This window comes from Biomphalaria glabrata, chromosome 18 (genome assembly GCF_947242115.1).
Source record: "Biomphalaria glabrata chromosome 18, xgBioGlab47.1, whole genome shotgun sequence".
In the NCBI taxonomy this organism is placed as follows: Eukaryota; Metazoa; Mollusca; class Gastropoda; family Planorbidae; genus Biomphalaria; species Biomphalaria glabrata.
In genome coordinates this window covers 18,493,497-18,558,671 of record NC_074728.1, presented here as the reverse complement: position 1 = coordinate 18,558,671, position 65,175 = coordinate 18,493,497, and the positions used below count along the sequence as shown (strand labels likewise).

Below are 65,175 nucleotides of genomic sequence, written 5' to 3'. Positions count from 1 at the left end.
ATCTGCCATAGAGAAAGAAGCCACTGCAATAATTGAAGCCATACGCAAATGGAAGCATTATTTGTGTGGCAATCACTTTACCCTTATTACGGACCAGCGGTCTATTTCATACATATTTAAAGACACTCATGACAAGAAAATTAAAAACGATAAGATACAAAGGTGGAAATTGGAACTAGCAAGCTTCAAGTTTGATATACAGTATAGACCTGGGAACGCCAACACAGCAGCAGACACCTTGTCTAGAGGGCACTGTGCAACCATGACGAAACAAAGTAGCCTGAAGACGTACCATGACTACCTGTGTCATCCAGGTGTCACTAGACTTCTACATTATGTCAGGTCAAAGAACTTACCCTTCTCGGTTGAAGAGGTCAGACATTCAACAATGCAGAACCTGCAATAGAATTAAACCGCAATTCTATAAGGAATTTGCAGGTACGCTCATCAAGGCCACACAGCCGTTTGAAAGAATAAGTGTTGACTTTAAAGGTCCTTTGCCATCAGCTACTCGCAACAAGTATTTGTTAACAATGATTGACGAATATTCGCGGTTTCCATTCGCTTTTCCCTGTCCTGATATGACATCTAAGACAGTAATAAAGTGCTTCGACCAGTTATTTTTCCTCTTTGGAACACCCAGTTACATCCACTCTGATCGTGGCACATCATTTATGTCCACAGAAACTACAGAATATCTACATTCTAAGGGCATAGCCACTAGCAGGACAACGCCCTATAATGCCAAAGGAAATGGGCAAATAGAAAAGCTGAATAAAACATTGTGGCAGGCTATTTTATTAGCATTGGACTCAGGGAAGTTGGAACTATCACAGTGGGAATCTGTGTTGCCCCAGGCACTTCACTCAATTCGATCATTACTGTGTACTTCTACTAATGAAACTCCACACGAACGGATCTTCAAATTCAACAGAAGATCGCCAACGGGAACATCCTTGCCTACTTGGCTACAGAACCCAGGCAATGTATTACTAAAATCCCCTGTAAGATCTTCAAAATTTGACCCATTGGTACAAGAGGTTGAACTTATTAGCTGCAACCCACAGTACGCCCATATACGATTTCCAAACGGCCGAGAGGAGACAGTGTCGCTTAGGCACCTGGCACCAAAGGAAAGTTCCACGAACGACTATTTCGAACCAGAGAACGGTATTCTGCCTCAAGAGGTCGGTGACTCTTTGGATCTCTCACCAGGGAGTCGCTACGTGCCTGAAACTATCAGTAATTCACAGAGTCCCACCCCAATGATGTACAACCAGCCAGAAGTCATCAGTGACTCACAGGGGAGCCACCCAATGCCAGAGGCCAATATTGACTCGAGTCCCGTACAGGACAGTTACGACTTGCAAGGAGAAAAGTCTACGCCAGAGATACCTCCGGATCCTTCCCTTCATACGCATGGTTATAACCTAAAACCCAGAAAGAAATAAAGGAGGGGTGAATGGAGTGATCGTTAAATGAACTTGTGTGTTACCCGTGCTTGTAATCGTGCTAGTATTTGTAATCGTGTTCGCATTATCGTAGTCTGTGAATCGTGACCAGTCTGTACTGTGTTATTGTGTGTATCAGTCGTGTTTTATTGAAATAAAGCCTTGTTTCTAAGGTTATGAATTGACTTAGTATATTACACACTACTAAAGACAACTGTTTTCCTGAAATGCTAAGACTAAAATAACTATTGTACTCAACTGTAAAGTTATTGGTGTTGCACTACTAAAGACAACTGTTTTCCTGAAATGCTAAGACTAAAATAACTATTGTACTCAACTGTAAAGTTATTGGTGTTGCACTACTAAAGACAACTGTTTTCCTGAAATGCTAAGACTAAAATAACTATTGTACTCAACTGTAAAGTTATTGGTGTTGCACTACTAAAGACAACTGTTTTCCTGAAATGCTAAGACTAAAATAACTATTGTACTCAACTGTAAAGTTATTGGTGTTGCACTACTAAAGACAACTGTTTTCCTGAAATGCTAAGACTAAAATAACTATTGTACTCAACTGTAAAGTTATTGGTGTTGCACTACTAAAGACAACTGTTTTCCTGAAATGCTAAGACTAAAATAACTATTGTACTCAACTGTAAAGTTATTGGTGTTGCACTACTAAAGACAACTGTTTTCCTGAAATGCTAAGACTAAAATAACTATTGTACTCAACTGTAAAGTTATTGGTGTTGCACTACTAAAGACAACTGTTTTCCTGAAATGCTAAGACTAAAATAACTATTGTACTCAACTGTAAAGTTATTGGTGTTGCACCACTAAAGAGAACTGTTTTTCTAAAATGCTAAGACTAAAATAACTATTGTACTCAACTGTAAAGTTATTGGTGTTGCACTACTAAAGACAACTGTTTTCCTGAAATGCTAAGACTAAAATAATTATTGTACTCAACTGTAAAGTTATTGGTGTTGCACTACTAAAGACAACTGTTTTCCTGAAATGCTAAGACTAAAATAACTATTGTACTCAACTGTAAAGTTATTGGTGTTGCACTACTAAAGACAACTGTTTTCCTGAAATGCTAAGACTAAAATAACTATTGTACTCAACTGTAAAGTTATTGGTGTTGCACTACTAAAGACAACTTTTTTCCTGAAATGCTAAGACTAAAATAATTATTGTACTCAACTGTAAAGTTATTGGTGTTGCACTACTAAAGACAACTGTTTTTCTAAAATGCTAAGACTTTTTCATCTTCTAGCCAGCTTTTTGTTGCTGAGCTGTGAGCTCTTTTGCAGACTGTGCCAAGGAAAAATAGTGTGCTGTTCTCTTCAGTTGTTCAGCACTGCCGAAATGCTAAAACTTAAGTACCAAAAGAATTGCTTGATAGTTTCTTATCATCATTATCATCATCCTTTCTTTTTTTTTCTTCGTGGAACATAGGGCCTCTCTAAAAACACACCACTTTCCACTATTAAATTGCCATTTAAACAAAATAAACTCCACACAACTCCCCCTTTGCAGACACTGTGCCCACCACTTTGAAACCGTAAATCATATCCTCTTTGAATGCCCCTCCCTAATCCACCTTAGGCAGATCCTACTTCCACTACAGCCGAACGGAAGTGCTGAACAACTGAAGAGAACAGAACACTTTTTTCCTTGGCACAGTCTGCAAAAGAGCTCACAGCTCAGCAGCAAAAATCTGACTAGAAGAAGAAGAAGAAGAAGGTCTATTGATCTTCGTTAAAATGCTTGCCAACAACTTTCCTGTTCTATCCGTTTTCTCTGCGTCGCCTTGTTATTTTTGGTCTTTCTCTGCTACTAGTGGTCATGTTCACAGAATGTCACAAGATCGACTCCAACAAGACATTCTGTATGGTGATCTAACAGAAGGCGGGAGAGCCGAAGGTCACCCTACTGATGTATGCAAACACGAGCACTTCAAAATCACTAACAGTTGAAACAAAAGAGGCACTCGATAGATCCACATGAAGATCAAACATAAAGGAAGGATCCTGGATTGTAGATGACATAGACACCAGAAGTAGAACGAAGGGTGAAAGTATAACAGCTCCTGGTGATTACAGATGCCCATCCTGTGACCGCAGCTGTGTGTCAAGGATTGGCTTCTTTACTCACATGAGAAGTTCCAAAGGAAAAGAATTACTATTTGAGAAATAAAATGCCACAAAAAAGTGCCCTGGGGGCACTGCCAGATTAAGAGTGGAAGTGGGCTACCATTGCTTAACAGTTCACCTTAGCATCAATAAAAACAAGTAGCCAGAAGCGACAAATTAACTTCGCGTAAGGCTATAGTTATTTCTACATGAAAAAGTCAGAGGTCATTTATATCCTTGTAAGAAAAAGGTAATTTTGAAAAATTGAATTTTTAAAATGAAAATTAATAAAGAAATAAAGTGTTTGCTTACACTTTCGAGGATGGGGCGCTGTGGTCAAGTGGTTAAGCGTTTGGCTTCCGAACCTGAGGTCCTGGGTTTGAATCCCGTTGAAGACTTTGATTTTTTTGAGTTTCTGGATTTTTAGAGCGCCCCTGAGAATACCCAACTCTAATACGTGGGTACCTGACTTTAGTTGGGGAAAGAAAAGGCGGTTGGTCGTTGTGCTGGCCACATAACAACCCTGTTCGTTAACCGTTGGCATAAGAATCAGATGACCTTTAACATCATCTGCCCCATAGATCGCAAGGTCTGAAAGGGGAAACTTTACTTTTTTTTTTCTTTCTTTAAACTTTTGAGGAGGATACGTTCCGAGACAGCCTGCGAAATTAAAATTTTTGATTTTGGATACGCACAGTATCACAAGACATCCTTCTAAATACTATTTCATATCCTCTAAATAACGTTTACATGCCAACTGTTTCTGACGTCACGACACGTGACCGGGCAACAGGTTATGACGTCGCAGGTCAGTGTTGAGATCTACTCTAACGATTGGTGTCGATTGAACCAGCTCATGTGCTAGGCGGTTATTTCAGCCAATCAGCATCCAGCCAGAAAGTTTGACAATGACGTGTACACTTGTTTTTCCAATAGGCTACTGTGCCTGTACATCGAGCTCATATCCATCGGAAGGCCGTGGGGAAAAAATAAAAATAAATAAAACGAGGGAGTATTTTATTTTATTTTATTTAGTTTTTGAAAACACGTGGTATAGCCCTTTAGCGAAAGTCAGAGCTGCGAACGTCAAGCGACAACTGTAGCTCCTATCGCAAAACTTATTCTTAAAGAACATGAATTTAACTTCGGCATTCGGACCGCGCTAAGGAGAAAGAAGATACATGATATTATCATTAGTGCAAAGCGACAAGCCAGGAAAGTTCCGTGACTTAATCCGTCTTTGACAGTCTAAGCAACTATTTGGTTATCTTATCTCATCTTATATAATACAGACCTTACTTCAAAAAAGAAGATGATTACGTCCTACGCGTCATGCATTTAGTCATGCATACTAACCAAAGACTTAAATTCTGCCAAGTCACTGGTTTTCCTATCTAGCTCAGGCAACCCATTCCATGCTCTAATAGCACTAGGAAAGAAGGAGTATTTGTTCAAATTTGTCCTAGCATATGGGGTGAGGAGTGTGCCTTTATCTTTGTGTCTTTCAGAGTATTTTATTAAATTTTGTTTTTGTATTTGAAAATTATGGTTCAGTGTTTTATGTATAATTGCTACTTTACTTTTGAGTCTTCTGTCCTGAAGGCTTTCTAAATTTAGTGATTTTACTAAAGGTGATACTCTAATCAAATGTAAATATTCGTTTGTTATGAATCTCACTGCTCTATTTTGTGTCTGATCCAGTTTCTTAATGTTTTCTTGAGTTGAGGGGTCCCAAACGGAGGATGCATATTCTATTATTGGCCTAACCTAGGTTAAATAACATTTTAGTTTTATGTTCTCATTTTACCTTATAGTTAATTTAATCCTTTAAATATTTATAAGGTAAAAATTATATATTAGTGTATGAAAGAATTACATTAATGGGGTGTAAAAATTAAGGTCACGACCTGCTTAAATGAAATCTATTATCGTAGACCCCCAATTTATTTTTTCACTTTTGTAGACCCCTTGGAAGTCTTCGTAGACCCCTGGGGGTCTATATAGACCACTTTGGGAATCACTGATCTAGATCTAGATCTAATTTTAAGAACTACACTTTGCACAGATAGTTTTTTACTTTGACACATGCAAATACAAAATATAGTCTACTGGTTTCATTATTTAATAAAATTAACCTTCAAATTTGTGTTTCAAAAGCATTTTTACATAAATTCGTTCCATATATCTACTATGGGCGTAGCCAGGATTTTTTTCGGGGGGGGGGGGTGGTTGGGGGGGGATTTTTTTCTTCCCCCCCCTTTGCGAAAAAAAAATTATATGTATGTATGTGTGTGTGTGTGTACATAATCTTCATTGCATTCTGACCATTCATTCTTTCGGAAGATGTTTATTGTGCCCTAGAATAGGTTATTCTTGGAGTAAGTGGAAAAATTGTAGACACCCCGCCATTGACAGCGAAGGGGTCTGGGGGAGCGCTAGGAGTTCCCCAGCGCGGGGCGGAGCCCCGCCGCCAAGCACTATTTCTGGTATTGAAAGCCAACAAAATGCATATTCTGAGGTATCTACAGTGCATTTTCCTGCTATTAAAAAGTTTTATTTCAAAAACCTAATGTGCTATTCGTACTGACTTAGACCCCCTCGCGCCGTTCGGCGCATTTGCCGTCAAGCTGCTTCCACAAAAATCTGTCACTGGTAATGTCTGAAGCATCTTCCCACCTGCTTTGAGGACCTCCATGAATGTGTGGCGCCAAGTTGTACTAGGATGTCATCGCAACTCATTATGCGTAATTCATTTTGTCGGAGAACATGTCCCGCAAACCTCATGCGACGCTCTGTCACAATCTTACTAAGGGGTCGACTCCCAGTTCGGCATAGGATTTCCTTGATTTAGACCCGATCCCGATCTCTATAACTCACTCCTAAATTCCGTCTTAGCCATCTTTGTTTTCAATTTCGTCAGATGATTATTTACAGCACTTTATTAATGGAGCCCCGCCACTGGTAGAAATGTGTAAACTCTCTTGAATACGCTCTTGGAATTAGGTTGCTGTAGTTTGCTTTAGATGTTATATCGAAAAGGGAAGTTTTATCGTCAAAATCATCTGTTGGTGTTTTTAAACTAAAATATATCTGGAGGTTTTTTTTTTATATTCAAAACCACATTTAGCTAAGGTCATAGAATTTGGTGACTGTAGTTTGCTTTAGAAATAATATTGAAGAGAAAGGCTTTCAGCCTTAAAATGCTATGTAGGGGGATTTTAAACTCAAAACTATCTTGAGGGGTTTTTAATTTTTTAAAAAGTCATCTGGAGGAGTGGGGTTGAAATTCAAATCCCCCCATTGGCTTGGCTACGCTCAAAGAATTATAGTGTGTAATTTGCTTTATTTTCTTATATTGAAGACTTATTTTTTACACCAAACCCCTCTGAAGGGAAATTTAAACTCAAAACACCCAATAGGCAATAGACTTGGCTAGGCTCGTAGCATTTTGATTTTTTTTATTTTGAAGATTTTTTTTTTAGCTTCAAACCCCGCTGGCGGGGGCTTTATACTAAAAAAAACATTTGGCTATGCTCCTAGTATTTTGAGTGCGTAATTTGCTTTTTTTTTATTTTGAAGAAGTATTTTTAGCTTCAAACCCAGCTGAAGAGGTGTTCAAACTCAAAATTCCTTTTATACAATACAATTTTAAACTCAAAGCCCCTGGTAGGGAGTTTTAAACTTAAACCCAATTGGTAGGGAGTTTTAAACTTAAAACCCCAACTAGGGGTTTTTAAACTCAAAACCCCTTGGTAGGGGTTTTCAAACACAAAACCCCTGGTAGTAGGTTTTAAACTCAAAACCCCCTGGCTGTGCTAGGTCAAGTGATGGTTTAGTATTAACATTTCCCCTAAAATAAACCAAATTAAAGCAAAAAATCAGTCACTAAAATCCGACACCATGTGGAGGGGTTTTAAACTTTAAAAAAAAAAAGCCATCTGTAGCTCAAAACCCCCGATTGGCTTGGCTACGCTCAAATAATTTTAGTGTGTAATTAGCTTTTTTTTTTACATTGAAGATGTATTTTTTAGCTTCAAACCCAGCTGGCGGGGGTTTTAAACTCAAAACCCCTTAGGCTACTCTCGTAGAATTTTGAGTGTGTAATTTGCTTTTTTTTATATTGAAAAGGTATTTTTTAGCTTCAAAATCCACTGGAGGAGAGTTTAAACTCAAAACCCCTTTGACTACATTCATAAAATTTTGAGTGAAAATTTGCTTTGTTTTTAATATTAAAGAGGTTGTTTTTTTTTACCTTCAAACCCGCTGAAAAGGGTTTTAAACTCAAAACTGAGTCAAAACCCATTTAGCTACGTTCATAACATTTTGAGTGCTTAATTAGCTTTTTTTTTATATTGAAGAGGTATTTTTTTTAGCTTCAAACCCTACTGAAGAGGGGGGGGGGTTAAACTTAAAACCCCTTCAAAATTTTGAGTGTGTAATTTGCTTTTTTTATATTGAAGAGGGTGTTTATCGTAAATTTTGTAGGGGGTTTTAAAAACAAAAATCTTCCTTAACTGTGCTCTTGGAATTTGGGGATTGTCGTTTGTATTTTTTTTTTGTTTGGTTTTATAGAAGAGGGGGATTTAACTGAAAAAAAACCCTTGGTAGGGAGTTTTAAACTGCAAACCCCCTGGTAAGGGGGTTTAAACTAAAAAATCATTGGCTGTGCTGGGGCAAGTTATGGTTTAGTATTAAAATCTCACCTAACATAAACAAAATCAAAGCAAACAAGATTACAAAGACAGTTTGTGTGGAAACACAAACTCAAAATCGGCCCCCGAAGTGGTCCAACCTGGCAGGCTTCAATATTTTCAGAAAGAACATCCAAATGAAATTATATCAAAGACAAATGAGAGATAAGAATGGAGAAAGAAGGTTGACAGATCTTGTGTAGAACCCCAACGGTACAGCAGATCAAAGGATAAGTGCAAGTGAATGCAAAGTTAGATGTGAACCTGGCCTAACTAGTTCCCCTTTCAGACCTTGTGGTCTATAGGGCAGATGATGTAAAGTTCATCTGTTTTTGTGGCCTACGGTTAACGAGGGTGTCATGTAGCCAGCACAACGACCAACTTTACTTTTCCCCAACTGGGTGGACTCAGAGGCGCCTAAGGATTCCGAAGTTGTAAATCCCAGTCTTCACCAGGATTCGAACCCGGGGCCCCCGGTTCGAAAGCCAAGCGCTTTACCGCTCAGCTACCGCACCTCTACTGGCCTAACTGAAGTCTTATAATTAATGTTATTGTTTTGAAAAGGCTCAATCACTTATTCAAATACTCAAAAAAAGACAAAATGCAAAATTTACGTAATAAAGTAATAGTTCACAAAAAATGATGTTTACAAGATTACTATTCGTTTTGATTTAGGTCTAACTTATAATGCATACTAATTAGCTTTTTCTCTTTAAAAAACTGCTTGCATAACTGATTTTAAGAATTAGATTTTTCGCTTTCAGAAACAAAAAAAAAGTAGCCGTTGCATCAGAACTTGAATGGTCTAAAATATTGTGATGTCGGATTTTCACTATCTTTTCTATTTTACGAGATCTAAACGGGACGGACGGACAGACGCACAGCCGGACAGACGGACAGACATTTCTCACAAAACTAATAGCGTCTTTTCCCCTTTCGGGGGCCGCTAAAAATCAATCACTTAATTCCGATTACCCCCTGGGGGAGGGGATCTCATTTCGGGGGGGGTTGAACCCCAAACCATACGAGCATAAAAACCAAAACCGTTTGACCAATCTTAATAAAACTTGGCCTAAATGTTCGTTACATCATGTTGGAGATCGTAGTGTACGTTTAATGTCCCACCCATAACTGGACGCTCTAAAATAAAAAAAAAAACACATAAATTCATCTCTATTAAAGAGCGAAAGTTTTTAATAAATCGGGTAAACCCATTTTCACTCTTTGCCTTTTTTTTTTTGTCGCAAGATAAAAAAAAGTTGTAGGGAACATTGGCTATGTTTGTCATATATATATAAATCCAATGCTTTAGATCCGTAAAAGCCTAAAGAAAACCTGACAAAATTTGTTGAGATGAAGGATGTAAAATTTACAGTTGGATGTATATCATAGATCTATAAGAAATGCACAAGCTTGATTAGATTCAATTTTTGAAAGGCTCGTGCAATCGTGGATGACTTGCTGTTTGGTAGTATATTGGAACAAGAAAAACAAAAAAACAAAATTAAAAAAATTTAAAAAACAAAACAAAGCTTAAATTAAGTGGAATTGTATCAATTAGTTTTGATCAGTGATGTCATTACTGTTACATTGAGCTTTTACATAATAACTCTGTGCGATAAGAACTACTATTACCAATTGTTTTGTTTGGCTTTTAGCTTTCCGAATACTCTATGATCCTATAACTTATCTTATCTTATCTTATATAACACAGACGTTACTTCAACTGGACCATTTGGGAGAGGGGGAGGGAGAAAGAACAGGAGGGTATCTTGGTAATTGTTGACATATTGAATACATTAAAAAAATGTTCACTAAGGGTTCAAGTCAAGAGTTCTCAAGGGGACTAATTTAAAATTTGTCAAGTACAATTTCTTTCCCTTGATGAAGATAACAAAACAAAATAATTACCAAAAGTTAATTAACTAATTTTTTTTTGTTTTTTTTTTAAATGAGTATTATACTGTCAAGTAAAGGAAATAATTGTGAAAAATTTCAGCTTAATCCTAGCTTGGGTGTGGGAGAACTAACGTGTACAAGATGTATTTGCCAGAATTGATATAAGCTTCTATGATTCTATTTCCGAATACCGAGTACATTAATACAGATCTTGAAAAAGTTGTCGTTACAAACAAGAAAAATCAGTAAACTACTGGATGCATTGATGGTATAAATTAGAGCGTAGGCCGCGTTACGAGTGTAAAAGTCTACATCACTTTCATCTGGTGACAGATAGATAATCAAAGAACCACATGCATGGCAGATAATAAACACCACGGAAGTGGTCAAAAGAGTTCTTGTTGTCCTCGGGGACCACGTGACCTTGTTTGACGATGACGTCAATTTCCGTCTATTCTTCAGGGCGATGTTCACTTTAATCAAGATTCCAAACGTTGCCGAGGTGACGAGAACCAAAGGAATCCATGACACCAAGGTGTCTACCACAATCATTTCAAAAAAGTCTATGATTTCTTTATTTTTATTGTAGAAAGTGTTCAGGTTAATAATCACAAAGTTGACGTCTCTTGATATTCTTTGTTTATAAATGTCGTAGATACACATTCTGAAAACAGTCCATGGCAACCAAGACATAAAACAGACTACAATACAAACAAAAGCTCTTTTTCTTGTAACAAATTTTTTGAAAGTCAATGGAGCGTAAACTGCAAAAAGTCTTTCGAATGAAATACACAATTGTATAAATGGGCTAACATACTGGCCCCAGAAGCCAACGAAAGTGCATATTAGACCAGTGATGGCTAGAAAGTAATTGACAAAGTCATGGTACTGAAACCCACAGTTCATTGGGTAAAGTTTGTTTGGTCCAAAGTAAAGGATTGGTAGGCTGTAGTCCATGGTCATCAGGACGCACATGCAGTCCGCTATGACCAGCGCGAACAGAAGAATGTTTGTTGGTTTGTGAATCCCGCTTTTTCGGAGTATAATAAGACTCATAATGTTGGCACTGAAGCCTATGATGGACAGAATTGGGTTGACGTAACATTCAAGAGCTTGAAACAAAAGATATTGTTCCAGTGAATCAGCTTTGGACCAGCATACATAGTACGCTTGAGCTGTGGTGGTGCGAGTTACAATGGTAGATTTAGTGGTGAAACCAACTGATAGGTTGCCAGTTATAGTTACGTTCATTGTGTACGGTACTTTGCAAGTGTTTTCAACGACTAACAGAATAAAACAAGATGATAAAGTTCACACAGAGCCTTCACTTTTAGCGTCTTTAAGACATCAAGCTTAGTTCTTATAAAAAGCTGATGAAAAAAAAAGGAACTTTTATTATTTGCATATAAATTATAAACAAAGGTTTTAAATGTGATCAGAAAAACTAAGTTTTTGTGAATTAAAACAGTTATTGTTGAGAAACTCAACTGAAAAATATTCGACAATTTTAACACTTGACATTTTCAATGAGTGTAAATATTTTCGTATCCACAATGCATCTTTTTAGAATATTTATAATGACAAGTTTTCAGACAATTTTAAAAATCAGTTTATCAAAATTTACAACAATTTAACAATTTAACTCTTTTTAGCTTTACAACGTAACATCCAATCTATAAAATAATTAAAGCAATAGTTGTTGTTTTTTAATACAGATACAAACTATATTTTTATAAAGTTTTCTTTATTGCAAACTGTAAGATAATTGAGCGATTACATGTTTATTGAGGAATATAATAGAAAACAAAAATTCTATAAAAGTGAACACGTCATCCAAAGTGTTGGGAAGAAGCAATTTTCTATTATTTGAATCGCAAGAAAGCTGAAGAAATATGTGAGGGGTGGGGTGGGAGAAACTACTTATCTCTCAAGAAATTTGTTTGACAATTGAACGCTGAAGATAACGACAGACTTTTATATAATAATAATAATAAGGTTTGTCTTCCAGTCCAAAGATTAATGAGAATGCAGTATTTCCCGTGGCTACTTTTGTATACGCCTTTGTTATATATACAACAGAAAACTAGTACATTTAATTAGAGGGGGGGGGGTGAACTAGAGGTGAAGTGCTTTGTTTCCGAACCGAAGGGTCTAGAGTTCGATTCTATTTGAAGACCCTGAATCCTTCCAGCTCTAATGGGTACCTGACATTGATTAGGGAAAGTAAAGCTGGTTGGTCGTCATGCTGTCCACGTGACACGTGTCGGATAAAGAATGAGATCATCTTTACATCAGGGGCGGACAGGCTATATGGACATTCGGGCAAATGCCCGGTGGGCCGATACCCAGTTGGGCCTTTAGGGCCACCGAAAGGGCCACATGAATGCCTGTAAATAGTTTTAAGATTTAGAATATTCTCTTTAAGAGCAACACTTTGAGTGTCGTGATATAAATATTATGACAAATATGAAGACATGTTCAGTCACATACGAATTCTAATTGGTTTGGTGGAGTTATCGCATGATCTCGAACTGCCCCGCTACGAAGTCTTTCACAAATCACAATTATTATCTTGAACAGTGTAGAAATGCGTTGATTGGAATCAAAATGCAGAAGAATAGAAAAAGAAGCAGCAGAAAAAAAGTCAGATAAAAAGCAACTATTGTTGGAATCCTGTGCAAAAAAAAATGTATTAAAATGATGAATGTTTTCTCGCAAGCACTACCGATTTGCAAACGTTATGATGACAGCATTTTATGAATGAACAGGCGCAACGCCGTAAGACGACATAGATATGACTGGAGTCGAAATACAAAGAGGTTTTGCTAAAATATGAAACAATCTTGACAGAATTGGTTTTACTGAACGTAAGGATATTAAATCACCTTCAAACTAATGAACATGTTCTGTTGTGTGTGTAACCGAGACCCATCGGCACCTTCGATTTGGGTTCACGGAGGTCACGGACCAATCGTTATACGGTGTAGCAGACAGTTTAAGTAGGTTTCCAAGTTATTGCGAAAGCAATATGTGTGAATAAAGCTAGATTCCTTTTTCAAACCTTGCCGTCTATAGGGCGGATGATGTTAAGGTAATCAGTTTATTTGCTGATGGTTAACGAGCAGAGTGTCATGTGGCCAGCACACTGACTACAAATCTTAACTTTCCCCAACTAAAGTCAGGTACCCGTTGGAGTTGGGTGGAATCAGGGGCGACCTAAAAATCTCGAAATTCAAAATCAAATTTTATCACCGAGATTTGAATCCAGGACCTTAATTTCAAAAGCATTTAACCACTTAGCCACCGGGCACCCTTGATCTTGATAGGTTAGTGGCATCTGTCATGTTCTTGTATTTATCAAATTATTATTATATATTTCCAATGCAAATATTTATTAATATTAAATATTATTTCAATTTGTATTATTGTTATTATTTTCTGAACTTATAATATTTTGGCTCAAGTTCAGCCTGACAAGCACATCATACACATATAGTTGTAGATAAACTAATAAACTAAGTGTATGATGTAAATAACAATAAAATTTATTCTTGTGATATATTTACAAATGACTGATTCATGATGACTGATAATAATAGTATGAAATATCAATATGTAATAATATGTAATCTACAATGATCCAGTTAGTCTCCTTAGATACAGAACATTCATATAATTATGAAACACATAGTATATTACCTTAACTATAATAAGTAGTTCAATGGATCACCTAGTCCTTCAATCTCAAAAACAACAACTGGTAATATATGTAGATCTAGCCTCTAGATCAGGTACTGTCCACTGACGACAATTCCAAAAAGTAGAAGTTCATAGTTGACACTATACCATCAGGTCTGACCACTGCAACCCGCAGTCTGGAATCTTGAACCTCAGACTCATGTACAAATCCACGTGCACACCAGACGACCAACTGAGAGAAAGACCTCAGTCCTGTAGACTGTAGACCTAAAGTTGTACTCTCAATATAGAACTGAGACTGAATAAACAAGTCTTGACACTGAGACTTGACACAGAGTCTAACATATAGACTTGACACTAATACTTGAAATAGAGTCTTCAACTGAGACTACGACTAAAAACTTAGTCTTGACGCTAAAACCCTATAGAAGATAAAAGAAAGGATTCTTCTAATCATCTATATCTAGTCTAATTATAGACTTACAAATACGAACGAATTCAAATAGAAAAACTATACAATGAAAAATAAAACTCACCCTAAACAGGGGTCAAGATAATCCAACAAGAAAATGTCCAAGGCAAATGCTAAGGCTATCCAATAACAAAAACCAAGGAGAAATTCCAGAGCTCTCAAACCACGTCTATCTGTACCAACGTACAAAACAATGGAGAGACTGTACTAGACGATAAATGACGCAAATCACACACACACTAAATTTACGTCACTAGAAGTTGTGACAAGCAACAAAAGCTCAGTCCTCTAGTCTACACAGAAATTATTAATAATGTAATGACGTCATCAATATAGTGATCAACGCCGCACTATCAATTAGAGAACTAATTCTACTATACAGTTACATAGATAACTGCGACATTCCCCCTCCTCAACGAACTGGCAATTTTGAAAAAAAAATTCCAGTTATCATAAAAACTGCAAGAAAATTCTCCAGAAAATCAACTTCACCAAGATCAATACTGCAAATACGTTTCCAAGAATTACAAGAAGAGACCTCAAACTCTCACTGAGAAAAAACAACTGAGAAATCCTCAACAACCAATAATCATTATGATTACCTCAACAATAAAAAATCTTCATTATACACTTCAATAGACAAAATAATGTTTGTCTCAAAAATTTACAGTTAAAGTTACAACTGTTTGCATGTTACATAGTTACATTATCAAATTTGATCAATATCAAAATTAATATAACATAAGTACATGATTGCTCAAATGAATCAAAAAAATTATACAAGTCTTGAGCATACATCAGCAAAAACATTTAATTCTCCCTTCAAATGGACAGAATCAAAACAATAATCCTGAAGTGTTAAACACCATCTAGTTATTCTTTTGTTACAATAATTACTATTTGCTATGAATGACAATGCCTTGTTATCGGTCTGGAGATGAAACTTCACTCCTGCCAAATAACGATCTAGCTTTTTGATCGACCATACAATGGCCAGTCCTTCCCGCTCAAGGATAGAGTATTTCTGTTCACGTGGCAACAACTTGCGACTGACAAACTTCACTGGATGTAACACACCATCTCTCATCTGACTAAGTATACCTGAAATGCCTTTATCTGATGCATCTGTCTGCAAAAAGAATGGAAGAGAAGGATCAGGCAATCTTAGAATAGGATAATCACACAAATAAGTTTGTATTCTTTTCAGTGCCACAATACACTCATTACTCCAATCAATTCTCACAGATTTCCCTTTCTTCAATAACTCTGTGAATGGAAACACCAAGTCTGAATAACAAGGTATAAATTTAGAGTAATAGTTAACCAACCCAATTAATGACCTTACTTCCTTCTTGGTACTGGGTGGTTTAAACTCCAGGATCTTCTGAACATTTTTACTATCTGGTTTCACTTCTCCCCGACCTACATTATGTCCCAGAAATTTAATGTTAGTAAAGCCAACCTCTAATTTAGATGGTTTTAGAGTAAATCCATGACTTTTCAATACACCGAAAACATTCTGTACATCTCTAACATGAGTCTCCCAACTTTCGCTAAATATACAGATGTCATCAAAATAAAACAATACATTCTCAATATCTCTTAAAATACTCTATTAAAATGGTTAGGGGCACCACTTAAACCAAATGGTAAGTAATGAAACATGTAGTGTTCCCCCAGAACTCTAAAAGCTGTGTACTCCTTACATTCTTCACTTATAGGTATTTGCCAATACCCTTTAGTTAAATCAACTAAAGTAAAATACTTAGCCCTGTAGAGTTTATTGAATAGCTCTTCTTGATCTGGTATTAATTCAGCTGGTATTTGTGTAACACTGTTTAACTTACGGTAGTCAATGCATGGACGTAGTGTACCATCACGTTTCTTAATAACCACAACAGGAGCGGCATATGATGAATCTGTGGGTCCTATGATACCCAACTTCAACATACTATCAATTTCCTCTTTTAATTTCTCCTTCATATTTATTGGTACCGTATATGGCTTTAATGCTATAGGCTTAGTGTCCAGCAACTTAATCCTAAATTCTTCCACATCTGCTTTACCCGGTATGTCTGATATAACATCTTTGAATTCATCCAGCACCTTCATTATTTCACATCTCTGATTACAGTTTAAATCTGGGTTGACCTTCAATTGAGATAAAATGTCTTCATTCGTCTGCTTCTTATTATTGATTTCTAATGTCGGAATGCTTGGTAAAATATCTTCATTTGTCAAGTCTTCATCAAATTCCTCCTCATCATCCACAACAGACACCATATTAGCAGACAAAATACTGTTCTCATGTTCAATATTAATAACAGTTTCACTTGTATCATCTTTACTTCTGCTATGATATTTCATCAATCTATTGATATGGTAAAGTTTTAACTTATCTCCCTTCTTTACCAGAAAATTGAATCTTGATACCTTCCTTATAACTTTAAATGGTCCTTGCCAATATACAGATAATTTGTTTTCTCTTTGAGGTTTAAGTATCAATACACAATCACCTTCATCAATCTTGCGCAATGTAGAGTATCTATCATACTGAATTTTGTACTTTTGCTTTTTAACCTCACTATTTCTGTTGGCAATTGATGTCACATGAAATAACCTCTCCTTCAAATCCATTAAGTATGAGTAAACATTCCTGTATTCATCTTCCTCCTCTTTGTTTACAAATACTTGTTTCAGAATAGCCAATGGTCCTCTCATCTGTCTTCCATATACCATTTGAAATGGCGATATTCCTGTAGTTTCATTTGGGACCTCTCTATAAGCAAAAAGTGCAGCGCTAACCTTTCTATCCCAATCCTTTGGACTCTCTTGTGTAACCTTCCTTAGAAAACTTTTCAATGAAGAATTGAAACGTTCATTCATCCCATTCGACGAAGGGTGAAAAATAGTTGAGTGCACTATTTTAATATTGTAGAAGTTACACACTTCCTTGTATAAATCCGCAGTGAACTGACTTCCGTTATCACTTAGTACCTCGTGCGGTATACCAATTCTACTGAAGATTGTGTTTAATGCCTCAATCACAGTTTCTGTAGTAATATTTCTTAAAGGTATTGCCTCTGGCCATCTCGTAGCAATGTCAACAAGTGTTAAAATAAATCTGTTCTTGTTCTCGGTAACCTCCAACGGACCAACAATATCTATTGCCACTTTGTAAAATGGTGTTACTATATTCATATTTCCAAGTTCAACTCTGTCACATCTTCGTGGCATTCTACACCGTTGACAAATATCACAACTCCTAATAAAGTCTTTAACATCTTTATCAACTCCTTGCCAAAAGAAATATTGGTATATTCTTGACTTTGTTTTCCTAACTGACAAATGACCTGCAAATATACTTTCATGTGCTGTTTTCAAAATTACTTCCCTTTTTGACACTGGAACCACGAGTTGTTTCTCTTCCTGACCTAATTGACCTTTGAATACACGATACAATAATCTATCGAATACCTTGAATCGAACACTTCCATTTGTCTTATTATCCACACTCTTCTCCTTCTGTCGATTCCATAATTCTTGTAATGTAGGATCACTCACTTGTTCTCTCAAGAAATCTTCACATGATCCAAATAACTTATAACAATCTTGAATAACTTCTGAATGTTTCATAATATCAGCCTCATTCTCTTTTTGTTTCACTGCTCTTGTAACAGCAGCACCAATATGTTCATTATGTTGTTCATTTTGTACATTCCCTATTATTAGATCAGCTACTGGATTTTCAAAACAAGCTACAATATATTTCCCTGTGATATAGTCTGAATTGATGTCAACACATGCCAGTGGATATTCCTTAATAGTACCATCAATCAATTTTAATTTGTAGCTACCTGGAATTTTGTCTTTGCATTCAATTAAAGAACTTCTTACCCCAATAACACTAGATCCTGAATCACGCAATATAGACACTATTTTATTATTTAATAATCCTTCTTCAAAACGTAATTTCCCTACAGACTTTTTCCTCAATTTCTGATCAACAATAGACATAGTTTCTTTTCTACATGGAGTAAAATATTCTATTTCATCAGCCAGATTAGAATGACAACAACTTTGAATTTTACGTGAACAATTTAGTCATCTCTGCGTACCTGTGTTTTGCACTTTCTTTGACTTGTCTGTGTTTTTCTCCTTAGTATAATCAAAACCTGAATAATTCCTTCTGTTATTTCCTCCACCATGGTTCACATCATTGTAAGCTCCTCTCCAATTCCCTCCATCCATTCTCCTTCCTCTAGTATCAAACTGCCTCCTGTAAGTTCCATATGACACATTCCTTGTGCCTGACACATGTCTTGTTCCATCCTTATTATATGTCACCTGTTTTGGTTTCACTCCGGCTCCACCCACATAACATTCCGTTGACCTGTGACCTACTTTTCCGCACCTAAAACAAGTTATGACTTTCCTGTCACTAGCATAATTCTGACTTGTGGCTTCAGCAGCTCCCATTACATACACATTTTCCTCTTTACATAATGATTTTGTTGAACTTGCAGTCTTAAAACTTTCAATTACTTGTAGCATGTCTTCTACATTATCACTTTTATTTAAGATAAGTTGACGATACACTTCGCCTGAAACACTCTCTAATAATCTGTTTGTCACAATCATATTTTTCATGCCTTCTATGGTCTCCTTTACCTCCGCCATCTTCATCCAATTGTCTAGTGCCCTTTTCAAATCGGCTACATATCCCCTGAAATCATTTTCTTTAGGTCTAATTTGGTGAAATTTCTTCCTACACGTTTCTCCATTTATATCAGCCTGTCTCATTAGCATAACCTTTACTTCATCATAATTTTCCTTCTTAAACAGATCATCTTGCAGCATAAAATTCTTGAGTTTCAACGTCAATTTGTACGATAACAACATAGCCCAACTTTTCTTATCAATACAACATCTTGTTGCCACCGCCTCAAATAGAGTCAAGAAACCAATCAAATCCTCATCTTCCTTCATATTCTGAAAACTCTTGTCCAACTTATCAATTATATGTCTATGTTTATCCTGGATCTTAGGTTCTCCTTCTTTGTTTTCAGATTTACTTTCTTTCTGCAACTCCTTCTCCACAATTTTCTCCTTAAGTCTAGCCAATTCCAATTCTTCCTGCCTCTTTTTAGCTTCCACTACTTCCCTTTCTTTCCATCGTTCATGCTCCTCCGCCCTTTGTTCCTTCTTGAGCCGTTCCTCCCTATCCAATCTTGCTTGTTCTGCCTTGACATATTCTTCCTTCTGTTCTTTCACATAGTTCTGCAAGTCAGCTCCTGTAAAACCCAACGCCTGCCCATCCGCTATAAATTGTGAATTTATAGAAAACCTAGTCTCCATCCTTAGAATTTCCAAACAATATAAGTTTAACAGGTCAAATCGGAAAAACTAATTAGAGCACAAGATATACTATTAGCAACCAAAAAAAATACACTTAGCTGTGCTTTCTCCTGCGAAGATAGAATCTGCCTCAGCACCAGGAAGATAGAGTATTGATGACAAGGTACAGCCAGATACACCAGGACAACTTGAGAATCCCAACAAACAGATCACAGCTCCAATTTAGGTCCACCAATCAGTTTGGCATGTAACAAAATTATATCTTATTAGTATAAATTTTAAAAAAAATATTATATATAAGATACAATGTTAGCAATAACAATATGATACACTGGCACCAATAAAGTCTCACACAAAAAATGTATACGATGCCTTTCCTGAGTAATAAGGTACAATCACATAGTACCGTTATGAATAGTAATGTGACACAAACAAGTGTCTAGAATCTGAAAATATACTCTTACAAGTACAGAAATTTATTTAGCAAATATTCAACTGTCAATAATATAACAAATTATGACTGAGATAATCCCTCAAATAACTCCTTTAACAGTTTAGACGAGCCCCCAAAATACTTGTCAGGTTCTTGTATTCTTGTATTTATCAAATTATTATTATATATTTCCAATGCAAATATTTATTAATATTAAATATTATTTCAATTTGTATTATTGTTATTATTTTCTGAACTTATAATATTTTGGCTCAAGTTCAGCCTGACAAGCACATCATACACATATAGTTGTAGATAAACTAATAAACTAAGTGTATGATGTAAATAACAATAAAATTTATTCTTGTGATATATTTACAAATGACTGATTCATGATGACTGATAATAATAGTATGAAATATCAATATGTAATAATATGTAATCTACAATGATCCAGTTAGTCTCCTTAGATACAGAACATTCATATAATTATGAAACACATAGTATATTACCTTAACTATAATAAGTAGTTCAATGGATCACCTAGTCCTTCAATCTCAAAAACAACAACTGGTAATATATGTAGATCTAGCCTCTAGATCAGGTACTGTCCACTGACGACAATTCCAAAAAGTAGAAGTTCATAGTTGACACTATACCATCAGGTCTGACCACTGCAACCCGCAGTCTGGAATCTTGAACCTCAGACTCATGTACAAATCCACGTGCACACCAGACGACCAACTGAGAGAAAGACCTCAGTCCTGTAGACTGTAGACCTAAAGTTGTACTCTCAATATAGAACTGAGACTGAATAAACAAGTCTTGACACTGAGACTTGACACAGAGTCTAACATATAGACTTGACACTAATACTTGAAATAGAGTCTTCAACTGAGACTACGACTAAAAACTTAGTCTTGACGCTAAAACCCTATAGAAGATAAAAGAAAGGATTCTTCTAATCATCTATATCTAGTCTAATTATAGACTTACAAATACGAACGAATTCAAATAGAAAAACTATACAATGAAAAATAAAACTCACCCTAAACAGGGGTCAAGATAATCCAACAAGAAAATGTCCAAGGCAAATGCTAAGGCTATCCAATAACAAAAACCAAGGAGAAATTCCAGAGCTCTCAAACCACGTCTATCTGTACCAACGTACAAAACAATGGAGAGACTGTACTAGACGATAAATGACGCAAATCACACACACACTAAATTTACGTCACTAGAAGTTGTGACAAGCAACAAAAGCTCAGTCCTCTAGTCTACACAGAAATTATTAATAATGTAATGACGTCATCAATATAGTGATCAACGCCGCACTATCAATTAGAGAACTAATTCTACTATACAGTTACATAGATAACTGCGACATTCCCCCTCCTCAACGAACTGGCAATTTTGAAAAAAAAATTCCAGTTATCATAAAAACTGCAAGAAAATTCTCCAGAAAATCAACTTCACCAAGATCAATACTGCAAATACGTTTCCAAGAATTACAAGAAGAGACCTCAAACTCTCACTGAGAAAAAACAACTGAGAAATCCTCAACAACCAATAATCATTATGATTACCTCAACAATAAAAAATCTTCATTATACACTTCAATAGACAAAATAATGTTTGTCTCAAAAATTTACAGTTAAAGTTACAACTGTTTGCATGTTACATAGTTACATTATCAAATTTGATCAATATCAAAATTAATATAACATAAGTACATGATTGCTCAAATGAATCAAAAAAATTATACAAGTCTTGAGCATACATCAGCAAAAACATTTAATTCTCCCTTCAAATGGACAGAATCAAAACAATAATCCTGAAGTGTTAAACACCATCTAGTTATTCTTTTGTTACAATAATTACTATTTGCTATGAATGACAATGCCTTGTTATCGGTCTGGAGATGAAACTTCACTCCTGCCAAATAACGATCTAGCTTTTTGATCGACCATACAATGGCCAGTCCTTCCCGCTCAAGGATAGAGTATTTCTGTTCACGTGGCAACAACTTGCGACTGACAAACTTCACTGGATGTAACACACCATCTCTCATCTGACTAAGTATACCTGAAATGCCTTTATCTGATGCATCTGTCTGCAAAAAGAATGGAAGAGAAGGATCAGGCAATCTTAGAATAGGATAATCACACAAATAAGTTTGTATTCTTTTCAGTGCCACAATACACTCATTACTCCAATCAATTCTCACAGATTTCCCTTTCTTCAATAACTCTGTGAATGGAAACACCAAGTCTGAATAACAAGGTATAAATTTAGAGTAATAGTTAACCAACCCAATTAATGACCTTACTTCCTTCTTGGTACTGGGTGGTTTAAACTCCAGGATCTTCTGAACATTTTTACTATCTGGTTTCACTTCTCCCCGACCTACATTATGTCCCAGAAATTTAATGTTAGTAAAGCCAACCTCTAATTTAGATGGTTTTAGAGTAAATCCATGACTTTTCAATACACCGAAAACATTCTGTACATCTCTAACATGAGTCTCCCAACTTTCGCTAAATATACAGATGTCATCAAAATAAAACAATACATTCTCAATATCTCTTAAAATACTCTTTAAAACTCTATTAAAATGGTTAGGGGCACCACTTAAACCAAATGGTAAGTAATGAAACATGTAGTGTTCCCCCAGAACTCTAAAAGCTGTGTACTCCTTACATTCTTCACTTATAGGTATTTGCCAATACCCTTTAGTTAAATCAACTAAAGTAAAATACTTAGCCCTGTAGAGTTTATTGAATAGCTCTTCTTGATCTGGTATTAATTCAGCTGGTATTTGTGTAACACTGTTTAACTTACGGTAGTCAATGCATGGACGTAGTGTACCATCACGTTTCTTAATAACCACAACAGGAGCGGCATATGATGAATCTGTGGGTCCTATGATACCCAACTTCAACATACTATCAATTTCCTCTTTTAATTTCTCCTTCATATTTATTGGTACCGTATATGGCTTTAATGCTATAGGCTTAGTGTCCAGCAACTTAATCCTAAATTCTTCCACATCTGCTTTACCCGGTATGTCTGATATAACATCTTTGAATTCATCCAGCACCTTCATTATTTCACATCTCTGATTACAGTTTAAATCTGGGTTGACCTTCAATTGAGATAAAATGTCTTCATTCGTCTGCTTCTTATTATTGATTTCTAATGTCGGAATGCTTGGTAAAATATCTTCATTTGTCAAGTCTTCATCAAATTCCTCCTCATCATCCACAACAGACACCATATTAGCAGACAAAATACTGTTCTCATGTTCAATATTAATAACAGTTTCACTTGTATCATCTTTACTTCTGCTATGATATTTCATCAATCTATTGATATGGTAAAGTTTTAACTTATCTCCCTTCTTTACCAGAAAATTGAATCTTGATACCTTCCTTATAACTTTAAATGGTCCTTGCCAATATACAGATAATTTGTTTTCTCTTTGAGGTTTAAGTATCAATATACAATCACCTTCATCAATCTTGCGCAATGTAGAGTATCTATCATACTGAATTTTGTACTTTTGCTTTTTAACCTCACTATTTCTGTTGGCAATTGATGTCACATGAAATAACCTCTCCTTCAAATCCATTAAGTATGAGTAAACATTCCTGTATTCATCTTCCTCCTCTTTGTTTACAAATACTTGTTTCAGAATAGCCAATGGTCCTCTCATCTGTCTTCCATATACCATTTGAAATGGCGATATTCCTGTAGTTTCATTTGGGACCTCTCTATAAGCAAAAAGTGCAGCGCTAACCTTTCTATCCCAATCCTTTGGACTCTCTTGTGTAACCTTCCTTAGAAAACTTTTCAATGAAGAATTGAAACGTTCATTCATCCCATTCGACGAAGGGTGAAAAATAGTTGAGTGCACTATTTTAATATTGTAGAAGTTACACACTTCCTTGTATAAATCCGCAGTGAACTGACTTCCGTTATCACTTAGTACCTCGTGCGGTATACCAATTCTACTGAAGATTGTGTTTAATGCCTCAATCACAGTTTCTGTAGTAATATTTCTTAAAGGTATTGCCTCTGGCCATCTCGTAGCAATGTCAACAAGTGTTAAAATAAATCTGTTCTTGTTCTCGGTAACCTCCAACGGACCAACAATATCTATTGCCACTTTGTAAAATGGTGTTACTATATTCATATTTCCAAGTTCAACTCTGTCACATCTTCGTGGCATTCTACACCGTTGACAAATATCACAACTCCTAATAAAGTCTTTAACATCTTTATCAACTCCTTGCCAAAAGAAATATTGGTATATTCTTGACTTTGTTTTCCTAACTGACAAATGACCTGCAAATATACTTTCATGTGCTGTTTTCAAAATTACTTCCCTTTTTGACACTGGAACCACGAGTTGTTTCTCTTCCTGACCTAATTGACCTTTGAATACACGATACAATAATCTATCGAATACCTTGAATCGAAACTTCCATTTGTCTTATTATCCACACTCTTCTCCTTCTGTCGATTCCATAATTCTTGTAATGTAGGATCACTCACTTGTTCTCTCAAGAAATCTTCACATGATCCAAATAACTTATAACAATCTTGAATAACTTCTGAATGTTTCATAATATCAGCCTCATTCTCTTTTTGTTTCATTGCTCTTGTAACAGCAGCACCAATATGTTCATTATGTTGTTCATTTTGTACATTCCCTATTATTAGATCAGCTACTGGATTTTCAAAACAAGCTACAATATATTTCCTTGTGATATAGTCTGAATTGATGTCAACACATGCCAGTGGATATTCCTTAATAGTACCATCAATCAATTTTAATTTGTAGCTACCTGGAATTTTGTCTTTGCATTCAATTAAAGAACTTCTTACCCCAATAACACTAGATCCTGAATCACGCAATATAGACACTATTTTATTATTTAATAATCCTTCTTCAAAACGTAATTTCCCTACAGACTTTTTCCTCAATTTCTGATCAACAATAGACATAGTTTCTTTTCTACATGGAGTAAAATATTCTATTTCATCAGCCAGATTAGAATGACAACAACTTTGAATTTTACGTGAACAATTTAGTCATCTCTGCGTACCTGTGTTTTGCACTTTCTTTGACTTGTCTGTGTTTTTCTCCTTAGTATAATCAAAACCTGAATAATTCCTTCTGTTATTTCCTCCACCATGGTTCACATCATTGTAAGCTCCTCTCCAATTCCCTCCATCCATTCTCCTTCCTCTAGTATCAAACTGCCTCCTGTAAGTTCCATATGACACATTCCTTGTGCCTGACACATGTCTTGTTCCATCCTTATTATATGTCACCTGTTTTGGTTTCACTCCGGCTCCACCCACATAACATTCCGTTGACCTGTGACCTACTTTTCCGCACCTAAAACAAGTTATGACTTTCCTGTCACTAGCATAATTCTGACTTGTGGCTTCAGCAGCTCCCATTACATACACATTTTCCTCTTTACATAATGATTTTGTTGAACTTGCAGTCTTAAAACTTTCAATTACTTGTAGCATGTCTTCTACATTATCACTTTTATTTAAGATAAGTTGACGATACACTTCGCCTGAAACACTCTCTAATAATCTGTTTGTCACAATCATATTTTTCATGCCTTCTATGGTCTCCTTTACCTCCGCCATCTTCATCCAATTGTCTAGTGCCCTTTTCAAATCGGCTACATATCCCCTGAAATCATTTTCTTTAGGTCTAATTTGGTGAAATTTCTTCCTACACGTTTCTCCATTTATATCAGCCTGTCTCATTAGCATAACCTTTACTTCATCATAATTTTCCTTCTTAAACAGATCATCTTGCAGCATAAAATTCTTGAGTTTCAACGTCAATTTGTACGATAACAACATAGCCCAACTTTTCTTATCAATACAACATCTTGTTGCCACCGCCTCAAATAGAGTCAAGAAACCAATCAAATCCTCATCTTCCTTCATATTCTGAAAACTCTTGTCCAACTTATCAATTATATGTCTATGTTTATCCTGGATCTTAGGTTCTCCTTCTTTGTTTTCAGATTTACTTTCTTTCTGCAACTCCTTCTCCACAATTTTCTCCTTAAGTCTAGCCAATTCCAATTCTTCCTGCCTCTTTTTAGCTTCCACTACTTCCCTTTCTTTCCATCGTTCATGCTCCTCCGCCCTTTGTTCCTTCTTGAGCCGTTCCTCCCTATCCAATCTTGCTTGTTCTGCCTTGACATATTCTTCCTTCTGTTCTTTCACATAGTTCTGCAAGTCAGCTCCTGTAAAACCCAACGCCTGCCCATCCGCTATAAATTGTGAATTTATAGAAAACCTAGTCTCCATCCTTAGAATTTCCAAACAATATAAGTTTAACAGGTCAAATCGGAAAAACTAATTAGAGCACAAGATATACTATTAGCAACCAAAAAAAATACACTTAGCTGTGCTTTCTCCTGCGAAGATAGAATCTGCCTCAGCACCAGGAAGATAGAGTATTGATGACAAGGTACAGCCAGATACACCAGGACAACTTGAGAATCCCAACAAACAGATCACAGCTCCAATTTAGGTCCACCAATCAGTTTGGCATGTAACAAAATTATATCTTATTAGTATAAATTTTAAAAAAAATATTATATATAAGATACAATGTTAGCAATAACAATATGATACACTGGCACCAATAAAGTCTCACACAAAAAATGTATACGATGCCTTTCCTGAGTAATAAGGTACAATCACATAGTACCGTTATGAATAGTAATGTGACACAAACAAGTGTCTAGAATCTGAAAATATACTCTTACAAGTACAGAAATTTATTTAGCAAATATTCAACTGTCAATAATATAACAAATTATGACTGAGATAATCCCTCAAATAACTCCTTTAACAGTTTAGACGAGCCCCCAAAATACTTGTCAGGTTCTTGTATTCTTGTATTTATCAAATTATTATTATATATTTCCAATGCAAATATTTATTAATATTAAATATTATTTCAATTTGTATTATTGTTATTATTTTCTGAACTTATAATATTTTGGCTCAAGTTCAGCCTGACAAGCACATCATACACATATAGTTGTAGATAAACTAATAAACTAAGTGTATGATGTAAATAACAATAAAATTTATTCTTGTGATATATTTACAAATGACTGATTCATGATGACTGATAATAATAGTATGAAATATCAATATGTAATAATATGTAATCTACAATGATCCAGTTAGTCTCCTTAGATACAGAACATTCATATAATTATGAAACACATAGTATATTACCTTAACTATAATAAGTAGTTCAATGGATCACCTAGTCCTTCAATCTCAAAAACAACAACTGGTAATATATGTAGATCTAGCCTCTAGATCAGGTACTGTCCACTGACGACAATTCCAAAAAGTAGAAGTTCATAGTTGACACTATACCATCAGGTCTGACCACTGCAACCCGCAGTCTGGAATCTTGAACCTCAGACTCATGTACAAATCCACGTGCACACCAGACGACCAACTGAGAGAAAGACCTCAGTCCTGTAGACTGTAGACCTAAAGTTGTACTCTCAATATAGAACTGAGACTGAATAAACAAGTCTTGACACTGAGACTTGACACAGAGTCTAACATATAGACTTGACACTAATACTTGAAATAGAGTCTTCAACTGAGACTACGACTAAAAACTTAGTCTTGACGCTAAAACCCTATAGAAGATAAAAGAAAGGATTCTTCTAATCATCTATATCTAGTCTAATTATAGACTTACAAATACGAACGAATTCAAATAGAAAAACTATACAATGAAAAATAAAACTCACCCTAAACAGGGGTCAAGATAATCCAACAAGAAAATGTCCAAGGCAAATGCTAAGGCTATCCAATAACAAAAACCAAGGAGAAATTCCAGAGCTCTCAAACCACGTCTATCTGTACCAACGTACAAAACAATGGAGAGACTGTACTAGACGATAAATGACGCAAATCACACACACACTAAATTTACGTCACTAGAAGTTGTGACAAGCAACAAAAGCTCAGTCCTCTAGTCTACACAGAAATTATTAATAATGTAATGACGTCATCAATATAGTGATCAACGCCGCACTATCAATTAGAGAACTAATTCTACTATACAGTTACATAGATAACTGCGACATTCCCCCTCCTCAACGAACTGGCAATTTTGAAAAAAAAATTCCAGTTATCATAAAAACTGCAAGAAAATTCTCCAGAAAATCAACTTCACCAAGATCAATACTGCAAATACGTTTCCAAGAATTACAAGAAGAGACCTCAAACTCTCACTGAGAAAAAACAACTGAGAAATCCTCAACAACCAATAATCATTATGATTACCTCAACAATAAAAAATCTTCATTATACACTTCAATAGACAAAATAATGTTTGTCTCAAAAATTTACAGTTAAAGTTACAACTGTTTGCATGTTACATAGTTACATTATCAAATTTGATCAATATCAAAATTAATATAACATAAGTACATGATTGCTCAAATGAATCAAAAAAATTATACAAGTCTTGAGCATACATCAGCAAAAACATTTAATTCTCCCTTCAAATGGACAGAATCAAAACAATAATCCTGAAGTGTTAAACACCATCTAGTTATTCTTTTGTTACAATAATTACTATTTGCTATGAATGACAATGCCTTGTTATCGGTCTGGAGATGAAACTTCACTCCTGCCAAATAACGATCTAGCTTTTTGATCGACCATACAATGGCCAGTCCTTCCCGCTCAAGGATAGAGTATTTCTGTTCACGTGGCAACAACTTGCGACTGACAAACTTCACTGGATGTAACACACCATCTCTCATCTGACTAAGTATACCTGAAATGCCTTTATCTGATGCATCTGTCTGCAAAAAGAATGGAAGAGAAGGATCAGGCAATCTTAGAATAGGATAATCACACAAATAAGTTTGTATTCTTTTCAGTGCCACAATACACTCATTACTCCAATCAATTCTCACAGATTTCCCTTTCTTCAATAACTCTGTGAATGGAAACACCAAGTCTGAATAACAAGGTATAAATTTAGAGTAATAGTTAACCAACCCAATTAATGACCTTACTTCCTTCTTGGTACTGGGTGGTTTAAACTCCAGGATCTTCTGAACATTTTTACTATCTGGTTTCACTTCTCCCCGACCTACATTATGTCCCAGAAATTTAATGTTAGTAAAGCCAACCTCTAATTTAGATGGTTTTAGAGTAAATCCATGACTTTTCAATACACCGAAAACATTCTGTACATCTCTAACATGAGTCTCCCAACTTTCGCTAAATATACAGATGTCATCAAAATAAAACAATACATTCTCAATATCTCTTAAAATACTCTTTAAAACTCTATTAAAATGGTTAGGGGCACCACTTAAACCAAATGGTAAGTAATGAAACATGTAGTGTTCCCCCAGAACTCTAAAAGCTGTGTACTCCTTACATTCTTCACTTATAGGTATTTGCCAATACCCTTTAGTTAAATCAACTAAAGTAAAATACTTAGCCCTGTAGAGTTTATTGAATAGCTCTTCTTGATCTGGTATTAATTCAGCTGGTATTTGTGTAACACTGTTTAACTTACGGTAGTCAATGCATGGACGTAGTGTACCATCACGTTTCTTAATAACCACAACAGGAGCGGCATATGATGAATCTGTGGGTCCTATGATACCCAACTTCAACATACTATCAATTTCCTCTTTTAATTTCTCCTTCATATTTATTGGTACCGTATATGGCTTTAATGCTATAGGCTTAGTGTCCAGCAACTTAATCCTAAATTCTTCCACATCTGCTTTACCCGGTATGTCTGATATAACATCTTTGAATTCATCCAGCACCTTCATTATTTCACATCTCTGATTACAGTTTAAATCTGGGTTGACCTTCAATTGAGATAAAATGTCTTCATTCGTCTGCTTCTTATTATTGATTTCTAATGTCGGAATGCTTGGTAAAATATCTTCATTTGTCAAGTCTTCATCAAATTCCTCCTCATCATCCACAACAGACACCATATTAGCAGACAAAATACTGTTCTCATGTTCAATATTAATAACAGTTTCACTTGTATCATCTTTACTTCTGCTATGATATTTCATCAATCTATTGATATGGTAAAGTTTTAACTTATCTCCCTTCTTTACCAGAAAATTGAATCTTGATACCTTCCTTATAACTTTAAATGGTCCTTGCCAATATACAGATAATTTGTTTTCTCTTTGAGGTTTAAGTATCAATATACAATCACCTTCATCAATCTTGCGCAATGTAGAGTATCTATCATACTGAATTTTGTACTTTTGCTTTTTAACCTCACTATTTCTGTTGGCAATTGATGTCACATGAAATAACCTCTCCTTCAAATCCATTAAGTATGAGTAAACATTCCTGTATTCATCTTCCTCCTCTTTGTTTACAAATACTTGTTTCAGAATAGCCAATGGTCCTCTCATCTGTCTTCCATATACCATTTGAAATGGCGATATTCCTGTAGTTTCATTTGGGACCTCTCTATAAGCAAAAAGTGCAGCGCTAACCTTTCTATCCCAATCCTTTGGACTCTCTTGTGTAACCTTCCTTAGAAAACTTTTCAATGAAGAATTGAAACGTTCATTCATCCCATTCGACGAAGGGTGAAAAATAGTTGAGTGCACTATTTTAATATTGTAGAAGTTACACACTTCCTTGTATAAATCCGCAGTGAACTGACTTCCGTTATCACTTAGTACCTCGTGCGGTATACCAATTCTACTGAAGATTGTGTTTAATGCCTCAATCACAGTTTCTGTAGTAATATTTCTTAAAGGTATTGCCTCTGGCCATCTCGTAGCAATGTCAACAAGTGTTAAAATAAATCTGTTCTTGTTCTCGGTAACCTCCAACGGACCAACAATATCTATTGCCACTTTGTAAAATGGTGTTACTATATTCATATTTCCAAGTTCAACTCTGTCACATCTTCGTGGCATTCTACACCGTTGACAAATATCACAACTCCTAATAAAGTCTTTAACATCTTTATCAACTCCTTGCCAAAAGAAATATTGGTATATTCTTGACTTTGTTTTCCTAACTGACAAATGACCTGCAAATATACTTTCATGTGCTGTTTTCAAAATTACTTCCCTTTTTGACACTGGAACCACGAGTTGTTTCTCTTCCTGACCTAATTGACCTTTGAATACACGATACAATAATCTATCGAATACCTTGAATCGAACACTTCCATTTGTCTTATTATCCACACTCTTCTCCTTCTGTCGATTCCATAATTCTTGTAATGTAGGATCACTCACTTGTTCTCTCAAGAAATCTTCACATGATCCAAATAACTTATAACAATCTTGAATAACTTCTGAATGTTTCATAATATCAGCCTCATTCTCTTTTTGTTTCATTGCTCTTGTAACAGCAGCACCAATATGTTCATTATGTTGTTCATTTTGTACATTCCCTATTATTAGATCAGCTACTGGATTTTCAAAACAAGCTACAATATATTTCCCTGTGATATAGTCTGAATTGATGTCAACGCATGCCAGTGGATATTCCTTAATAGTACCATCAATCAATTTTAATTTGTAGCTACCTGGAATTTTGTCTTTGCATTCAATTAAAGAACTTCTTACCCCAATAACACTAGATCCTGAATCACGCAATATAGACACTATTTTATTATTTAATAATCCTTCTTCAAAACGTAATTTCCCTACAGACTTTTTCCTCAATTTCTGATCAACAATAGACATAGTTTCTTTTCTACATGGAGTAAAATATTCTATTTCATCAGCCAGATTAGAATGACAACAACTTTGAATTTTACGTGAACAATTTAGTCATCTCTGCGTACCTGTGTTTTGCACTTTCTTTGACTTGTCTGTGTTTTTCTCCTTAGTATAATCAAAACCTGAATAATTCCTTCTGTTATTTCCTCCACCATGGTTCACATCATTGTAAGCTCCTCTCCAATTCCCTCCATCCATTCTCCTTCCTCTAGTATCAAACTGCCTCCTGTAAGTTCCATATGACACATTCCTTGTGCCTGACACATGTCTTGTTCCATCCTTATTATATGTCACCTGTTTTGGTTTCACTCCGGCTCCACCCACATAACATTCCGTTGACCTGTGACCTACTTTTCCGCACCTAAAACAAGTTATGACTTTCCTGTCACTAGCATAATTCTGACTTGTGGCTTCAGCAGCTCCCATTACATACACATTTTCCTCTTTACATAATGATTTTGTTGAACTTGCAGTCTTAAAACTTTCAATTACTTGTAGCATGTCTTCTACATTATCACTTTTATTTAAGATAAGTTGACGATACACTTCGCCTGAAACACTCTCTAATAATCTGTTTGTCACAATCATATTTTTCATGCCTTCTATGGTCTCCTTTACCTCCGCCATCTTCATCCAATTGTCTAGTGCCCTTTTCAAATCGGCTACATATCCCCTGAAATCATTTTCTTTAGGTCTAATTTGGTGAAATTTCTTCCTACACGTTTCTCCATTTATATCAGCCTGTCTCATTAGCATAACCTTTACTTCATCATAATTTTCCTTCTTAAACAGATCATCTTGCAGCATAAAATTCTTGAGTTTCAACGTCAATTTGTACGATAACAACATAGCCCAACTTTTCTTATCAATACAACATCTTGTTGCCACCGCCTCAAATAGAGTCAAGAAACCAATCAAATCCTCATCTTCCTTCATATTCTGAAAACTCTTGTCCAACTTATCAATTATATGTCTATGTTTATCCTGGATCTTAGGTTCTCCTTCTTTGTTTTCAGATTTACTTTCTTTCTGCAACTCCTTCTCCACAATTTTCTCCTTAAGTCTAGCCAATTCCAATTCTTCCTGCCTCTTTTTAGCTTCCACTACTTCCCTTTCTTTCCATCGTTCATGCTCCTCCGCCCTTTGTTCCTTCTTGAGCCGTTCCTCCCTATCCAATCTTGCTTGTTCTGCCTTGACATATTCTTCCTTCTGTTCTTTCACATAGTTCTGCAAGTCAGCTCCTGTAAAACCCAACGCCTGCCCATCCGCTATAAATTGTGAATTTATAGAAAACCTAGTCTCCATCCTTAGAATTTCCAAACAATATAAGTTTAACAGGTCAAATCGGAAAAACTAATTAGAGCACAAGATATACTATTAGCAACCAAAAAAAATACACTTAGCTGTGCTTTCTCCTGCGAAGATAGAATCTGCCTCAGCACCAGGAAGATAGAGTATTGATGACAAGGTACAGCCAGATACACCAGGACAACTTGAGAATCCCAACAAACAGATCACAGCTCCAATTTAGGTCCACCAATCAGTTTGGCATGTAACAAAATTATATCTTATTAGTATAAATTTTAAAAAAAATATTATATATAAGATACAATGTTAGCAATAACAATATGATACACTGGCACCAATAAAGTCTCACACAAAAAATGTATACGATGCCTTTCCTGAGTAATAAGGTACAATCACATAGTACCGTTATGAATAGTAATGTGACACAAACAAGTGTCTAGAATCTGAAAATATACTCTTACAAGTACAGAAATTTATTTAGCAAATATTCAACTGTCAATAATATAACAAATTATGACTGAGATAATCCCTCAAATAACTCCTTTAACAGTTTAGACGAGCCCCCAAAATACTTGTCAGGTTCTTGTATTCTTGTATTTATCAAATTATTATTATATATTTCCAATGCAAATATTTATTAATATTAAATATTATTTCAATTTGTATTATTGTTATTATTTTCTGAACTTATAATATTTTGGCTCAAGTTCAGCCTGACAAGCACATCATACACATATAGTTGTAGATAAACTAATAAACTAAGTGTATGATGTAAATAACAATAAAATTTATTCTTGTGATATATTTACAAATGACTGATTCATGATGACTGATAATAATAGTATGAAATATCAATATGTAATAATATGTAATCTACAATGATCCAGTTAGTCTCCTTAGATACAGAACATTCATATAATTATGAAACACATAGTATATTACCTTAACTATAATAAGTAGTTCAATGGATCACCTAGTCCTTCAATCTCAAAAACAACAACTGGTAATATATGTAGATCTAGCCTCTAGATCAGGTACTGTCCACTGACGACAATTCCAAAAAGTAGAAGTTCATAGTTGACACTATACCATCAGGTCTGACCACTGCAACCCGCAGTCTGGAATCTTGAACCTCAGACTCATGTACAAATCCACGTGCACACCAGACGACCAACTGAGAGAAAGACCTCAGTCCTGTAGACTGTAGACCTAAAGTTGTACTCTCAATATAGAACTGAGACTGAATAAACAAGTCTTGACACTGAGACTTGACACAGAGTCTAACATATAGACTTGACACTAATACTTGAAATAGAGTCTTCAACTGAGACTACGACTAAAAACTTAGTCTTGACGCTAAAACCCTATAGAAGATAAAAGAAAGGATTCTTCTAATCATCTATATCTAGTCTAATTATAGACTTACAAATACGAACGAATTCAAATAGAAAAACTATACAATGAAAAATAAAACTCACCCTAAACAGGGGTCAAGATAATCCAACAAGAAAATGTCCAAGGCAAATGCTAAGGCTATCCAATAACAAAAACCAAGGAGAAATTCCAGAGCTCTCAAACCACGTCTATCTGTACCAACGTACAAAACAATGGAGAGACTGTACTAGACGATAAATGACGCAAATCACACACACACTAAATTTACGTCACTAGAAGTTGTGACAAGCAACAAAAGCTCAGTCCTCTAGTCTACACAGAAATTATTAATAATGTAATGACGTCATCAATATAGTGATCAACGCCGCACTATCAATTAGAGAACTAATTCTACTATACAGTTACATAGATAACTGCGACAGCATCCAATTTGTGGGCCGAATTGTATAGAAATGCCCGGGCCCATTTTGACACCCAGTCCGCCCCTGCTTTACATCCTCTGCATCGCAAGGTCTTAAAGGGAAACCTTACGTTATATATTTTTTTACATTCAATGAACGTGTGAACGAAATCCTTAGAGTTAGGTTCATCAAACTACAAAAAAAATTTATTTCACTTATCATATTCATGGTAAACCAGTAACACAGACTAAAAACGCAAAATACCTAGGTGCTATAATAAAGAAAAAACTGTCATGGAATCCACATATTGATGAAACTATCAAAAAATTAAACAAAGCATTAAGGTTCATAAAAAGAAATTTTTAGAAATCAAATAAGAACATAAAATTAAATTGTTATTTAGCCTTGGTTAGGCCAATAATAGAATATGTATCCTGTGTTTGGGACCCCTCAACTCAAGAAAACATTAAGAAAATGGAGCAGACACAAAATAGAGCAGAGAGATTCATAACAAACGAATATTCACATTTGACTAGAGTAACACCTTAAGTATAATTACTAAATTTAGAAAGCCTTCAGGATAGAAGTAAAGTAGCAATTATACATAAAACACTTAACCATAATCTTCAAATAAAAAACAAAATTTAATAAATACTCATAAAGACACAAAGATAAAGGCACATTGCTCGTTCCATATGCTAGAACAAATTCATACAAATACTCCTTCTTCCCTAGTGCTATTAGAACATGGAATGGGTTGCCTGAGCCAGCCAGGAAAACCAGTGACGTGACAGAATTTAGTTCATTGGTTAATATGCATGACTAATTGCATGAGACGTAGGACGTAATCATCTTCTTTTTTGAAGTAACGTCTGTATTATATAAGACAAGATAAATCTAAGCTAGAATTTACGGTAAAACTTCCTATCGAATGTGTTTACTACAGTGAGTAACCGCTCAGGTCCGGCTTTAGGTAATAGAAGGCCCTAGACGAACTTTAATTTGGTAACCCGAAATGAAAATTAAAAAATAAACAAGATTACAAAGAGAGTTTGTGTTACACAAACTCAGAGGCGGCCCCCGTCGAAGTCGGATCCCTGTCGGATCTGCATATTCGCAAATAATATTCAAGAGGTGATTTAATTTTGATGGTCAAAAGTAATAATGTTTCAAAGATTCATTTGCCGTAAATTTAAATTTAAATTAAATAATAGTAGATTAGCTTTAGTATATTAAAACATTACAATATTGATCAAAACGTTTGGAAATGAAAATCTACACTTTTTTTTACACTTTAAGTTTAGAAATTGAAATTCTACATCTTAATCTAGTCTATTTTAGTCTAAACTAGATCTAGAAATTCTAGATCTAGACTCTAAAATAATTTTAATTAGAATATAAAACCACATCTAGATATACTGTAATAAAAATCTAGATCTAGTTTTTAAAAATCTAGATTAGATCTAAATCAAGATATCATTCCTTTTTTAAACGCGATTCACATAACGAGGCTTAATAAACATTACTATACCGAGTTCTTTTTTCATTTCATTTGAAGAATTAATTCCATATAACGTCAGAGGAAAAAAAAAACACTACGTCACACGGCCTAGCTAGACTAAAAATCGCCTTCAGCAATAGGAGCCATTTATCGAGTGTTCATAGACTTTGGTGCACCGAGTGCGTTCTTTAAGCATTTCATTTAAAGAATTCATTCCATATGACGTCAAAGAAAAAAAAACACTACGTCACACGGTCTAGCTAGAATAAAATTCGCCTTCATCAATACGAGCCATTTATCGAGTGTTCATAGACTTTGGTGCACCGAGTGTGTTCTTTAAGCATTTCATTTAAAGAATTCACTCCATATGACGTCAAAGGAAAAAAAAACACTACGTTACACGGCCTAGCTAGAATAAAAATCGCCTTCATCATTACGAGCCATTTATCGAGTGTTCATAGACATTGGTTCACCGAGTGCGTTCTTTTAGCATTTCTTTTAAAGAATTCATTCCTTATGACGTCAAAGATAAAAAAAACACTACGTCACACGGCCTAGCTAGACTAAAAATCACCTTCATCAATACGAGCCATTTATCGAGTGTTCATAGCCATTGGTGCACCGAGTGCGTTCTTTTAGCATTTCATTTAAAGAATTCATTCCATATGACGTCAAAGGAAAAAAAACACTACGTCACACGGCTTAGTTAGACTAAATATGTTTTCATTAATACGAGCAATTTTTCGAGGGTTAATAGCCATTGGTGCACAGAGTGCGTTCTTTTAACATAAGCCTACATTTAAAGAGTCCATTCATATGACGTCAAAGAAAAAAAATTCCATTACCTCACAATAGGCTAGTACCGGTACCATAAAAAAAATGTCTTTATTTACACGAGATATTTAACAAGGGTTCATAGACATTGGTGCACTGAGTTCTAATAGAATTTATTTAAAGAGGATCAAAGCCGCATTGCTTTTGCGTTTTGTCTGTCAGTCGGTCTGTCCGTCATCTTGATATAAAAAAAGAACCACTAAAAGTTATTAAAAATTGATTAACCTTTATTTTACGTTTCAAAACATCGCAATAATTTTTAGGTATGAACACAATTGAAAAGTTTATATAATAGATTGTTCCGGATGTTTGTATAAATAGTAAAAGAAAAAGAGAATTTCAGATAAATGTAATACCGTTAATTAAATTTTATGGATGGTCTCGTATAAAAATTAGATGTACTACAGCCATGTGGAGAGATTTTCATACCTTAAGTTTGGTGTTTGGATTCTGTTTTCCTTAAAAATCGGACATAATATTAACGATAATTAGATTTTTACATGTTTTAGGTAGAAAGTTAAATGTACTGTAATAGAGTAGTAAGTTAAAATATTTTTCATAAAAATCCGTAAAAACATTATTTCGTAAATGAGAAGATTATTTGTTTATTAATTAGAAGAGGGAGTTCAAACAATTATTTGGCGTTAGTAGATTTTTAAATAAATTCGGAAATTTCTGGCGACGATTTGTAAGAAACAAAATCCGGAACTTTCTTTATCGATTACAAAACTTCTATGTTATATTTTAGCAAGAAAATTAAATGTCTAAAAAGTAATGTTCAGTAATCTATTCTAGTAAATTACTTTTTTTAATAGCCCTGAACAACCTATTGTCGATATTTTTAAAATTTGTTTAAAGATGAAAATACGGAACAATTTGATATTGATAACCAAATTATAGTGACGCATTGTGAAATAATATAAGTGTAATATTAGTAAATTATGCGATTTCAAACAATCATTAGGCATAATTCATGTTTTATAAAACAATATCCGGAACATTTTTACACTTAATGAAATATAAGTCAGTATAGAGATTTTGATTTAGAATTAATATGCTATTTACATAAAAAACGGAACAACATATTATTGATAATGTGTTTTTGCAACGTTTAAGCATGGAAATTGAATGTAATATAAATTAGAAGAGCAAACAAACATTTTTTGGGGTTGATTAGTTTTGCAAAAAAAAAATCCGGAACAATCAATTTTTAGATACTTAAAACTATTGAGATGTTACGGGAGGAACATTAAAGTGTAAATCAGATTTTCAATAGCTTTTAGAGTTCTAGTTTTTTTAATCTAATCGTGACGGACAGACCGACCAACAGACAAAACGCACAAAAATAATCTTCTTTTATTCGGATGTTTAGTGTCCCACTAAACAAAAAATAAATAAAATCTGATTTTTTAAAAAAGTTTAAGGAATTGGTTTAGAACCTGATCATGTAGCGACGTTACGCTACTGCACGAAAATCACTGCATAAAAAGTCCATTAAAAAAATATGTGTGATATTTACATTCAAAATGCATTATTAGCCTTTATAAACAAACAGAAATGTTTTCTTTTAATTTTAGCAGCTAGTTGACAAGAAAAAACATCTTTAACTATTATTTATATTTGTTGTAAACATTTCCTGTACATTTTAAAAATATATTTGACTTAGTGATACTGAAAATACACAAAAATTGTCCATCTTTGTTAGCATATTGTAACATTGCCTCCCTTACATTTACGTAATTGTTTTAGAATTGGTGTATTTTTATGAAAAAATCGCTTCCATAATTAATTTTATAAATTAAACGGTTTGCTTTTAGAAAACCAAAAGTAGCCGTTGCACCTAAACTTTTCAAGCCGCATTTAATGATGAAATAATATTTTTCATATCTCTTCTAGTTTTCGAGATCTGAGTGTGACAGACGGACAGACGGACAGACGGACAGACAGACAGATGGACAGACGGACAGACGGACATTTTGCACAAACCTAATAGCGGTTTTTTCCCCTTACGGGGGCCGCTAACAATGGAAAAATAAAATCACGCAATTTATTACAAACCTATCTGTATCTATATCGAAATCAATAAATATGTTTTCGACACGTTCTTTGTGGGCGTTGCCAGGGTAATTTCCCCCCCCCCCCTCCTGCAGGGGGAAGGGTAAGACAAGAAGAATTTAGTGACTGATTTTTTGCTTTGATTTTGTTTATTTCAGGTGAGATTTTAATACTAAACAATCACTTACCTAGCGCAGTCAAGGGATTTTGAGTTTAAACCCCCCTACCAGGGGGTTATGCAGTTAAATCCCACTCTTCTATAAAACAAAAAAACAGAAAAAAGAATGCAAACGACAATCCCCAAATTCCAAGAGCATAGCCAAGGAAGATGTTAAAGATTTTAAACCTCCCTCCAAAATTTAAGATAAACCCCCTCTTCAATATAAAAAAGCAAATAACACACTCAAAGTTCTATGAGAGTAGCTCATAAGGGGTTTTGAGTTTAAACCCATTTCAGCGGGGTTTGAAGCTAATTAATACCTCTTCTATGAAAAAAAAAAAGCAATTTACACACTCAAATGCTATGAGCGCAGCCAAAGAGGGTTTTGAGTTTAAACACCCCTTCAGCGGGGTTTGATGCTAAAAAATACCTCTTCAATATACAAAAAAGTAAATTACTCACTAAAATTCTTTGAGCGTAGCTAAGCTAAGTTTTTTTTTCAGTTTAAACCCCCTCCTCCAAATGCCTTTTTTAAAAAAGTTTAAAACCCCTCCAGATGGTTTTGAGCTTAAAATCCCCCTACTGAGAGTTTATTATTCTAAAGCAAACTACTCTCGCCAAATTCTATAAAGTAAAGTAAAGTTCCCCTTTCAGACCTTGTGGTCTATAGGGCAGATGATGTAAAGGTCATCTGTTTCTGTGGCCTACGGTTAACGAGGGTGTCATGTGGCCAGCACAACGACCAACCGCCTTTACTTTTCCCTAACTAATGTCAGGTACCCATTAGAGCTGGGTGGACTCAGAGGCGCCCGAAGATCCCGAAATTAAAAATCCCAGTCTTCACCAGGATTCGAACCCCGGTCCCCGGTTCGGAAGTCAAGCGCTTTACCGCTCAGCCACCGCGCCTCCAAAAAATAAAGTTTCCCTTTCAGACCATGCGGTCTATATGGCAGTTAATGTTAAGGCCATCTGTTTCTTTAGCCAACGGTTAACGAGCATGGTGTCATGTGGCCAGCAAATTCTATGAGCGTAGCAAAATGGGGTTTTGAATTTGTAAAAAAAAACAAACAAACTCCAGAGATTTTTTAGTTTAAAACCACCCAACCGATGATTTTGACGATAAAACTTCCCTTTTCGATATAAAATCTAAAGCAAACTACAGTCACCTAATTCCAAGAGCGTAGCCAAGAGAAGTTACACATTTCTACCAGTGGCTGGGCTCCATTAATAAAGTGCAGTGAATAGTCATCAGCCAAAATTGAAAAAGACTAAATGTGGCTCAACAAAGATGGCTAAGACGGATTTTAGGAGTCAGTTATAGAGATCGGGTTTCAATCAAGGATATCCTATGCCGAACTGGGAGTCGACCCCTTGGTAAGATTGTGACAAAGCATCGCATGAGGTTTGTTGGAGATGTTCTCCGACAAAATGAATAACGCATACCAAGAGTTGCGATGACATGGAGGCCATTACAACGAAAGCGCGAACAGGGACATCGTAGTACAACTTCACGCTACACTTTCATGGAGGTCATCAGAGCAGGTGGGAAGAGGCCTCAGACATGCATGCTTATAATAAGTAAATACAGCTCCAGCTTTTGCATGTAGCATTCTAAGAATAAATACAGCTCCAGATTTTGCTTGTAGCATTCTAAGAATAAGTAAATATGTACTGAAGGGAGAGGAGCCCCCACTTTGTGAGTACTGTGACTCTCGACTCACCGTGGAACATATCCTCGTTGATAGCCCCAGAAACCAGGATGTCAGGGCGAAATATTTTAGAGCCACTAATTTAAAAGCACTATTTGATAATGTCGACCCTGGGAAGGTACTGGGCTTTATCCGGGAAGTGGGGCTATCTACGAAGATCTGATATATGAATCTGTGATCATGCACTATTTACCTTAGATTTTTACTAAATATTTAAATTTTTACTAACTTTACTATTTTAACTGTGAATAGACCTTGATTTTAATGATATGACTGTATAGAATCTGGCCCTTGTTGTTTAGAGAGAGAGTAGTCCTTAAGGGACTGCAGGCACGACATGGCCTAAATTGTGCCGATGTGCCTCAAATCACAAAATCACAATAAGTAAATACAGTACAGCTCCAGATTTTCGACAGTGCGTCTACCAAGAGCCTTACCCTTAAAAAATTAAAAATTGTAAATTTTTTACAACTAAAATATGTATATGAATTTTTTTTTTTTTTTTTTTCAAAATGGAAAGTTGGATTAAATTTAAAAAAGGAATATATTTTTTTTTTTACTTTTAGAATATAGCATGCTTTTAGATATTAGTATTTTCATTAATAAGTGGATCCTTTTTAAAACTTTCAAAACGTGTAGGACAAATCCTGCCCCGGGGCCTCCACATACGTAGATCGTACAGACCTGTGACGTGGCAACGCCCCATTGGTCTCCACTGCCCACAGGTTGCGACGTTACAGGTCAGTGTTCAGTCCTTCTATGACGATTGGTCTCGGTTGAGATCCTGGCCAACAGGTGCACGTGAATTGAAGTAGGGATATATGGGGGTGTGTACATGAATTTTGATTGGGCGAAGTGACTTCTAGTTAGTTGGAGTGCGGAGATTGAGTTTTAGAGTTGAGGGGAGAGTGTGACTTGAGAAGTTAGTTCTTCTTCGTGTTAGAGAGTAGGAGAAGTAGTTTCCTGTCGGAGGTAGGCATTTGTTCTGTTCAGGACAATCTGATTGACTTACTTGAATTTCATAAACATATGCATGGACGCCCGCAGGGGGGGGGTGCACCCCCCTGGATTCTGAGTAGCCAAATTCTAGCCATTTTTTTTTGCACCATCAAATCAATTAGCTTCTAAGTAGCAACTGAACAAGTAGTGCTTCCACTGGTTAATGTAGTTGTAGATTAGTCTAGGCGTATCAGGGATTGATGACCAACCATGCACTCTGAATTCTGAGTGGCCAAATTTTAGCCAATTTTGTATCTTTTATAATAAAATACATCTTCCAGAAATGTTTTTATTACGTAGATGTAGATTTAGTCAGAATCCGATGGAGAGGGGTGCAAGAGCATGTACCATGTACGCCCCTGCGGGTGAGGATGCAATATTGATCAAAGAGTTTAATAAATTAATATTCAAGAAATTTTTTGCGCATCGTCTTCTAAGTCTGAATCTAAAGGCCTATCATTGGAATATTATAAAGTGTAGTAACTTAAACAAGTTGTGCTTCCACTGAAGTACAGTTGTAAAGATATGCTATTATTGTAACTAGAATAGGCAAATCTGTAGTTCATGTCCGACCATGTACGATTTATTATAGGCTTGACAATTCTTTGCACTATAAAGGGTGTCAAATATTCTATAGCACGTTAATCGTGACGATTTGTTTTCATTCGCACATAGATGTAGTTATGAATGCCACAAGGTCGACTTTCACAAGACATTTTGTATGGTGATTTAACAGAAGGCAGGAGGTCCGCTGGTAATCCACTGCTAAGGTAAACTGATGCATGCAAACGCGACATAAAGTGGCACTGGATAGATCCACATGAAGAGCGAGAATTAAAGGAAGGTCATGGATTGCAGATGTCATACACAACAGTTGTAGAAAGAAGGGTAAAAGTACAAAGGATTATCCTCTTTAGTCACCCAAGAAGTTGCAAAGGGAAAAAATCGTCACAACTACTTTTTATAATATCTAGTTAAGGTCTAGAATATTTATTTTTCTTTGCCTTGGAGGAGAAATCCTTGCCAAGTATCTTTCGATGTGATACATGTTCTAGTTTCTTTGAACGAAAGTAAAGAGTGTAAATGTAATTACGTCTTGTGGTCGGTGTCAGCGCTCGATAAAATAGCAGGTGAAACACGTCCACCAGTTGACAAAAGAAGAGATTCAAGAAAGTTCTTCACATGCCAACGTCAGTCAAAATTCAGTGAAGAAATTGTAGATATCTCAGGCATTGAGCAGTTGTCTTTGAGTGTTCGTTTTGTTGATTGCGATTGTGTTCGACTTCATTGGTTTAGTTCCTGTGGTTAAGAGAGACGCACTGCATGTGTCTAATGTCATTGTACAGTCTAGACATGGACTAAATACTCGGCCAAGGCTGCGACTTATGGCTAGTATTTTTTTCCCTAATTGTCCCTAGCGATAGCGTTGGTGCTAAATTTAGCCTACCTATTTTGCGTGAGACACAATCAACTGAAAAATACGAATCCATTCGAGATTTAAGTCTAGTTTAGATTTAAGTATTTACTGTGCACTTTTCTTTAATATTATAACAAGAAAGTTGAGGCTACGACTTTGAGCCAGGATGTGCCAATGCACATATGTTCAAAATTTCAATAAATTGATTAACTATCTGAGTTGGGTCTTGTTGATGATCCTGTGTTCCTGTCAGCAAACAACAAAGACCTGGACTAGTGTGTGGACTGTCTCGCCAGTTATCTAACCTCTAGCCTTCACAACCACGCAAGGCAACACCTATATAGAGACGACTTGTGGCAGAGTGTTCTGAAGATAATTCCATGTGGGGAACAGCATGATAGCCTATCCGGACTAGGTTAATGGTCTTTGTTGAGCGATCTAAACGAAATCACGTAAGGTAGGATTACAAAGGGAGTTTGTGTTATTACACAAACTCAGAGGCAGCCCCCCCATGGAATTCACCAATGGGCCTTAGTCTTGTTTTGATCGTTTAATTTAAAGTAATACAATGTTAACTAGAGTCTTCACCAGAATTCGAACACGGGACTTCCGGTTCCAAGTGCTTTACTTTTCAGCCACAGCATCTCCATATATTCATTTTGCGTACACTTATATTAAAAAAAATAACCTTATCTAGAATTAGATCTAAATCTACCAAGTTTACTATCAACTGATTTTTTTTAAAATTGATTATTGTGTTCACAGGTAAAAGAAATAATTGTGCGAAATTTCAGCTTGTTCCGAGATTGTGTGTCGGAAAAATAACGTGTACAAACTTTTTGCCATACAAACAGAGTGAATTAATATGAGCTTTGTAAAAAAAAAGGGATTCCCTTTCCCTACGAAAAAATTATAGTTCCATGGTTAAACTAATGTGCAAATCTGCTCAGACTATATAAAATTCTAATGATATGCACAAAGATCCAGACTTCGAAAAAGAGGCCTGTACATCTAAACCTAGAATATTCCTGAACTTTTTCTTTATTTCCCTCAGTAATGAAGACATGCGTGGATACCCGTTGACCTATGATGTATGTACAAGATAATGATTGTCTAGAGTAGTCTGTAGAGTCTAGACCAAATTTAATGTTAGAAGATAATATTTTGAAAAAATATAACAATAACGCTAGAGTTTTCACACTGTGGCCAATAAGCTAGTAATTATTTTCTCGAAGATATACATCAACTGTAAATTGTAAAGAGGACCCCCTTTTCCCAAAATGAGAGGAAGACATATTTGTGTAAATGCGGTGTAGCAGAGTGCGACACAGTTCTTTCGATAATACTTGCTTGTTATATTGTGACGGTGAGGGCTGTTGAGCTCCAGGCAAGTGACAAGAACTGCTCAACCTGTAGGTGGCTATGCGGCTGAGCCAGTGGCGTAGCTAGGGTGGGGAGGAGGGGGAGAATTTGAAAATCCCCCAGGACCCCACCTGAGGGTGCCCGCAAATGAGTGTTTTTTACATTAAAAATTATATATTATACAAAGATTTCTATCCCCCCATCCCCCAAACGATGGGAAATTCCTAGCTATGCCCCTGGGGGGAGCCGAACTAAAAAACATGACGACTGTTGTGTCTGTAGTTGTTTCGTCATCACGTCATCACATACTTTGTGTAAATAAACATCCTCATTCACTTTGACTCTCTTGCGTTGGTTTGATTGATTTACAATAACAGTTCCACGTGACCGAGCCTCGGTCGGTTGAATGATTTGGGAAAGATGTTTACCCAAGCCACTAGCGGATCCAGAACTTTGGAGTTTGGGGGGCGATTTTTTTTCCAAACGGCAGAAATGCTCTCTTCTGACGTCTACAGCTCATTATTCATCCTATTAAAAATAACCTTTTGAAAAATTGTTTATCGGAAAAAAAATTCTAATATGAATTTACAGGCCGTTACTACATTGCAAATACAATCGATTTGTTCCTTGAAAAGATAAGATACCCCACATATTTAGATTAAGGCTTAATAATATTTTAGTATAACAATAAAAATATATTCATATAATACTTATGTATAAATGAGAATAAAAAAAGCAGTGATTCTCAATAATCGGCGAAAAAACAAATGCCATGTTGAGGCCTTTCTCTTGACGGCTAGGGGGAGTGTTTTCTTGCATTTTTCACTGCAGAAATGTATTCTCAAGACGTCTACAGCTCATTATTCATCCTATTAAAAATGAATTTTTTAATAATGTTTCACCTAAAAAAAATATAGGTCCTTACTACATTGCAAATACAACCAATTTGTTCCTTGAAAAGATAAAATATCCCACATATTTAAATTAAGGCATTGAGGATAAAAAAATTATTCGTATAATAATATTTGTAAAAAAAAAAGCTCATTTGTAAGTTATACATTTTGTTCAATAGGCATGTTTGTAACTTTGTTTTGTTACAGAACTATAATTCAAAGCTCTAAACAAAAATTTCGGAAGTGGGAGGAAATATTAAATGGACCAATTAGATTTTACTCTAATTTTTTTCCATTTTTATGAATCAAGTATAAATTGTGAGTTATAGTCCCAAATTTATTTATACAATAGAAAATATCAGTATGTGTAAAGGTTGGAAAAAGGTGACTAGAAAATAATATTTGGGTTCAGAATTTATCTCAATTGTTACTCTGACACTAAAAATTTCGTATGAATTCTAAATTTTTCAAAATAAAGTCTTTCTTAAAATTGTTATGTAAATCATTTGCAATTACATAAACTCTGTCGCCATATTTGACTATTCTGTTTTAAAACGTCATGCTTTCTTCTGGAAAGGAGGGGGGGAGGCGGTGGAGTGAAAACGAATAATCCTCGCTCCTTTTTATAATTTCTGCTAATGATTGCATTTGGCATTAAAGAATAGTGGTGGGGCGACTCGATGAACGAATTTCATTTATAGCATATATAAATGATATCTATGACATTTTTTTTTTAAATTTTGTAATTTCTTAACTAAAATACAAAAAGAAAATAGCATTGGTTTGTACGATGGGCGGAGGGCTATTGCAAGTATCGCCCCTTTCATCTGGTACAATCCTTTTTCATTTTATATTTACTTATGATAAAATTTGAGATTAGAGTGTGTTTGCGACATACTATAGAAGTGGGTTCAAATATCAATATGTAGCTTATATATTATAGATATTCAACTAATTTTGTTCACAAACTATGATTTCTGCATAAAAATAGGACCGCCCCCCCTCCACTCAGAGGGCTAAAGTGGGGAGGGCAGTAGAAGCGATCCTCCCCCCCCCCATCACTGAATCGGCCAAGATACCAGAAGGGTAGCGACATAATATAAAAATGATATAATAATTCAACTAATTTTGTTCATAAACTACGATTTCTCCATAAAAGTAGGACCGCCCCCCCCCACTCAAAGGGTCTAGGTGGGAAGGGCAGTAGATATATTGCCCAACCCACGCAATCGGCTAACAGGGGAACGACATAATATACAGATCAGTTAAATATAAAGTTTTATAATCATATTTAATTCATTATGTTAACAAGCTGTGATTTCTACAAATAAATTGGACCGCTCCCCCACTCGAATGTTTATGGGGGGGGGGTGGATTGATGCCAAACCGGCCAACATACTAGTGGGAAAGGGGGGGGGAGAATCTAAAAATTGGTTGAAATATAAATAACTAGTATAAATTATAAACATAACTAATGAATTCGTATACAAATTGTGTAATTTCTTTACTAAATTTCGTCGCGCTACCGTGTGGGTGGGGGTGGGGCGATCGCATGGCGTTAGTATTCAAACGAATGCTCCATCAGATCCATTTTTTGGACAAAAAAAAGTCGGAGAAGTTAGTTCTAAATGTAAATTTAAAGTTTCTTTTAATGTTTAGATTTATTAATATTGTGATAATGTAGCCTCAAATTAAAATATTACACTGTTTAATAGATGACCTTTACATCATCTGCCCTACAGATCACAAGGTCTGAAAGGGGAGCTTTACTTTTACTACTTTTTAATAGGACTATGCTAATTATACTAAGCTATCTAAACGGGGAATAGTTAGTCATTTGCTGAGAAAAGAATACTCGACCTATTAGATTTATAATTACTATATATTTGTTTAGAAGAAATAACATATTAACTCAGTTGATACTTTAACTACCCCCCCCCTTAATCTTATCTTATCTTATATAATACAGACGTTACTTCAAAAAAGAAGATGATTACGTCCTACGCGTCATGCATTTAGTCATGCATATTAACCAATGACTTAAATTCTGCCAAGTCACTGGTTTTCCTGGCTAGCTCAGGCAACCCATTCCATGCTCTAATAGCACTAGGGAAGAAGGAGTATTTGTACAAATTTGTCCTAGCATATGGGACGAGGAATGTGCCTTTATCTTTGTGTCTTTCAGAGTATTTTATTAAATTTTGTTTTTGTATTTGAAAATTATGGTTCAGTGTTTTATGTATGATTGCTACTTTACTTTTGAGCCTTCTGTCCTGAAGGCTTTCTAAATTTAGTGATTTTATTAAAGGTGTTACTCTAGTCAAATGTGAATATTCGTTTGTTATGAATCGCACTGCTCTATTTTGTGTCTGTTCTAGTTTCTTAATGTTTTCTTGAGTTGAGGGGTCCCAGACGGAGGATGCATATTCTATTATTGGCCTAACCAAAATTAAATAACATTTTAGTTTTATGTTCTTATTTGATTTATAGAAATTTCTTTTAATAAATCCTAATGCTTTGTTTGATTTTTTTGTAGTTTCATCAATATGTGGATTCCATGACAGTTTTTCATTTATTATAACACCTAGGTATTTTGCGTTTTTAGTCTGTGTTACTGGTTTGCCATGAATAAGATAAGTGGAATTAATTTGTTTTAGTTTTTTTTGTTACTCTTAACAACTGACATTTTTCTGGGTGGAAAGACATGCTCCAATTTGATTCCTATTTCTGTAATTCATCTAATTCTCTTTGTAAAATATCTGTGTCTTGTGTTGTTTTTATTGTTCTATATATTATGCAATCGTCTGCAAATAATCTGACTTTTGTTCCTGAAGTAATGCAATTTGGTAAATCATTTATGTAAATTAAAAATAGTAGTGGACCCAAGACTGTTCCTTGAGGTACACCTGAGTTTACTGTTATCGGTGTTGATTTAGAGCCATTTATTATTACAGTTTGTTCTCTCCCTATCAGAAAGTCCTTAATCCACTGATGCAGTGGACCATTAATGCCAAAATATTTTAATTTTTTAAGCAAACTATGGTGGTGAACTTTGTCAAAAGCCTTAGAAAAATCTAGTAAGATAGCATCTATTTGTTCACTATTATCTAAACCTTTTGAAAAATCATCAATTAGTCCTATTAGTTGTGTTTCACATGATCTATATTTCCTAAAGCCATGTTGGTATGGTGTGAGGACATTTTGTTAGTCTAAGTGGTTTATGATGTTGCTACATATTATGTGTTCTAGGATTTTACATGTGATTCTGGTAAGTGATACTGGTCTGTAGTTTCCTGGGTCAGATTTTTCTCCTTTTTTAAATAGGGGGGGTGACATTAGCTTCTTTCCAGTCCTTTGGTACTCTGCCCTGGTTAAGTGAAGCCTGAAAGAGTATTTTGAACACTGGGGCTAGCTCATTACTTAGTTCTTTGAGTAATTTAGCTGGAATACCATCAGGTCCAGAAGCTTTATTTGGTTTGGTGTTGGCTAATAGTTTTTGAATTCCATTTTCTTGTACTACTATATCTTCTATGTTGTCTACTTGGTTCAAATTCAGTAATATGTCTTTGTCTCCTGAGGCTGAGAATGCTGATGCAAAGTATTTGTTTAGGATGTTTGCTTTAGTTTCATTATCATTATGTATTATGTTGTGTTCATCTTTTAATGGCGCTACGCCTGTTGTTTCCATTTTCTTAGACTTAATGTATGACCATAGGTTTTTGTTGTTATCTTTAGATATTACATTGCTTATGTATTCACTCTGCAGCTGTCTGCTTACTTTTTGGGTTAAGTGTTTAATTTTTATATACTTTTTGTAAACTCTTTCTGCATTAGTTTCTTTAAATTTTCTATATAGGTTTTTCTTCTGTTTACAGAGCTTCTTTAGTTTATTATTAAACCAGCATTTATTTATTTTGTTTGATGTGTATTTAGTTGGTATATGATTTTCTATAATGCTTTTAAGATGGTTTTTAATGAAATTCCAGAGGTCATCAACTGGTTGGTTAATGTCTTTTTCTAATAAGAATGTTTGTTGAAAGTTTAATGCAGCTTGGTGTAGTTGCGTTAGGTTACATTTATTCCAGAGTAAGATTTTTCTTTTGGGTTTTGTATTGGCTACTGCTTTTATTTGACTGTGTATTTTTATGATCTCATGGTCTGATAGACCAGGGATAATATCATAATCAACTACTAATCCAGGTCTGTTGGTTAAGAAGAGATCTAATGTGTTGTTTAATCTATTAAGACCCCCATATCTCAAAAAGAAAAGAAATAATTTACCCTATGGACCCCATATCTCAAAAAGCAAAAGAATAAATTACATTAGGGCCCCCATATCTCAAAAAGCAAAGGAATAAATTACCTTAAGGCCCCCATATCTCAAAAAGAAAAGAAATAAATTGACTTAGGGACACTTAGGGCCCCCATATCTCAAAAAACTTAGGGGCTTATTAAGTCTAAATCTTATTAGACTAAATTATATTTTGTCTTAATTAATACTAGACTAAATGACTCATTAGTTGAAGCTCTGACACAGTTGCTAATTCATTCAGAAACTTATTTAGAGACCAACATTATTATTTAATTTTTAGTTTAAGTTGTCTATTAGATATGCAACTGAATAAAACTTAAAATAATAATTACAAGAATAAACAAAGAACAAAAAAAAAAAGCAGAAAACATTTATTATATCTGAGAGATAGAAAAAGATTTACACATTTTCAAACAATACTTTTACATTAAGCCTACATGCAGTGCCAGGCTGAAGTAAGTAGGAGCCCTGGGCAGGACTCTTGTGGAGGAACCTACCCTCTTTAAGCTTCAACATAAATGCACTCAATAATATTTCCTCTAAAATCATGTCATAGTAGTGAAGAAATGTTACTTGAAATTAAGCTTATTTTTCTTATATTTAATGTGATTATTTTGTTACAAAAGTATACATTATGGAAATGTGGAGGCTCTTTTTAAAGTTGAGGATATGTGCAGCTGCCCAGTATTGTCCTGTATTGAATACTGCCGAGCATACATATCGATATACATTTTTCTTTCTTAAAAGATAAGTTTAAGATCTCAATGTCGCCATCGCCAACGTCAAATGGTTACATGTAATACAAATACATGTCAGTAAATTTAGACAATAAATCGTTAAATTAAAAATTATAAATATATTGTCAGGTATTTGATATTTTCCAGTCCATTATGGCTTGAAACAAACAAAAAATACTTTAAAAAAAATCTTATATTACGTACAATTGTATCCATCAGTTCTGCAAAGGCGCTCACAGCTCACCTGCAAAATGCTGGCTAGATTAGTTTGGATCCGTCATGTAATTCAATTTGTAATAGATCTGGACCAACGATAATTAATCTGAGCGATTAGAAATATTTTTAACAATTCTTTTTGTTTAGCGCAATTTCATTCTTTAAGCTTTCTGAATACTCTATGATCCTATCACTTATTTGGACCAGTTGGAAGGGATTGGGGGAGAAGAAAAGGATATCTGGGTGATCGCTTTTTAAAAGCATTTATTTAAAAAGCTGATCGACCTGAATTCGAACTCGTGGGCTTAATATTGCTCAGCCTCCTTAAGCCAATGGAATGTGGACTAACCACTGCGCCAGAGCACTGCTTATTAATGTAGAAGTTTTCATAGTTATCAATTGTTAGTTTCAAAATTTAAAGCAAATTATAAAGAAGACAAATTCAAAAATTATACTACCTTATCAGTCAAGTACTATTTCTTTCTTTGTTCGAGATACCAAACAAAATAATTAATTACCAATAGTTAAATAACTTGTTGGTCAACTTAAAAAAATAATTCTTGTTTTGTCAGGTAAAAGAAATAATTGAGCAAAGTTTCAGCTTGATCCAAGATTGGGTGTGGGAGTAATAATGTATACAAACTTTTAACCAGACAGACAGAGTTTACATCAACTTTATAAAAACCGAGACTGGAATGGTTTGCATTAGATAGCCAGGAAAACCAGTGACTTGGCAGAATTGAAGTCATTGGTTAATATGCATGACGCTTAGGACGTAATCATCTTCTTTCTTGAAGTAACGTCTGTATTAAATAAGATAAGATTTGTAAATAACGTTAACTTGACCTCGACAAAACATGCGCCATCGTCGGGTGGGCGCCACACTGTTCCCTACACTCTATAGTTCGCTAAACGGCAACCTTGTGCTGGGGCGGGCAGTTTTCTTTCTTGACCAGGCCAGATATGGAAATGTAATAAAGTATGGCAGTTGACTTTGGGTCCAAATCTGTATAATGCCTTGTTTAAAGACTTTTCTTTAAAAAGCTTATATCAAATCACGCCGTATGTGTGACTTGGTAAATTTTTTGGATATGTTAGTTATCTCTCACACTTCCCATTCTTGGATCATGTTGATTTGTACACAATTATTTATTGGCGCTAACTCAACACACAGATAAGTCTAAAAAATTAACTAATTAAATAATTAGTGGTATTTATTTTTTTTTTGTTTGATATATACATTTTTATCGTATTTAGAGATGGCTGTAAAGTTCTTTAAGTCTGTGTTTACCCCTTTCCACGAAAATAAAAAAAAAAGTATTCAAATTTTGATATTTTTGTTGAGGGCGCATCTGGAAGACAACAACTATATGCTTGTAATACGCGTTGGCATGGAATCAAGTATGAACTATTTTTTGCCTTTCTCGTGGAAATCACTAGAGTTCTTTAAAAAGAATCCGTGCTCGGTGTTCATTGGTTAACCCTAACCCTATCAACAAAAAATCAAAGTTTATAAAGTGGTTATCACCACAATTTTGAAAGGCGCTAAGACCTGGATGCTTTATCAAAATCATTTCAGGCTCCTCGAACGCTTCCATATAGGTGCCTTTCCTCCATAAGGGGCATCTTCTTCTTCTAGCCAGCGTTTTGCTGCTTAGCTGTGAGATGTTTTGCAGACTGTGCCAAGAAATAATAGTGTGCTGCTAAATGGGCATACGCTGGCAAGACTACATTACAAATAATCTATGTTCTGCTTGGGGCCTGTGTGGACAGTATAGAAGCACAAATTACCACTGGACAGCTGCGCTGAGGTAGAACACGCATTGAGACGATCACATGTTGAAGGCGATCTTCTTTTGCGAGCTCACAAGAGGAAGGTGTGACCGGAAGTACCCCCCTGTAAGAACTATAAAAATCAACTCAGGCGTAATTTCGCCCTAACTGGCAAAGAGGAAAATAGCTAATGATCTCTGAAAGAGACAAGTTAGAGAGCTCTCACAAAGGCCGCGGCGGGACACACATGAAAAGCCGTGGTTGAAGACAAGAGCAGAAGAAGAAAAGAAAACTTACATAGACAGCCAGCGGACAACTGCTATGTCGGCACGAGGTACATGAAAATATGTTATTTGTAACGTCTTGTTAGCGTATGTCCATTTATGAACTTTTGTGGAAACCTTCAACAAACCTTATAATAATTATTTTTGTTTTAAAGACCAACTGATAAGTCAGGGTGCTAGATCCTCATACTTTTTTTTTTAATTCTCATTTTTAACTCTTTCTCTCCGTAACTATTTCCAACGTTCCCATGAATTAATCATTTTGTTCATGTGGGTTTGACTACCCTGTTTGTGATTTAACTTATTCACTTTTTTTGTATGCAACGTTGGGAGAGAAAGAGTTAACGTAAACCAGAGAAGCAGAAGTAAAAGTAGTATTTGGATTTACAGGAAAGCTATTTGTTCTTCTAGCCAGCAATTTGCTGCGGAGCTGTGAGTTCTTATGCAGCCAGTGCTTGGAAAAAGTAATGTGTTTCTCATCTTATCGATCCTTTATCCACAAATAGTGTTTGATTATACTAGGTTGTTGAGTTAAAAGGAAAAAAAAGGTCTGCCTGAAATGAATTAAACTGGGGCATCCTAAACTATGTCTTTTTCATTTAAACATAGCAGCAACACACATTGTCTAAAACTTCCTTAAATGCACGGAATTATTCATCAAACTCTAAGGAAATCTCAGCCAATCTCAAAGCGTGGTGAAAAAGGATGACGCTAAAATAATTCATTATCATAGAATGCACACGATTAGATAAAAGATTTGTCTTCAGTTTTAAAGAGGTATTGAACAATCACGGACACCGCGTAGTCTGTTGGTTAATATGTATGGGCGAAAAGATGAGGCTATTTCCTAAGACCAATTAAATTGATAAAGATTTTGAAATAGTTGTCGTTACAAATCAGAAAAATGAGTAGATTACTAGAAGCATTGATGGTATAAACTAGATAGTAACAGGTGTTACGAATATATGTCTGCACATCACCTACAAATGGTGACAAATAGATAATCAAAGAAGCACAAGCATGGGAGATAATAAACACCACGGAAGTAGTCAGAAGAGTTTTTGTTGTCCTCGGGGACCACGTGACCTTGTTTGACGATGACGTCATTTTCCGTCTATTCTTCAGGGCGATGTTCACTTTAATCAAGATTGCAAACGTTGCCGAGGTGACGAGAACCAAAGGAATCCATGATACCAAGGTGTCTACAATAATCAAGTCAAATATATCTATGATTTGTTTATTTCTATTGTAAAATGAATTCTGGGTGATGATCATAAAGTTGACATCTCTCGATATTCTTTGTTTATAAATGTCGTAGATACACATTCTGAAAAAAGTCCAAGGCAACCAAGACATAAAACAGACTACAATACAAAGAAAAGCTCTTTTTCTTGTAACAAATTTTTTGAAAGTCATTGGAGCGTAAACTGCAAAAATTCTTTCCAACGAAATACATATCTGTATGAAAGGATTGACATACTGACCCCAGAAGCCAAAGAAAGTGCAGATTAGACCAGTGATGACTAGAAAGTAGTTGACAAAGTCATGGTATTGAAAGCCACAGTTCACTGGATAGAGTTTGTTTGGTCCAAAGTAAAGGATTGGTATACTGTAGTCCATGGACATCAAGAGACACATGCAGTCAGCTATGACCAGCCCGAACAGAAGAATATTTGATGGTTTGTGAATCCCGCTTTTTCGGAGTACAACGAGACTCATGATGTTAGCACCAAAACCAAAATATGAAAAAAATGGGTTGACGTAACATTCAAGAGCTTGAAACAGAAGAAGTTGTTCCAGTGAATCAGCTTTGGACCAGCATACATAGTACGCTTGAGCTGTGGTAGTGCGAGTTACAATGGTAGATTTAGTGGTGAAACCAACTGATAGGTTGCCAGTTAGGCCTATAGTTACGTTCATTATGTTCGGTACTTTGCAAGTGTTTTCGATGACTAACAGAATCTAACAAGATGATAAAGTTCACTCAGAGCATTCTCTTTTAAGCTTCTTTAAAAAAAAAAAGTGGGGGATGGGGAACTGCAGTTATTCGCATGTAAATTATTATTGACAAGCTTTTAAATTTGAAAATTAACATTAGAAAGAAAGTTATCAAAGTTGCTGGAATTTTGTTCTACACTTCCCACTTTACAACAATTTCAGCAATCGTATCGATTTATGTTTGACAATTGGCAATTTCTTTCTTCTGTAGACATTCTCTTAAATTGTAAATACGTGTCATTCTTTGTCCATAATAAATTAAACTTTTCAGAATTTTTGAATGAAAAGTTTTCAGTCGATATAAACTTTTTATTTTAAAAATGAAATTACGTTGATTTTTTTAAATTTGACCCTTTTTTCTGTGTTAACTCCAATGACAATTTATTGGAAAACAAAGTTGTTGTTTTATACAGCAACAACTTTTATAATTGGACGTTTATAACATCGTATATAAAGTGTCCTTGCTCCTTCTTCTACCCTAGTGCCATTAGAGAAGGGAATGAGTTGCTATTATAAATAAATGCTCTTTTTTCTTACATCCTCCCGCGTCGTTCGGTGCATTGGGCGGCAAGCTGTCTTCACAAAGATCTGTCACATGCAATGTCTTGTCACTCTTGGTATGCGTATTTAATTTGTCGGTGAACATGTCCCGCAAACCTTATGCGAGTCTCTGTCATATTGTAATGACACAGAACGCGCGGAAGTCGAGTTTAATCGGGTTTTTCCATAGTGACGCGATGAGTAATTAAAAAGTAAGAACAGAAATAGAGGAGTAACGGACAAGAAGAAAGGGCGACCCAAGTTAGCGACGACAAGGACTTTGCCACTTATTCCGCGTTTAAGTGTTTGAAGTTATCAGCTGTAGTTATTCAATTTATCTTCTTTGTTCATTCTGTTGATTGAGTCGAACTCGCGAATATCATCAACATGTATACTTGTCAACGCACAGACCATCAACAACATCCACACTAAGTGGTTGACTCCCAGTTTGGCATAGGATTTTCTTGTTTGAGACCCGATCTATATAACTGACTCCTAAAATCCGTCTTAGCCACTTTTACTTGTTTGTTTTTTTCAAATTTGGTAATTGACTTCCATGACTCACGGGCTTCTTTTTTTTTTTCAGGGTTGACTCCTGATGCATTTCCCATTTGTAAATTTAGCCCCAAGGTAGCGGAGGTTTGGATTCAGAGTTTGCCATTCTATTTGGAGGGGATGGCCAACCAAAGATCCCTTTCTGTCCAAAAATCTTTCTGGCGATAATTTCATTAATTTCTTTTTTTTTTTTTCTGTTTTAGGCGTAATGATGTCGTACAATGAAACCATCTTTTAAAATAGTTTTTTATATTTTTATTGTAACTTTTATTTGATATGCTAATGAATGAAGGTTCCGCAAGGTTGTCATTGCCGGAAGTGGTAATGGCTATAAGCACTCCACTGCCTATAAAATGCTTCCTATTGGCATGCGTCTCAAATAGCCTCTCACAACCAGTCCAACTCCTGGTCTTCACGTGTGGCTCAGATATTGAGTCCGGCGGAACTGTTCTCACTAACAGGAGAAGGGGCAAAGGCGAGTAACTGGCGCCGTAACCAGTAAGCTTCAGGCAGGAGGAGCTCGTTAGCAATGGCTCTACCCACCTAGGAGAAGGAAAACTCTGAATTCAAACCTCTGTTGCCTTGCAGCTTTACCCAATCATGGGAAAGGCTTCGGAAGTCAACCCTGAGGAAAAATCAGGAGCTGGCGACCCTAAGGCAGTTTGCAGCACCCAGTGCTACACTCTGGCAGAACCTGCGATTCCGCTGACCCCAAACTGTATCGGCACTGCCGTTCCTTTGGATACATCAGCTGCGTGGAGAGGGGGGAACTGATGTGTGGGCGACATCGTTCCGACCACAGCTAATGCCCAGGCATTCATCTCATTTCCATGAAATGATCCATAGTCGCTTCGCGACTAAAGGAGGCCATAGGGGAATGAATTAATGAATTCTCAGATACATTACAGACGTTACTTTAAAAGAAAAAAGAATTAGGCTACGTTATGTGTCAATCTAGTCATGCTTCTAAATCAGTGACTAAACTCTGTTATGTTGTTGGTTTTTCTAGCTGATTCAGGCAAACCATTCCTTGCTTTTAGATACAGATCTAGATGTAAGCCTGTCTTAAGTCTTTTAACTCTATTTTCTAATATTTTTTTCCACACCCTGAGGCTTGTATTTTTCCCAGCAATTTTATCAAGCAGAGGAAAAAGAAATATTTATCTTCTCTGAAATTTTTTTCTGTACATGTTACTTTGTTCTTTCTTACTCTGAAGATAACTACATCTGGAGGCAGCGTTATAGGAGGTGGCGAGTATTGTGCTAATATTATATGATATTACGTCATAGTTTGTTGTTTATGTTTTGTGCGAAAGCAAAAGGATTGAACGTCAATAAAAAGATAGTTTGTTCTATGTCTACTTTGATAATCACAGTCTCGTTATTATTATCATTACTATTGATTGATGTCTACAGTATGTTGATGTTAATGTTTATCGGTGACAACAGAACATGGTGTCAGATTTGGTTTCAGATCTTGTGTCAGATCTGGTGTCACATTGCTTTAAAGTGCTGGTAACAGGTAGATCTAGTGGTTTCTAAATTGCCAAAAGTACATTTTATTGTTACACCTGATCGGTGAACCAGCTCGAGACATCTACAATAGCCTACTTTTCAAGTATGTGAAGATGAGACTGTAGAAGATTATAGAAATCATTGTTAAGTTGTGTTTCCCTTGATTGTGTATATTCCTAGTTTCAGTAAACAATTTCGGCAGATTTTTTGATCATTTGTAAACACAATGAATATTACACAGAAATGTCGACGAATAGGTGTTCCAAATACATTTCAAATAAATTAAGTCCAACAAATTTAATCACAAAAGTTTTGAATCGCAATATTGTATTGAAATCACACAAAATGGATTTTATCAAGCCAAAGTAGTAATATGAATTTAATGAATAAGTTAAATCAATCAATCATAGGAACCATCATGTCCACTTTTGTACTTTTTTTTTACAGAAACTCGTCTATCCTAGTTGTTTTGTGGCACAGCATGTGATGTAACCAGCAAATTTTTTTTGTAGTCCTTTTCTAGTACCGATAGTTCACACTAGTTATTCTATTTGCAACTTTTTTGTAGTGTTATGGAGTGTGTTTGTGTTTCTATAGTTCTTCTTCTTCTAGCCAGCTTTTTGCTGCTGAGCTGTCAGCTCTTTTGCAGACTGTGCCAAGGAAAAATAGAAAGGGCTTTTGCTCCTTTGTCCTGTGGATCAGTGTTGTTTGGCTTTTATATAGAAATAGATGAATCCTTTGAGTATGCAAAGGGATGGTCTAACCCTTTTCCATTTTTATAAATCTGTTAGGGTTTTGAAGGATAAATATTTTGTTCCATACTCTTGGTTACTTTCACCCAATGCTGATTTATTTTGGAAAGGGAGAAGCAGCACATGACATAACTTATGTGGTCGCAGTGGGCCCCGCAACAACTGCATTGTCAGCTTTCATTAAATTAAAATTTATTACAATGACTAATATATTTTCTAATACAAAATCTTAATTTTTACATTATGCTTATACCTACCCAGACTCGCCCCGAGTAATCCGTTTCGCATAGGGCCCCGAAATTGTTAGGACCGGCCCTGCCCACGATAAAGGAGGGTGTCATGTGACCAGCAAAATGACCAACCATCTTTAATTTTCCCCAACTAATGTTAGGTATCCATTAGAGCTGGGTGGACTCAGAGCAGCCCTAAAGATCCTGAAATCTAAAAAAAATTGTCTTCACCAGAATGTGCCTCCCTCATCAGTAAATGCTGATTTAAAAAAAAGATTGCTTATATTGTTGTTCTCTAATCTGATGTTTTCTTTCTTTTAAATAGCAAATTATATAACTGAAAGGAAGTAGGAATCTTTTCACCAACAAATCTGCAGCGCAAGATTGATAGATAAGAGGTTGTGTAGAAGCATTGTCTTTTTATGGCATTGTTGGTTTCTTTATAATATTAGGATATTATATATAGCAGGATTTAGACGAAGCAGGACGTTTTGGCGCAGCCGTTTTGGCGCAGCCGGTTTGGCGCTAAGGTCGTTTTGGCGCAGCCGTTTGGTGCAGGGAACGTTTAGGTGCGAACTGTTGTGGTCACACTATTTACGTTCATTGTATTATTTCTTTTAAAAGACAGATACATGTCTTTGTTTTGTACGTGTGTTTGTGTTAAGACGTATTTTTCAAGTAAAGAGCAAGAGATATTTGTGTCCGTTATTTTTGGTATTAAAGTTTTTTTTTATTTAATTATTGTTAGATCACTAACATTACACAAGACCAGGCAGCAATCCATACTTCACGTGCATGGAATAGTCAAAGTCATTAAAACTTTTTTCATATGTGTGTGTGTGTGGGGAGGTTAATGTAGTAGTGCATATAGGACAGGCAGTGTAAAACCACCTTTCTGCATCTGCCATAATAACATCAATCGGTTAGAATATAGAAGGGAGATTCTGAATGTCCCATCCAAGTAAAGCTTTTTCATTTGACTGCTCCAACTGCCATTTGATTCTCTACCGAATAGTAAAATTCTTTTATTGTCATTTTGTCCCGAGTCACAAAAGAAGCTTTTCTTTTAGTTCAGGTCAAACTATATAGTTTTGGTATTCTAATGAAAAGTCAAAGTTGACCTACGTTCAGGCTGTGGAGAAGCTCCTTAGATTTAATTTCTTCTCCGAAGAATTACTTTACGCAAAGCGTCTTTCTTTGGCAATTTCACATGCACTGCTGCTTAATTTCCCTGTAGAGCGCTGTTTATGATACAAGATGGGATCTCTGTGGAAGAAGCAGCCCTCTTTTTAATTGTTTTAAAAGAGAGGCAGCCTGAAGTTGTGCAGCTTCACTTCCATGGCTTTGCTTGCTAGTTAATTGAGAACAAAGTCGTTGTTTACAAGTTCTGCACTCAACCTATCAAAAACATAGAGATATTCTTCATGTGAAATTTTGTCTTTTCTCTCGCTTCCATTGGACGTTTTCCATTGTTTGTATAGGCTGCTACCAGGTAGCTAAGTTTTACCAGTCTGTCAGCGTGCTGGACAAATGATTAGTGAATGTTCCAAACTACGCGTGATAAAGACGTAGGGGCGAAGAGATTGTAAGAGAAGGGTAGGCCTTGTGCCGCTCTCGGAATTAAAGATTAACGATTATAAATTCTCACCTAGGTATGTCAAGAGGAGTGCTAGAAACAGATTATCGTCTTACCCCTGAGAGAGGGAAGCGGTGGAGGAAAGAGTATGTGCAAGAAGTGAAATGTGCCCAGAAGAGAAGGGACGGGATATGTGTCACAGGTAATGACAAGTCTAAAGGACTAGTGCTTGGTGCTGGTCTTAAAGCGATGTCAATTCTTTTTAGCGGCATGTCTGTCCGTCCGTCCGTCCCGTTTAGATCTCAGAAACTAGATAGAAAATGAAAATCGGGCATCGTGATAATTTAGATCAAAGTTATGATGCAATGGCCACTTTTTCTTTTCCGAAAGTGAAACATGTAATTTTTAAAATTATATATGCAAGCAGATTTTTCAAAACAATTACACCACTTTTCAATGAAAAACTTGAGTGGATATAACGATTTTTACAAGGTCATGGTCTTCTTCATTCACAAATCAAGCTTCATTCATAGATTTGCGCATTGGTACAAAACATTTGCATCTAGGTTACAATGGTAAAAGTGTCAATGGATCATTATAAAATATATTTTTCATTTATTAACTAACTCATTGAATAGAATACCGATTCAAATGTTATTTTTAAAAAAGAATTTTGATACGAACTTCGTTTTTAGTTATAAGTTTAAAAAATAACTTTTATAGCGCGCAATTTGACATATCCTCATTATACGGGCCTACACTTGACAGTGACAGTCTAAATAAGACTAAATAGAGTGAAGATCTACATAATTATAATACGAGTTCTAGCCTAGATATAGCAGATTCTATATCAATATTCTATATCTAGTTCTAGATCTAGATCTAGACTTAGATCTAACTCTAGACTTAGAGACTTAGATCTATTTCTAGATCTAGGCTTAGATCTAGTTCTAGATCTTGACTTATAAATTGAATCTAGATTTAGATCTAAAACTAGGTCTAGATCTAGCTAGATATATATCTAGATTTATATCTAAAATTAGGTCTAGATCTAGCTAAATTCAGTGATTCCCAAAGTAGTCTATATAGACCCCCCCAGGGGTCTACAAAAGTGAAAAAATAAATCGGGGGTCTATGAGATGTCCATGGGGGTCTGCGATAATAGATTTTATTTAAGCAGTTCATGACTTAAATTTTTACATCCCATTAATGTAATTCTTTCATACACTAATACATGATTTGTACCTTAGTTAGTCCTTTAAATATTTATCGTTCTATTCAAACGAATAATTGTTGTATTCAATTTCATTACTTATTTAAATAGCTTAATTTTGTCTACTTGTAACTAATATTTAACAAAAGAAAATGTAGACTGTAAAGCGTTGATTATTTAAAAATGGGATTCATTCTAAGACAATATGAAACCAATTACGCTGTAGGATCACCTGAGACAATGCCACCCTGTCAAAAATAGATAAAGGTTTGAAAAACATTTGAACACTCAAAGATAAAGTTCACAATAAACCACCAACATCTCTCTGCCACATCATATAGAGAGGATGATGGCTTGTGAGCGTCTTACAAGATCTCTTTACTTATAGCCAAATACGGAATACAGCATAGGTCAAACATTGATTTATACCAGCCGTTGTACACAAACCTACATCTGATAGAATTAAAATAATTTTTTTAAGCAAAACTACTGATCAAGGGTGTCAGGTGGGTTTAGTCGCTTAGATAGGGTATGATATTACGGTCCCGGAGCCCCACCCTGAACAGTGTAATGCAAGACCCAACAGGTAATAACCTACAGGACTACAAGCACCAAATAAACGTTATTCAACTAGATGGTAGTAACTAAAAGGCAATTGTTCAACAAGAACACTGTGAATGTTAACAATAAGTGAACTGACACTAGCTAACAACCCAAGCGGAAATGTAAGTATTTAATGAACAGGTAACGTATTATGATAAAAATGGTGAAGACTTAATGGTAGTTACAACAGTAAGTACACATAATCAAATTATTTACAATAGCTCCAGCACATTTCAAAATATGGTGCCCCAATCAACCAGATTTCGCAACACCCTACAGACCAATAACCTCCTCCATCTCATCAACGATATCTAAGATCGGCTCCAAGGGCGGAAAGGTGACAATCTTTCCCATAGCCCGAGCCAAACACCCTGAAACGAAAAGAAAACCTAGATCTAGCGATGCCGCTACACCAAAGACCCTTCAATAGCGACACCCGTACCGAAAGATCAGCTTACTTAATAAAGCTATGCACTTACGTACCCTTACAAGGGGGAACCAACAAAACCAGCTACCCAGCTGACCACAGGATGACGTAAACACACACACACACACACACAATATTCTAGACAACAAAACACACTTAAAAGAAACTACTTCCTAAACGCCAGAACACCAATATCAAATGCAAAGAAAACTTCACGCGCGCACGACAAAGGGACATCGGTGGCATGAGTTATAAAATTAGAAGCTTCTAATCTAATTCTTTTCAAGCGACATATTTACTTAAGAATCAACGGTGTCATAGGTATGACAGGGTTTAGCGCTGTGTACTATTGTCACAGTCTCGGTTGACATTGCCTTGTTATAAGTTCACCTCAGGTTAAGAAGATGAAAACACACGTGAAACTCCTGAGATAGAAACAGGAAGTAAGGATGACTTAATTGACTTTTAGTTCAGTCAGTAGTATTTTTGGGTCCGGTGCGGACAGTAGTGACTTAGAGAGTCGAGTAGTAACTTTGAGTTAAGTAGTATCTTTTGGGCAGTCGAAGCCAGTAGTACTTTGAGACAGTAGGCCTACACGTATTTTGATAGTTTTTCTTTGAACTTTAAGAGTCAAGTAGTAACTTTGAAGTTTATTGTTACCCGCTGTGATGCGGACGTGATTTAATAAGATTTAGTATATTGGATATGTTCCTTATGGATATTTTGCTGACGCGACTGTATTCTATGCATTGGATCATTTTTTGTAACTACCATAAAGTGTGCAACAAATTGTTATATGAAATAAATGTTATATCTTGTCTGCCAAAATTGGACTCATTTAATCTCTACCATTTGTGTTGTTTACGTGTCAAGTGCGACTCCGTTTTCCTTCTGCTAGGTAGGCAGCAAGCCAAGGCTAATGAGCCCCTCCAGCCTAAAGTTTACTGATTTAGGCGCCAGTTACTCGCCTTCGCCCCTTCTCCTGTTAATGAAAACAATTCCGCAGATTTAATATTTGAGCCACACATGAAAGATTAAGAAATACACGAGAAACTGCTCTTAGCGAAACCTTTTACAATGATATTTAAGGCATATTAATTAATTAATTAATATTTAATGTTAAAAGGACTACTTCACAGAATAACAAATTCCTATATGAAACATAATATCCGTAGCAACGGATGATAAACCTGAAAAAAAAAAAAAAAAGCAAACATTTGCAGTGTGTTTGGTGATTCCAGCAATACATATTCATTGTTATTTTAATTGGTTTAAATTAGAATTTTATCAATAAAAAAAGTAAGTCTTTATAACTAAATATGTAATTTTAAATTATTTTTTCACTCTTCAACTCACAACAGCTTGAAATTTGTTATTAAAAAAATGTTGATAGATTTGCAAAAATTTGAAATTAAGCAGGGGGTCTACCGAAAATCAGACAAAAAGGTTTGGGAACCACTGAGCTAGATCTATGTCTAGTTTGTATGACAATGGAGATATTAATTTTTATTTGCGAGGCGAAAGTCTTGTTGCCATTTGTACACAATTGTAGCTTAAAGTAGGTCAAGAATTATTTTGTTTTCCTGTTGCCAATAATGTTATAAGTAAAGCGAATGCATGAATTCATGAATAAAAAAATATTATAAATGGAGCTAAAAATAACTAATTGACCTTAATTAAATTTTTTATGAAAACATTGGCAATCTATGAAAAAATGCTTTAGAAAAATAAATTTTAATTTTAATTTGATTAAATATGAAATGAATGGATTATAATTATTATGTTCATATGTTTAATTATAAAACTATTTTTGCGAAGAGAAGTTCTATCATCTTAGAGTTGAAATAGCGTTTGAGACCTAAGAATAGAGAGAAGCAGGGGCGGACTGGGTATCAAAATCGGCCCGGGCATTACCATATAAACCGGCCCACAAATGGCATGTCATATATATTCGGTGTGGGGTGGGGGATTTATTTCCGTTATTTTAAGCTTTAAAAATGCATATTCTGAGGTATCTACAATGCAATTAGCCTGCTACTCTTCCGCTTAAAAAATTCAAAAACCAAATCTGCTACTCAATGGAGTCCAGCGACTGGTAGAAAATGGTAAAATGCTTTAGTTTTTGTATTGGAGGGGGAAGGGAAACCACAAAACCCCTTTTGGCTACGCTCATGAAGTTTGAAAACTGTAGTTTGCTTACGTTGGTTGCACTGGGGCAGTAAGTAAAGTTTCCCTTTCAGACAATGAGGCAAGTGATGGTTTGAAGACCCATCCCTCCCGGCTACGCCCATGTGTTATATTATAGATGTAAGCCTAATTCTTTACAAAATATATAAAGTTTGATAACGCATCGAAAACTGGATGTAAGCATTCGTGCGATTACATAATGTATTCTATTTATACATGTATGTAGTCTGAAAACTATAAACAATACAATA

General features: G+C 35.5%; 2 protein-coding genes across 2 annotated transcripts; both read right to left on the bottom strand.

The window, feature by feature from the left end:
* Nucleotides 1–13,701: 13,701 nt before the first annotated feature.
* Nucleotides 13,702–21,901, bottom strand: LOC129923917 (reticulocyte-binding protein homolog 2a-like). The gene is made up of 2 exons (XM_056016992.1): nt 18,469–21,901; nt 13,702–15,479 (listed from the first exon to the last, which is right to left on the bottom strand). The coding sequence occupies exons 1-2, from the start codon at nt 19,706–19,708 to the stop codon at nt 15,463–15,465; spliced, it is 1,257 nt and encodes a 418-aa protein (XP_055872967.1). The 5' UTR covers nt 19,709–21,901; the 3' UTR covers nt 13,702–15,462.
* A 215-nt stretch (nt 21,902–22,116) lies between these two features.
* LOC129923918 (reticulocyte-binding protein homolog 2a-like) lies at nt 22,117–27,114 on the bottom strand. Its single transcript, XM_056016993.1, has 2 exons — nt 25,253–27,114; nt 22,117–22,254 (listed from the first exon to the last, which is right to left on the bottom strand). The coding sequence occupies exons 1-2, from the start codon at nt 26,490–26,492 to the stop codon at nt 22,238–22,240; spliced, it is 1,257 nt and encodes a 418-aa protein (XP_055872968.1). The 5' UTR covers nt 26,493–27,114; the 3' UTR covers nt 22,117–22,237.
* Between the last annotated feature and the right edge of the window lie 38,061 nt (nt 27,115–65,175).

What these genes read in the sequence shown, in the direction of transcription:
- LOC129923917 (XM_056016992.1), bottom strand. Translation starts at nt 19,708, where the DNA reads ATGGAGACTAGGTTTTCTATAAATTCACAATTTATAGCGGATGGGCAG.
- LOC129923918 (XM_056016993.1), bottom strand. Translation starts at nt 26,492, where the DNA reads ATGGAGACTAGGTTTTCTATAAATTCACAATTTATAGCGGATGGGCAG.